General features: G+C 55.5%; 1 long non-coding RNA gene across 1 annotated transcript; it reads right to left on the minus strand.

The window, feature by feature from the left end:
* Window positions 1-23,596: 23,596 nt before the first annotated feature.
* Window positions 23,597-53,460, minus strand: LOC135330564 (uncharacterized). The gene is made up of 2 exons (XR_010392539.1): window positions 53,413-53,460; window positions 23,597-24,526 (listed from the first exon to the last, which is right to left on the minus strand). It is a non-coding gene; the product is annotated as an uncharacterized LOC135330564 (long non-coding RNA).
* Window positions 53,461-70,490: the final 17,030 nt, after the last annotated feature.

A 70,490-nucleotide genomic window follows, 5' to 3' on the forward strand; every position in this document is an offset into this window, starting at 1 on the left:
ACTAGGATACCCTAATAACGTCAGTGGGATCAGTGCTTTCCAGCACCTGCATCAGCTTTGAAAAGTCCTGTATATCTGGGCTGCAAGGCAGTAATTTGGGACTGCAGACAGCACAGGGCTTCTGCAGAAGAACAGAAGAGGCAGAGAAGAGAGGTGGAAGGCTGGGGAAAGAAAAGCTAGAAAAGGAGGTCTTGGATGATCAGGGCACAAGGCATTTCTTTGCTGTCGCTTCTTTTCTTTTCCAGCAGTAACAGCCTCTTCAGAGCACAGGTGCAAAACACCTGTGTCATCTGGTATTTCCCAACACTTGTCCACTGTTCAAGAGCAGATCCCTGCAGAGACATGGTCAGGGTGGGAGGGTTTCCTGAGGAAAAAGAGGGACTATGCTGGGAAGAAAAGCCAGTGCTTACCCAGTGATTTCCCCAGGAGGGCAGCGAGGATGAGGTAGCTGAGGTACATGCTGAGACCGAGCCTCCCGTCTCTGTGTGAGAGAGTCAGAAAACCAGCTGGCAGCCCTGAAAGAGCTGAGCTGACGGAAATGACACTGAGAGGGGAGCACAGGAGGACAGAGGGAAGAGAAAATGTTTGTTCTTATCATGCCTGACACATGCTGCCTGCAGGTCTCCCCCTTCTGGCAGAGACACGTGTTGCTCCTCAGGCAACAGCCTGCTGAATGTCTTCACAACGAGGGGGGCCTGTGGGCATTGGGTTCCCCATGGTAGGAAGCGGCTGTTCCTGGCCTGATGTCCCAGTGGCATCCTCAGCTCCCCAGCTACAAATGCATGCTCTTCTGCACACTGCTGCTTGGTGCTGTGGGGATTTCAGGGTTTTCCCCACTGGAGGTTCCTCACCTCCCCCACTCTACCCTTTCCGTCCTCTGCTGCCTGGGAACAACACCTCTCCTGGAAATCCCCACAGGCAGTTGGGACCCTGCACTTCTGGGAGGGATGAGGTTTGGGAGGTGACTGAGAGGAAGCACAGAGCTGCAGTGGGAGTGCCAGAATGGACCTGGGAAGGCAAATGTAGGCAAGCTAGAGAACCTGGCAGTGGGGACTTGTGTTTGCATGGACAGTGACTGCATGGCCTTGCTTAGTATGCCGTGTAGAGCAGAGCTCAGCAGTAGGGCTGAGATTTCTGTGGCAAGGATGTCTAGAGAGATGATGGCCTCGTGTCTACAGCATACCCACCATCCTTGGAGTGGACCATCGGTGCAATCACTGCTCTCTCCCAGGCTCCCTAGTGGCTGACCAAGAGCTGAACACTCAAGGCCAGCACCAGCATTTGTGTAGGAGCCTAACAGGCAGTTCAGGCAGGCTGTGTCCAGTCCAAAGGACAGGAAGGAGGCTGCTGCAGACATCCATCTCTTTGTCCCTCCTAGAAGTCGCAACCAGACAAACCATCTCCCAGCAAGGGAGAAGCATCTCTGCTGTCTCCTGTCATCCAGCACCCAGCCAGACACAGGCATCTGCACCAGCTCCACAGGAGATCAAGAAGGAATCCTTGCACCTACCCATGCCAACCTGGGCCCTGCAGATTATCTGGACATAGGTAGCACTAGGCACAGACAGAGGTGCCTGGACGCAGCTGTCCAGCTCTGTGTCCCCACAGCAGTTTTTCTTTCCCTCCTCTCCCACACAGATGAGGCTCCTCAAGGGAAACATCTCCGAGAACGGCACCCACTGCAGCAGCTCCTCGCACAGACACAGAAACACTCCCTCTCTCTGCTGGGGGAAAGAGAGCCCATCAGAGCCCTGTTTTTTACAGCGGGTCCCTCTCTTCACTCGTCCCCATACGCAGCCTCTGACTGCTTGTGCCACCCTGTGTCCCAGGACCTCACTACCTAGGCAAGCACAAGGGCTACCCACTCTTCATCTCTTCCCATGAATGCTTCCAACAGGGATCCTTCATCAGCTCTCATGCAGGGCCTTTTGCTAAGATGCTCAGCAGGAGTTGCAGCAGGCAGGTTTTCTGCACAGCCACTCTCATTCACAGCCCTCCACTTCCACGGACTTCAGGGTCTCACGGTTGAGCTGAGGCCATGGCAGGAGAAATGGTGAGCTGCACTCTGCTCTCCCAAGCCTGAAAGCTGCCAGTAGTCCCCTGCCAGGAAGTTACAAAGGCCAGCTGACACAGCCCTGTGGCCCCACCCTGCTGTCCAACAGCTGCAACAAGCCCTGTGTCAGGCAGTGCAGGAACTCCACTGTGGTCATTGACCATGGCATTCCCATGGTGGTTGTCCTGCCCAGACCCATCCTCAGCTCCTTCCCACAGAATACCACAGTGGGATCCTCCACCTCTGCTGCCGTTGGCAGTCCCCATCCCCTCTGGGTGCTGTGACCTCTCCAGCATTTCTAGCTGCTACTGTGGCACAAGGTGTCTCCCCTGCTAAAGCCAGTGGCAATGGCACCACAGAAGGAATTCAGAAGCTGATGCAGGCCACTGATTTCACAGAGGCTGAGAATCCAGGGCTCCCCTTGCAAAAGCAGGGCAGGAAAGGGGCTAGCCTGGCCTCCCTGAAAACACAGCCCATGTCTGACTTGCCTGCCTTCCACTCTCACCCCTTCCTTTGTTGTCTTCTGCTCCACTGGCCATGGCACCCACTAAGGCCAGCCAAGGGGGGACCTGCTGCCTCCTAGCCTTCTGTGGGATCTGCAGACACACACCCAGAGAAAACTCTGCCATGGTCAAGGGACACACATTCTTGGCTGCTCCTGGTGCTGGCTGCACTGGGGACCTAAGCTCAGAGCAACCACCTTTCCCTCTTTAGACTCATTAATGTTCTGCTGCATCCAAGCCTGGGTGTCTGTGTGATGTTCCCCTCTGTGGACAGTATCTCAAGCTGCACAGGGAAAGGCATTGCAGCCACGGGAGGCGGGGACCCCTTTCCCAGAGTAACGGGAGGGGCAGACACACTGCAAGGGACCCCTTTCAGGCACTGTCCCGTGGAGCTGACAAAGACACCGCCAGCTACTGCAGAGCCAGTAGCCATCAGTGAATCACTCTCACTGAATCTCTACCCAGAAACACCCCAGTGGCCATGGAACATGTCCTGCAGATAGGGAGCCTCACCACTGCTGTCCCTGAATGAGCAGCCCAGGACTACAGCAGGCCCTGGCAAGGGAGCGGCCCCACAAACTCTTGGGGAAGGGGTTTCCTCTTGCTCTGGCTGAGGCTGGGCTGGTGGAGGAGGCTCACAGAGATGATGGTCCTGAAGGATGGCAAGGGTGGAGATGGGGGGAGTAATAGCCTTGGCCACAGCCCAGGACCTCCTCCTCCTCACTCTCTCACCCATCACCAGAATGAGAGAGTGTGTCCTGCACCCAAGGGCACGGGTAGCAAGTGCAGGTCCCATATCCTCCCCCACACCTCACACACAGCCCTGCACAGTCCAGCTGCTCTGCAGATGTGCTGGGCTGAAGGGAATTGCAGATTGATGTTGAAATCAGCCTGCCTGGGCCACACACCAGGGTCCTCATTCCCCCAACACAGCCCCAACCCTTATCAGCCAGCAAAGCCACAGGACAGCAGTGGATGCCCACACCTTTGCAGCTCTTCTGCAGGACCGTGAACCAGCTCTCCCAGGGCCCAGCCCTTCTCCTGGCAGGGACTGGTGCCAACATCTGCCTGGTCATCTGCTTCCCCATTGAGCTCTTGACTTGAGCCATGCAGACTGGTCCCACCAGAGAACAAATGCGGGAGGGCTTGGGGGAAGCCCTGGAGGAAAGGCAGGAGAAGAGCTCCAAGGATGGTGAGGTTGGAGGGCCCTGGAGTGAGCAGGTCCTTCAGACCCCAGCACATGGCCACGCATCTCCTCCTCGGTCTGCAGGGTGCATATCTCAGCATGACCCAACATTGCTGTCAGCAGGTAATTCCAGGAAGCAGCACAGACAATCTGACAGGTGAGTTATGTTTTTTACATTAATTTGAACTCTGTGACCTGTGGGTAATGCATGCTGGAGCAGTGCACTAAAAGCTAGAGCAGCAGGAAAAAGTGAAGAAGCAATGTGCAGCAGGGAAAACAAGGAAGCAAAGAGTAGCACAACGGAACTGTCACACACGTGAGCCCAACCTCCTACACTACTCTCACCTCACCAGAGCAACTGCATCAGAATAAGTGTAATCTGCCTCGAAAACAAGGGAAGAGGAGACTAGGGAGGGGGGAGGATAGGTGCTTTACTGAAGCTGAACCTGGGGAATGAGAAGGAGAGCTTTCTGTGTAGAGAGCTCTTTGAATGTATACGCCCTTTTCTTCCTCAAAGTCCAACAGAGGAGTGAGAAGACTGTGTTGTCAGGCTCATTTCTGATCTCCCAGCCTCAGTGTTTGCAGCCTGTAGGGAGTCCAGTTTGTGCCTGACACACGACTCTCTGTGGTCATAGAAGCATGTCACCGTGGCACTGCTCCCTGCACAGGAGCTGGGGCTGGTCCCAGACCTCCATGTAACCCCTCAGAAGATCACAAGAGCACAGCGGAGCTTGACTTGAGCCATGCAGACTGGTCCCAGCAGAGAACAAATGGGGGAGGGCTTGGGGGAAGCCCTGGAGGAAGGGCTCCAAGGACAGCAAGGTTGGAGGGCACTGGGGTGAGCATTGCTCACATTCTTGAGGAAATCCCCAGACACAGGCCAGCCATCAAACCCTCTGCAAAGTAGGACAGGAACTAGATGAACTTGTGCTGTGGGTTCCACTGCCCTGTGACTGCTGCATCATGCAGACAGGATGTTTTGGCTACGCTTGATCCAGCTCATCTGCCTTGCTTCACAGGTGAGCTGGGGAGGCTGAAAACCAGGGCATGCAGCAAGAGAGAGGGGAGATGGAGGTCTCAGCAAAGGAAAGGAGATGACGTCTAAGGGACATCAGCAGACAGGCAAGAGAGAGTGTCTGGGAAGTGCCTGGGAGAAAGGAAAGGAAGGGCGCAGAAGGAACAAGGGGCCCAGCAGAGAAACAAGAAGGCTCTTGCCCCTCCACAGGCAGCGGGCACTGTAGAGTGGCAGTTCCTGCCTGGGGATGCTCAGAGCTCAGGCCACAAGTGCCACAGCAGATCTGAGGAACAACTCAGCAGTGAGTGAAAAATGGCCCCTCCATAGGAAACCTCCTGACATGCACGGGGTGGGGGGGGAATGTCACAGCCCTTTTCTGCACCTCACCCTGCCACACACTCCCTGCACATCTCCTGATCTGGCAGCAAAATATGCCCAGCTGTGCACACCTGGCCTGACCAAGGCCTGTCCTCAAGCACAGAGGAGCTCCCAAAGCCATTCAGTGCAGGCTGATGAGTACACAGACGTGTTCCTGATCTCCACAGGCTGAAAACACCTCTACTCTCCCAGCATTTGTCCCTCACAGACCTACAAGCACTGCCACAAGGAAGAGGCTTTTCAGCCCCTACAGAAGCCACCAGTGGCAGGTAGTGTTCCACAGTCAGAGCTTAGATGATCCCTCACTCCTGGCTTTGGCCTCCAGAACCCAGTGGTGTTCAACATTGTGGTGAATCAGCCACTCTGCTTGAGGTCAGCTGCCGCCTGAGATGAGACCAGCTTGCAGGGCTTGGCCTTCCTTCTGCTGGTACCAAGACAAGCCATAAAAGTTCGAGGTCTGGTATGTGCAGGTGGTGTGGAAGGTGCCCCTCTCCTCCACCGGGACTGGTCCCTCTTGCTGGGTGACACTGGTCTGGCCCATGACACCTGGAAGAAAGTGACAGTTAGTGAGCATGTGGAGAAAGCCTTCAGGATGAAAAGCATGACAGGATGCCAAAGCCTGAGGGCAGAAGGCTCCCTCTCCTTTGCTCTGCAACAGGAGCCCCACGGCTGGCAACAGCAAGGTGGTGAGTGGTTTGGCACAGGAGCACCCAGTTCTTGGCTCCGTGTGCATCTCACACCGTGAGAATCCCATGCCCTCCTGCCAGGATGCCCCCGGAGCACAGCTCTGCTGTGCCCTTGCTCCCTGCTCTCCTGCTGCCCAGAGTCCCAGGGAACATCCTGTCAGGCCTGGCCCTTACGTGCTGGCACCAGGACACCTTCAGTCTGGGCAGGGGCCCAGGGAGCTGCTGGGAGAAAGTTACATCCTCCTTCCAAAACCCTGTCATCTCCGATGGTTCCTGTGTCCCTGAGTGCATGGAAACCAAGGCTCAAGGGAGGGAAAAGGAAGCCCCAGCAGCGATGACATGCAGGAGGAAACGGGTGGTCAGGGCTGTGCCAGCTGGCAGACAGACTGGGACAAGCTAATAATGTCATGCCAAGCCCTGTAGCAGTCTTCATAAGGTCACCTTTTTGGCATTGCAAAGACAGAAAGTGGGGACTGCAGGAGAGCTAAGAGCTCCCACGGCAAGACATTTGTGAAACATTGGTCCCAGGTGGGTCAGAAGAGAGAAGCAGACAGAGATGGATGGCTGTGGGAAGGAAGTGGGGAGACGGTGGTTCACAGGGATCAGGGCAGGTTTCTCCTCTCTCCGTCTTCCCCTTTCTTTTCCAACAGTAACAGTGTCCTGAGACTATTCATGTGAAAGCACACATGAGCCAACATTTCCCAGCATTGTCCCTTTATGCAAGACCATCTCCCTGCAGAGATATGGGGGGGGGGGGGAGGTGGAGAGGGGGGCTAGGGTTTCCCATAGAAAAGAGGAACTAAGCCTCAAGTAAAAGTCAGTGCTTACTCAGTGGTTGCCACAGGAAGGCAGCGAGGACGAGATACTCAAGGTGCATGCTGAGCCCGACCCCAGGGGCTGTGTGTGAGAGAGAGTCAAAAATCTTCTCCCAGCCTTGAGGGAGCAGAGCTGCTGGAAATGACACCACCAAGGGAACAAGGAAGGAAGCACATTTTCTCTCACCATGCCTGAAATGCCCCTGCTGTGGTTTTCTCTCCTCCACCATTGTCTTTGCCTCCCCAGCTAGACATGCCTGCTCTTCTGCACACCTCTGCTGGGCCTGTTGTGAGTGCAGTGAGATAGCCTCACTGGGGTTTCACACCTTCCTCTGCAGTCCCTGCTTCTCGTTGGACAGTGGTATTTCTTCTATGAACAGGTGTTGCCGCTACTGCTACCACTTCTCCCTCTTCCTTCCTCCAGTGCCTGGGAACAACACCTCTCCACAAAATTTCTAGCAAGCTGAGTGGGGAGCCCTGCTCTGACCTAGCCCTGGGAGTCTGTGTGTGTCCTGGGCCGGGGGGGATAACCTGCAGCCCCACAGAGGAACTAGACTCCAGTGGGGGCTGCAGGACTGCCACAAACCCAGACATGACAAAATCATCTTACTGCATGGATGAAGGGGTGAACAGTGAGTGGGGAATGGCATGGGGGACATTTACACTGTGTCCTCCCCACCACCAGCACCAGGGAGCAAATGGATGCACTCATCAGGGTGCTGCAATGTGAGGGAGTGAATGGGGCAGCCCTGCACCCTGGAGCAGGAAGGGGATGGGAAGCAGTGGGGGAGTGGGCAGGTGGCGGAGCCCCCACGTCTTTTCAGAACAACCATATGCACCAGTCATAATGGAGAGAACAAGCTCTGCTCATTCTAAGTAAGTGTAAATGGAACTATGTTTTCGAAGGAACGACAGGAATAATTATAACAAGGATTGCCTGCATTCCCCCCAAGAACCAACAGAGATAAAGATTTGCCCAATCACTTCCTTGGTCCCACACACACTCCACCGGGTGCTCCATTCTCTTCTGACATGACAAAGGTGGGCCCAAGCAGAAGAAGACATTGCTTCCTAAAGATTAACGGCCAGATCTGGGAGAGCTGGTGTTCTTTAGCCTCAAAAAGAAAAGGCTCAGGAGGGAGCTTATCAGTCTGTATAGATAGGTGAAGGAAAAGTGTAAAGAGAATGGGGCCACACTCTTTCCAGTGGTGCCCAGAGACAGGACGAGAGGCAATGGGCACACACTGAAACACAGGAAGTTCCGTCTGAGTCTTAGGAAAAGCTATTTTTGCTGTGAGCGTGACGGAGCCCTGGAAGAGGTTGCCCACAGAGGTTGTGCAGTCACCACCCTTGGAGATATTCAAGAGCCATTTGGACATGGTCCTCAGCATCCTGGGCAGCCTCCAAGGTGTCCCTGCTTGAGCAGGGGGGATGTTGCACTAGAAGATCTCTAAAAGTCCCTTCTAACCTCAACCATTCTGTCAAAATTTTACTAACCCAATGCCATGCCCAGCTGTTGCAGAGGGAGGAACCTGCGCATGTGGGAATTCACTCCCCTTTTTTGACCCCACATCTGGGCAGAGCCCAGGAGCCTGGAGAACACTCTGTGACTGCAGAGTCATGATTTCTTGCTCCTTCATTGGGAAAGGGGTTTCTCGAGCTCCACTTAAAGGGGTTGGACTGGAGGAGACACCTGGCCCAGTGGTTAGAGCAAATTGTGCTGGGAATCAGGGTGCCTCAGGTGAAATCCCAAGCCTGAAAAGGAAGAGGGAGGTCTAAGGCTCACAGTCCTTACACTCCCATCCCTCTCCTCTCTCCCTGGCTATTTGATCCAATACCGGGAGAAGCAGAGCTTGAAAGTGAAGGTGGCTCCCCAGCTGTCTCCCCCATGCCGGGGACAAGGAGCAGTGCCCTGCACTAGGAGCAAACACCAGCACATTTCCTCCCTCAGGGAGGAAACACCACCTAATGCTTCCCTGCAGCCACCATGGCTGATTTGCCAGCAGCAGTCACACCTGCTCTCCAGGGCCAGCTCTTTGCTCCACCAGTCAGACCTGGCATGCAAAAAGCACTACATGCAGAGGGACAAACTAGTTCCCAGAAATGGGGTGACCTCCCCAAAGCAGACCACAAGCCTTTCTGTGCAATGCTGCACGATGTACGCACTGGCGTGGGCTCAGAGCACAGAGATAGACAGCACTGTCCTGGAGCTCGGCATCCTGCACATACAGAAGCACCTGGGAGCTCTCAGCACACAGCACACAGCAGAACCTCCCTGAATCCACACAAGGTCTGGATCCATCCACACGCAGCAGCATCTCAGGGCACTGGGTCAGGAACTGCTGGTACCAGAAGATGTAGGCGTAAGGGTCACTGCTGGAGAAATTGCAGTGCAGTGCTGCACTGTGTCCTGCCTGGATAGTCATTTCCGGTGGGACTGGAGCACAGCATCCTTTTGTGGGCGACCTGTAAAGCCTTAAATAATGTTTTAACTTTGTTTATCTGTTTATCTATCTATTGACCACTTCATCAGCCCTCTTGCTATGCCCATTCTCCATCTAACTTCTCATATCATGCCAAATGCTGAGCTGTTTGTCCACGCATGCTTCAGCTTGCAGGCTCTTGTCACCATTCACACCCCAGCTGTGAGGGGGGGTCATGGGCTTGGAGTCCATCAGTTGTCTTCCTATCAGTCCCTGAGCTATATTAACTGTTGGTCTCTCCTTCAGCAAGACAACACATGCACTGTTCCTCCCCTACCTCTGATGGTAACTTCTTACCGTAACCTTTTCTCCAAACTACACACCACATAATCTGCCCTTGACCTGTCCTTGTACAGCATTTGAGCTCTTGCCTGGAGTTAGCCTTCTCTCTATGTCCTTCAAGGATCACATCCAACACCACACAGATTTGCAGCATTTTACCCAATACGTCTCGGAGAAAAGACCCTATATGCAGTACTGGGCTCTTAGCTAGCATCTCTATCAACAGTACGTACAAGAATGTTAGTTTCTACAAAATGAAGGTTTCATCTTATTCCTCCTTTGATGCCCATGACACTCGACAGACCTCAGGTTATATGTGATGCCCCATCTGCAGCCCCCGCCTCCCTACAGAAACACTGCCAGTTACCTGCTGGGTCAGGACTCACAGCTCTCCCCTCCACCACTGACAAGCACAAACTCTTGCCCTGTTCCTCCTCAGCCTGCAAGTCATGTCTCACCAAAGTCTGCCAGTCCTGCCACGGCTGCCAGGAAAATCAGGGCCATGTCAAGCTCTCCTCTTCACGGGCTGACCAGGGGCCTTCCAGAATGAGCGAGCTGAAGTTTGCAGGTGCCTGCCTTCTCCTCTCTCTGCCACCTCAAAGCAGCCTCCAAACCTCAGCACAGAAGGTGGAGCAAAGCTCCCACACTGCTGCTTCAGACAGACCTCCTTGAGACCCACACCTCTACCGCCAGAAGGCTCTCTAGACAGATGGTGGGCTAGTGCTGAGAGCACTCAGCAAAGCAGACAAACTGCAGGGATCCTTGCTGGGATCCAGGCTCCTGAAATCCAGGGCCATGGGCTTTTTCAGCATGGGAAGTTTTGTACCTGCACAGTCAAGCCATGGGTGGGCGGCATTTGCTTCCTCTGAAGCCCAGGCTGCATTGCCCAAGGGACTCTAGGAACCTAATGGACAGTTAAGGCAGGCTGAGGTCAAGCAAAAGGGACACAAAGGAGGCTACTGGCACCTTCCTTCTCTTTTGGCTCTCCTGAAGACTGCTACCTCCCCAACCATCCCACAGCAAGGGACAAGCAGCCCTGATGATCTTCTCCTGCCATCCAGCACCCAGACAGACAGAAGGACCTCCAGCCAATTCTGGAAAGGATGGAAAAGGAACACTTTCATGCACCCCTGTCCACCCTGTTCCAGGGACAGTCTGGATGGAGATAGAACCATGCACAAGCAAAAGCACCTGGACCCAGGTGTCTGACACTCTGTCCCCACACCACAGCGTTTTTCTCTTCCTTCTCTCTCGGCCACAGAGGGGGCTCCCCAGGAAAGACACCTTTGAATAGAGTACCTGCTGCAGCAATCACCCATGCAGGGACAGGCACACGCCCTGAATCCGGTAGGACACACTCCCGGAATCCAGTAGGGGGAGGACACCCCACTATAACCCTCTCTTTTACAAATGATGCCTCCCTATCCTGCATCCGCCCCTTCTCAGGGCACCACCGGCAACACCAGCACTCAGGTCACGGACCCACTGCTGCGCAGGGAATATCTGTCCTCGTTGTGGTTTGGAGAAGCAGGGGAGGCAGTGGGGGGGCAAGGGGCGGATGGAGGTGCTTGCCCACTCAGCGGTTTGGAGGCATTTTGGGGGATCCTCCCGCTGCCAAGGCCGCGGCACGGCAGGACCCTAGGCCGGGCAGGCCCGGTACGCGGCGAACCAAAGTGGCCCTGGCGGGCAGAGTGTCAGCGCCCCCCGGCTGGGCCTGGGCGGGGTGAGTCCCCAGCCCTCGATCCCGCCCCACCCCACACACCCTGCCCCACCCACGGCAGTTCGTGCCTCGCCGCAGCCCCAGCCTGTGCCACCAGGTCTCCCACGGTGCAGTAATACACCGCCGCGTCCCACCAGCATGGCCAGGCAAGCTGCAGAACACTGGAGCGGCGGTCTGCAGCCACCAGCAGGGTCCCCGGTGGGTCTCACACCTCTTTCGACCCTTTGAAAGCGCTCGTGATGAACGGGAGACCTCGTCCTGGGAGCTGCTGGTACCAGTATTTCTACTCGAGGGACTGTATGTTGGGGTGTGAGCAGATGATGTTAATGCCAGTACCCTCCATGGCCTCTGCCGATGGCTCCTGTTGCACCTGGGCCCTGCCCACAACCACTGCCGAGAAAGAAGACAAACATGCCGAGAATCACTTGGTGCCAGTGATATACCGTCTCCAACAGCCGGTTCCACGGGAGAATTCTCGAGAAAGGGTCAGGCGGACGGAAAGCAGCAGTGATACAGAGGCGGTCGGGATGGATAGGGACATGCGGCCAGTGCCTGGCGTGGAGAATGATCTCTGCATCGGTGTGTGGAGAGACTGGAGGAGGCTTAGAGGTTTGGTGTGGATGCATGAAGGGATGGGTTGAAAGTCAGATGGGTGGATGGACGGATGAAGGCAGGAAAAATAGACAGGGGAGCTGAGGTGTGATGGTGAAGGAAGGACGGCTGATTTCAGGGCAAGAACAAATGCTGAAGGCACAGGGGAATGAATGGATGTATGGAACGATGGAGCAGCACAGGAAAGCAAACTGGTACTGATAACAAGGATGAAGAAGACTGAGGAAAGGATGCGAGGGTGGAGCCAGAGCGCTGCAAGAGGAGAACGAGAGAGAGCAGATGAGGAAGGCAGGCAGAAAGAGCGACTTAAAAGCCGAGAAACAAGTGAGGGCGCTGGCCCCCCACCCCGCCGCCGCCGCCAGCCCCGCGCACCCAGGAGCACCGTGGCCAGCGCCGCCAGTCCTGCGCCCCGGCACCGCCGCATCGCGCCGCACCGCTCGGCCGCCCGCGCCTCGCTGCCCCCCGCCAGCAGCGACTCTCTGCTGCGGCGCCGGCGTCTCCTCTCGGACGCCGCCGCCGCCCGCGCTGTCGCCAGCTCCGCCCCGGGGCTGCGCCCTGCCCCGGCGCCGGCCCCGCTCTCCGACTCGCCTGCCCCCGTGGCCAGGCGGCGGCGTTGGGGAGGCGATAGCGGCGGGAGCGGGGCGCTCGGCGGGGCTGCGGCACACGCAGGCGGCGGCTCCCGGGCGCGCGGCTGGGGCCGGGCGGGAGGGGAGCGGCAGAGGCCGGGCAGCGCGGCGGGGACGAGCCTTCCTGCCGCCGCCACAAAACGAAGCGCGACGAGCCGCGGTGGCGGCGGGGGGAGCCGGCGGTGCCGGAGCTCCTCAAGCCCGGCCTCAGGAAGGGCTCCTGAGCTGCTGCGCGGGAATAGCGCACCCCGAAAGGACACCAGCCCCCTCCCCTAGGTGCCGCAGGCTGCTGCTGCCCGCGCAGCTGCTGCCGCCGGTCGGTTGTTCGGTGAAAGCCCGGCAACAGGCGAGCGTGAGCAAGACGGAGCCGCCACTCAGCCGCGGGGCCTCAGCGCCGAGCCGCCCGCAGCGACCCTCGGTGTGCGGGAGTGCGGGCAGGGGCTGCTGCCAGCACGGGCACCTTGGCCACGGGCACCCTGGCTGCCCTGAAAGTAGCGATGCGGGGTGTGGCAGAGCAAAGCTGAGTGGCAGGAACCTTTGAACGTTAAATGCATTATATATTATGTACATGTTTACATTTTCTACTTTTCTCTTTGGAAATGCAGTAAACGTGAGGTGCTTCCTGGGCGATACAGAGTCTCTGGATTCTCCTTCTCGCTTATATTTCAGTATAATGCAGAGCCTCAGCTACTAGAGGCAGTCTGCAGCCGATGCAAAGCAAACTGCAGCTGTCCTGGAGAAATGCAGGAAGGAGCTGATGCTGAAGAACTGGTGTTGGGAGAAGGTTAAAAACAAGAAAAGGCTGTAAATTACAGGAACTAAAAACGATTATAATTTTACCATGTGGTAGAAACTGCAGGAAGGGGAGATGTGGTCCAGCAGATTGTGAAGCCATCAGTACAGAAGAAGCAGCTCAGATGAGAGAGGGAAAAGAAAGACCTCAAAGCAAATCAAGGAAGTCTGGCAGTGTTTTGCAGAGGAGCCTGTCCTTTACCTGATTGCAGAGCATGGGGTGCAGCTTTGACCCGTGGGGGCAGGTGAAGGCAGCATGTTCACGCAGGGTGGTGTGGAGATATTTGAGAGGAGCTCTGCAGGCACTGAGGGTGCGGGGCTGGGTAGGACAGAGCTGCCAAGCAAAGCTGGGCTCCCTCGAGGTTGAGGCCCACAAACGCTTCCCACCGCCCTCCCCTGCTCAGAGCCCTGAGCCTGGTGCTGCTCTGTGCACCCAGCAATGACCACGGTGCGGATCTGCCTCCCTGCTGTGTGCCAAGCTCACCTGCTGCCCGGAGAGGCCTTGCTTGTCATGGGAGCCTGGAGTGCACCTCTGCCCTGACAGCACTACGGCAAGGGCTGCCTGGGCTTTTCTTGCCCTGACACTGCCCCGAGCACAGGCAGGGCACTAACCCCCCTCCCCTGGAAATGGTGAGTCCTGGACAATATCCCTTTCTGCACCCAGAGCTCTCCATGTGAGGGCATTTGTAGCCCCTCTGCTGCTGGCTGCATCATCCTGCCCGCACCTGGGACAGGTTTACCCAGGTTGGATCAGGATGCAGGTGCCCGGGAACAGGACAAGGACTACCCAGGATCAGGGCAAGGAGCACAGCCGGGCAGGCAACCTTGCCAGGGCACTCCAGTCCTAAGCCAGTCGCCTGGCACCCAAAAGTGGCAGTCAGATATGGCACTCCAGACGAGTGTAGCCTGTGCAATGCAGCACTCTGAACAGCAAGCCACAAACATTGATGGCAACATACACATCAGCTGCAGAGGGGCCAAGCTTGGTAACCTAGGATTTGTGGCAGCACCTGCAGAGCCTATGGGCCACTGATGGAAATGCCCGATCCACACCTGCTTTGCAAAACCAGGGTGCACATGTCCTGTGGCACCCCTGTAGCTAATGACCTTCAAACCTCTCCAACTTGGCAAATCTGGCAGTGCTGGCAGGATCTGAGTTGCCTTCTTGCAGCGCCTTGCCTAAGGCTGCCCAGAGGGGCTGAGGGCTGGCCCCACCGGTCCTGCCTCTCAGCAGTGCTTGTGTGTTGATGCTTCTGTGTGTTCCCATCTGGCAGCATCCATGTGCATAGTCACACCTGCATGACTGTATTTGTGTGTGTGTTTGTGCAGTAGCGCATGTGCAAGTGCGAGTGTGTGCAAATGTGAGTGTGTGTGGGCAAGTACATTTGTGTTTGTATGTATGTGCATGGTTGTGCACATGCGTGTATCTTTAAAGACATGTATGTGTGTGCATGCTTCTGAGTGCTCATAGCTCTCTGTGCATATTAGCATACATGTGTATGTAGTCTGGAGTATGGGGTCATGAATGGTCTTGCACATGTCTTTGGGGGTGTGTGTAATCCCCTGCACGCCCTCAGCGGGTCAATGAGTGAGATGAGCATGAGCTGAAGGGGCCAACAGGGAACTACAGTGAAACTCTAGTCGGACTGTGGCATGCTATTGAGGGCAAGTTGTGGTGACTGCCCAGGTTCCCCTCAACTGCTGCACTGTCCCTGCCAGATGTCATTTAGGGAGGGGAAAAAAAAAAGAACACAAGTTTTTTTTGCAGTCTTGTTTGCTACGAGAGTCTCTTTCTTGGCAGCAGTGTGACCCTTGGGAACTGGACACTCCCCTTCCTCTGGCGCAGCCCAGGGCACAGGAGGATAGAAAGGAGAGGTAGGAAAAGGCTGAGACCCCTCCTTCATCAGAGAAGTGAGAAGAAAGCATCAGCCCAGCTGGAGAGTGCCCAGCAAGCATGCACAGCGCCAGCCCCAGCCTGGGACAGCTGAGTGGCCTGAGCCAAGCAGCTCCCTGAAGTGTTTCAGATCTACCCTCCTGAAGTCCCGAGTCCAAATTCTGCTGTTCAGCTTGCTCCCTCCTCTGAGGATCTCAAGCTCCACAGGCTCAGGGTCCCGGCAGCCAAGGCTGCCCTTGACCTTTACATCATCCCCCAGTAGTAGGAGTACCAGGATCCAGTATCGTGAGGCTTTGCCTGCTGCCTAAAGAAAGCTTCCGCTGTCTCCTCTTCTTGATCAGGAGGTCTGCAGCAGACATTGACTTCAGTATCACCTCTGCTGGTTTGCCCTCTAATCTTCATCCACCAGCTCTCTTAACTGTTGCACCCGTGCCCCGAGGCCAACCCCCATGCATTTGAGCCACGCTTTCCCACAGATCACAACCCCTCCTCTACCCATGCCCACCCTATCTTTCCCAAAAGTGCCTCTTTCCCTCCACTGAAGCACTGCAGCCACAAGAGTTATCCCAGCAGGTCTGCAAAACCCCAGACAGGTCACAGCTCTGCACCTGTGCATGGACTTCTAAGGTCTCCTGCCTTTTCCCCATGCTATGTGCCTCCCATACGGGCCTTTGAGGTGGCCCCCAGCTGGTGCTGCTTTTACGGGGGAAGTGGCAGAGCCTCCCCTCTCATGCTGTCTGCCACACAATTCTGCTCTGCCCCTTGCGCCCTCACTTCTCTTCAGGTGAAGGTGAGTGTCCCCACCCCATCCCGACATCAAAGTCTCCTCGCCAGGTTAGCAAGCCTGTTTACAGAGGCAGCTGTCCTCCACTTTGTCAAGTATATCCCATCCCTGAGCAGTGGTGACAGAAGCCAAAGCCCTGCCTCCAACACCAGCCATGCAGCCTGGTGTTGGTATGTGGGAGGAATCCACTTCTACTCAAGCCTTTGAGGAGAACACCACCTGGGGCCCCACGGCCTTCACCTCACCCTCAGAATGCTGTTGTCACTCTTGATGTGCTTATGGTTAGCCATGACAGGATCACTGGCATCCACAAGGAAGAGCAGCATGAGGGAATAGTGCAAGGGCCACACAACCCTTAGGGGTTCCTGTGCGACATTCGAGCTCCTTGCCCTTGGCAAGCAAATGGCCCCCCAAGACAACAGGTCAGGTCAGCCGTTCAGTGCCTCTGGACCCTGCAGGAGGGAGTGTATTCAGACTATCACAAGCCTTTCCTCCACACAGACAAAAGCTTTGTGGTCAGCTCCTTCCAATGAAGCCCTGGTGGGTCTTGTTTGTCCTCACTGGTGCCCAGGCCACTACACCCCTTCTGAAGTTATAGGCCTGCAGGTAAAGCAGGAGGCTACGTCCTGTTTCCAGGAGTCACCATCTTTCAGCATTCCCCATCTTGACTGCCTCCCTCTACTGCCTCTTTGACCATGGTCTCCATCTCTCCTTGCTTTGTGTGGCTCAGGCTCTGGTCTCTGCGTGGCAAAGTCTGATGTCAATCCGGGCAGAGGAGTGAGCAAGACAGGGCCAGGATCAGGGCTGCTGGAGCTAATCAGGCTATGGCACAGCCCCGTGATTGCTGCGCAAGTCCATAGTGATGAGGCAGTCCGAGGGCAAGACGGGAAGTCCTCCACATGTCAGAATCTGACTCCAGATCAGCAGGCTCCATGGCCACTCACCAGGCATGGCTGTGAAGCAGCTGGAGCTGCAGCTCAGCTGGGGGCCCAGCACTAGAGCCTCAGCTTCAAGCTGCTGCCATGAGAAGGGTTGGTCAGCCCTGGCTGAGGCCTGCCAGCAGAGCTGCCTGGCAGTGATCTGTCTCTCCAAGGCCCTTCGAGGAAAGGCGGGCAGCCCTCAGCTGTGCCATGTGTAAGCTGGACCTGAGTCCAGTTAGCCCAGCCTCCATGAGGGCACATGCACTGAGTTAGCTTACACACTGCAAGCAGCCCTTGTTGGAAAGAGAGTCTTTCCTTGAGTCTCCTTGTGAGACAGCAGCAGGCTTTAGGGGTGTGCGGCATCCATTCCCTCTCAGGGCAGCTGCTGGTCACTTAGACTCAGATTTCAATGAGGGACAGGAAGGGCCTGATGGCTGAGCACCAAGGGGTCATAAGCTGTTTGTGCATCCCTGTGCATCGCAGGGGCTCTGTCCTTCCTTTCACAGCACAGTGACATGAGGACCCACATCCCTAAGCTTCAAAACCCTGTTCAGCCTCAGGTCTGCCTGACACAGCACCAGGTTGGTGAGCTGCAAGGGTGCCCTTGGCATTGGCCAGCCATGAGGAACCTGCGTCCGATCCCATACACCACCATTGGCAGCAGATCCACTCAGGGATGGCGAGCACAAGGCAGGCAGGATTTCTCAGCCTTTCTCAGCCTGTACGTAAAGCTTAGCTTATCCTTCTGAACTCTCTAGCACTGGGCAGAGGAGATGTGTCCTGGCCTGGAGAAGCAGAGGGTGGGGCCTAACAGCCATGCCAAGGCCCTCCAAGTATTGTTACCTGTAACAAAACCAAGGTTCCCAGCTGGCTCAAAAGTGTCCTTGCTGGGGCCTGAAAGAGGCAGTAGCAGATGTGTGAGCTTTAGAGAGACAAGGAAAGGAGGGCTCGGGAGACAGGGTCTGCATCCCTGTGCCTGTGCCCTGGGCAGCTCTCTGATGGGACTGTGCCATAACCATTCAGCTGCAGTCAAGCTCCTTCTGGCCCAGGGAGCCTGCTGCTCTGTGGTGTTTGTGGAAAGAGCAGTGGAAGGTGCCCCTGCCTGGAGCAGCACATTCCCTCATAGGGAGGGAGCAAGTATGTGCAAGTACAGAGAGACATGCACCTGCTCACACACACCTGTGTGGAATCATGCACAAATCTGTGCACCCACATGCACTCACCCAAATCCAGCATGCCCACAAGCACACACAAGAAAAGAAGATGTGTCTAAGCATGAGCACCTGTGGACTCAGCTGAGGAAATGCTGGTAGCCACCCTGGATGGGCAGGGCTGGAGCACCCTGGGGAAGGACTAGGCCCCAAACATGCTAATGGTGTTGTTTGGGGACTCTCTCAGAGACTCCACAGACAGGTTCTGTGACAAAACAGGCCAACCAAATGTCCTGGTCAGTGGTGGTATGCAGCATAGGGTCAAAAGCTTGCAGCACAGCCCACCCACAGAGGGAGGGGACAAGAAGTGACCAGTGGAGTGAGTTGGGAGGGAGGGAGAGAGAAGGATGTGGCACAGCCTCCTGCATGCGAGCCCTTGGGCATCCAGCTGAGGATTGCAGGAGCTGGGCTCCTTGTGGCAAATGGGGCCACAAGCAGCCCCACAGGAGTGACCCAGGTCTACATCACCTGCCTGCGCTGGACCCCTCTGGCACTTGAGCAGAGTCTCATGGCAGAAACGGAGAAATGAAAAGGCAGCAACACAGGAAAGGAAAGCACAGCCCATCTCATTAGCTGGGATGTTTTGCATTGGACAGGAGCTTGCCAGAAAATTGTCTCCTCTGCAAAGCATGCCCCTGGGCCGGGGCAGGGCAGGACCAGGATAAAAGCCAGACGGACTCCTCACTCTCTCACTCTCCCGCTTCTCCCCCATCCTCCTCCTTGGAAACCAGGTGAGTCAGAAGCCCTTATCTCTCCTCCTCCTCCTCCTCTAAAACAACGTCTCACCTCGGTGGATGTCTTAGCTGATATAGGGCCTGTTCCCTGTTGAGGCTCGGAGCTCCTTGTCATGGGAGAGGGAAGGGAAGAGAAGGTCTTGCTCAGAGAGAGGTTGGGGCTTGGCTGAGGTGGCTCCTGGGTCATGGGCAAGGCAGGAGCCTCCCTGGGCCTGGCTGCTCTTTGCAGGGCCCTGGCAAGACGAGACAAAGAAGCCTGTGTGCCTCCCTGCATGGCCTGCAAACTCAAGCCCAGCAGATGCCTTGGCTTTCACAGGGCAGGGTCATAGGTTGCTGCTCATGCACTTGTGTTCTCTGCTCCCTCCCTGCCCTCTCTCCCAGGTGCACCTCCAGCCCCTAGACATGTCCTGCTGCCACCAGTGCCTGCCATGCCAGCCCTGAGGCCCCACCCCACTGGCCAACAGCTGCAACAAGCCTTGTGTCAGGCAGTGTCAGGCCTCCACCGCTGTCACTGAGCCCCCTCCCGGGGTGGTTGTCCTGTCCAGATCCATCCTCATCTCCTTCCCACAGAATACCACAGTGGGATCCTCCACCTCTGCTGCCGTTGGCAGCATCCTCAGCTGTGAGGGAGTCCCCATCCCCTCTGGGTGCTGCGACCTCTCCAGCATTTCCAGCCGCTACTGTGGCACAAGGTGCCCCCCCCCACGAAAGCCACTGACCACACACCCAGAGAAGCACCCCCAGGAACTCAGAACACGGAACTGGACACGCAACGCTGTGTCAGGCCATCCTTTTCAGAACACGTGACTGTCCTTGCCTCCTCTGGAAATGGCTAGCTGGAAAGGGCTGCCTTGGCTCCCTAAAAACATGACCAAGACCTAACTTCCCCCTTCTTCCACTCACTCCTCTCTCTGCCTTTTCTTTGTTGCCTTCTGCTCCCCTGGGCCATGTGCCACTCCCAAAGCCACGCTGCGGGGATCTTCTGGCTGCTCTCCCACTGAGCGGCAGGCAATTGGCAACCTGTGGGATCTCTAGCGTGTTCACGGGGTGCAGACTCTCAGCTGCCCCTGGTGCTGCCTGCACAAGGGGACTCTGCTCAGAGCAACTACCTTCCCCTCTTCTGACTCAGTAAAGCAATGCTGCATCCCAGCCTGAGCCTCTGTGTGGTCTTTGCCTCTGTGCACCCTCTCCCAAACTGTCCGTGCAGAAAGGCATTGGTCAGGGCAGGGGATAAGGTGTGAGCACAAAGGGACCTTTCTTCACTCCCAGAGGAATGGGAGGGAGGGAATCCTTGCAGTGGATCCTCTTTTGGACACCGTCCCTTGCAGCTGAGGGAGATGTTCCTGACTACTCCAGAGCCAGGGGCCATCAGTCCTTGCCTTGCCGCTTCTCTGCCGAAAAAGTGCTCGCTTGGCCCTGCAAGGCCAGCAGCCGCAAGGGCTGTTGAGAAAGGGAGCTGTGCTGGGGGAGGAGACTTGGACAGAAGACATCTGTGAGGATGGACAGAAGTGGGGATAGCGGGAATAGCCTTTGTGAGACCTGTGGGCTCACCACCCTCATGTGCCTGGGCAGCCCCAGGAAAACAACTGGTTCCCAAATCACCACATCTGCTCCATGGGGCCTTGTCTCTTCCAAGCACAGAGCAGCTTGCCCGGTGCCCAGATCCTCTGAGACCCCACCAGTGACAGAATCCAGCTCTGCTCCAGAACAGCTCTGTGTGAGAACTGATCCCCCCACCTCCACTGTGAAGGGGCAGTGACAGTGGGACATGCCTCTGCCCTTAGCAGCATCTGTGAGCTGGCTCTGGTGAGTGCCTCTCAGTTCAGGAGGGCCACTCTGGCTCTGGCTGATGCTCTTGGGCATTGGCTGGACCAAAAGCCTCAGCAACCAGAGACCTTCTCACCTGCTCATGGTCTTCCCTGAGTTTGTTCTAGGGACACCTGGCTTCACAATTAATGCTCTTCCACTATTCTTTTCTGTGATACTTTACAATTTCTTGTTGGCCCTTCACCCTTAGCTTAAGGTAGTAGTTAAAAGGCTGGCACCCCTCAAGCATCCATGGTCCACTGGGTGCAAAGGAGGAACTCTTGAATGCAATGTTGTGCTCAAATTAGGACTCAGGCATCCAGGGCCTAGGGCAGCAGGCAAAGGTCCCTTCATGATCCTCCTTCCTGTGCTTCAGGGAATAGTCCCCATCTCTAGTCACATTGCTCCAAGCATCATTGCTCCAGGCACTGGGTATCTTCTTGCAGTTCCCAGAAGCCGAGGCCTCACCTTTTCTCCCACCAAGAGCCTGCAACCTCAGCATGGGGGTGAGTTGCCCATGCCCAGCCAGCTGCCCACGTCCCTCAGGATCTCCCTCTCTCCACTTGTCCCACAGAAGCCCCCAACCTAATCTAGAGCAAAGGGATTAACCTCTTGTTTGCTTAGTCTCTTCTTCTTCTTCTTCTTCTTCTTCTTCTTCTTCTTCTTCTGCTTCTTCTTTAAAGAGTTTGTAAAAATAAAGCTTGTTTCTCATAGTGAACACTGTTTCTCAAGGCAAAACACTGTGTGGTTTGGAATAGCTTTGCCATGTCCAAAAGGAATCAGCAGCCCGGACAAGAGTGGGGAATCAAAGGTGTGGTGGGTTACATGCTTTGTCTCTGTTGGTGTCAGAGGGACAAAATCAGCCTCTGTGTTCTCTTCCAGGTGAAAGTGGGCCCTGCCTGGGCTGAGGAGCAGGTGGTAGGTCACAGCAAAGAATACCAGGCAGAGCTTGGACAAGTACTTCTATTTCGTTAGAACTGACCGTTACCATGTGATGGCTGCCTCCCCTTGCCACTCTTTGCATGCCTGGTAATGCCTGGGTGCATTGGTTTCTCAGTCACCCCATCCTTAATCGCCCAGTTCAAATGCCCAAGGTGCCTGCTAGCTGTAATGGGAGCCCCTGGGTGGAGGGGGGTTGGTGGGAAAGGTGCTACTCCCCCCCTCACTTGCAGGGACCATCTCAATCTCCACAGGTAATGCTGGCCCAGGGGAGCATGAGTAAGTGAGGATGGTTATCAGGGTGAGGCCGTTCCGCAGCAAGATGAGCACAGAGATGAAAAGGGAGGGGAGGAAGATGAAGGAAAGAATCTCCACAGTGTCTGGGAGGGGACAAACAGAGTCTGCATCTGGCTGAAGTAAAGGGGATTTGGAGGGCAGAACTAGGCTTAGGAGTCAGCACAAGCTGAAAGGGTGACACGGCTTATGGGCTGAGGGTGGGTGTCTTAGGAAAAGCCTGGTAGTGGCATGGCTGCAGGATCCAAAAGTGCAGCTAGTACCAAGTGCTGCCAGGAAAGGAGGCAAGTCTAGGAACATACTTCCTGTTCTGGGAGTGTATTTTTGAAATAAGGTATCCTGCCTGCCTTAAGGAAAAGGAGCAGGCTCATATTGCAGAGTTGATGGGACACCCCCTTGTAGGACGGGTTGACCTGTCCCCTTTGGGCCTGCTGCTCTCTAAGCACTTGGCAAAGTGGTGCCCAGCACAGTAAAAGTCTTGCATCAGGAATCTCCATACCAGCATCCTGCTGTGGTTGTTTCCTTCTTCCACTTCTCTCCTGGGGGTGGACCTCCGCCACCCAGAACTGCCGCTTTCCCTGATGACACAGCTGAATCTGCATCAACTTGCAAGCCTCCTGAGGACAACCTGTGGGATGGGGCTGTGTGGATGAGTGGTCTAACCACACGCAGACGGAGCATACCAGAGCAGAGCCTGTGACAGACCTATCAAGGCCAGAGCTCTGGGACCTGGATCTCAAGATGTCTCCAGAGGGCAAGGAGATGCAGGAATCATGGGAGGCTGTGGCTCTGAGGCCAGGGGATGCCTTAAGCCCCCAAGCAGCAAAGCCTCCTTCAGGGAAGGCTGGGTCCTGCCACTGGGTATGAGGGGCACGGGGACATTGCATGCAGCTGTGGCAGCAAATGAAACAGCTCCACAAAGCCTATCTGAGGGAAAGGTTCTTCCGCATGCTGCAAACAGCCTTGCACAAGCCTGCAAGACTACTCACATCATCACACCATGCAACTGATGGGCCTCAGTCTTTTTCTGGGAGCCTCAAAAGTGAATGCAGGTGTTTGTGCACCCAGTCATACCACAGCCTGCTTTTTCCCTGCCCCCACCAACCATGTTCAGGGATGGGAAACAAGGGAAGCAGACCTGCGTCCCTGGGCCTGCTGCATGCTGGTCCCCATCCGGCTGTCCTAACTCCAGCCCCAATCATGCTCCAGAGCTCCACCACCATGCTTCTGCTGGGGCAGCACTAGGACCCAGGAGTCCTCCTCCACTAAAGACAATCACTGCTGGCATTTAGGCTTGTGTTGGCACCTGAGGGAGCATCAACAACTAAACCAGACATACTACATACAAAATAGTCAGGAATGGAAAAACAGGCACAGCAAATGGCAACTACCTTCCAGGGTGAGGTTATGGCTGTTAGGTGGGAAGGCCATTCTCGGAAAGACAATGTTCCTGATCACTCTGTGGGGCCTGGGGCATACCCAGAGGCTGCTTTGGGCATGCAGACACAGCCTTTGGCAGTGATGTTCTCCTGGCAGGGGATGCAGACCTGATGCCTCTCTTGGGGCTTCTCTCCACAGACTCCTGGTATCCCCATCTGGAGGCATGTGAACAGTGTCTTGGAAGCACTGGAGAGTACAGAAATGGCATACTCCTTTGACTTAGAGGTGTGGCATCTCTGAAATGGATTAGTAGGTAAAGAGCCCAACTAACTTCTACTTAGAATGTACATAGATGGTAGTTGTGCTCGGAAAGAACAGGCTAATTATGTTTGAGAGAAACAGTAGGCTGGTGGGAGGAGAGAAATTACCTGCCCAGGTCACATTGCCAAAGACTTAGTTAGGGATGGATGCAAGGACAATCTCTTCCCAGATGGGGTCTTTGTTCACGTTCACAGGAAAGCTTGCTTCAATAAAGGACCCCTCAGACTCTGGTGGTTGCTCCCCCCTCTAAGGGTCCCCTCTAACATCAACCATACTGTCAAAATTATACGAACCCGATCACCATGCCCAGCTGTGAGAAAACAAGGGACCTGCGCATGTGGGAATTCACTCCCCTTTTTTGAATGCAGAGTCGTGATTTCTCGGTCCTTCATTGGGAAAGGGGTCTATCGAGCTCCACTTAAAGGGGTTGGATTTCCCTGTGTCCAGCACCTGGAGAAGACACCTGGCCCAGTGGGCAGAGCTTGAAAGTGAAGGTGGCTCCCCAGCTGTCTCCCCCATGCTGGGGACAAGGAGCAGTGCCCTGCACTAGGAGCAAACACCAGCACATTTCCTCCCTCAGGGAGGAAACACCACCTAATGCTTCTCTGCAGCCACCATGGCTGATTTGCCAGCAGTAGTCACACCTGCTCTCCAGGGCCAGCTCTTTGTTCCACCAGTCAGACCTGGCATGCAAAAAGCACTACATGCAGAGGGACAAACTAGTTCCCAGAAATGGGGTGACCTCCCCAAAGCAGACCACAAGTCTTCCTGTGCAATGCTTCACAGTAGTGCATACATTGGCATGGGCTCAGAGCACAGACACAGCACTGTCCTGGAGCTCGGCATCCTGCACTTAGAGAAGCACCTGGGAGCTCTCAGCACACAGCACACAGCAGAACCTCCCTGAATCCACATGAGATCTGGATCTGTCCACAAGCAGCATCTCAGGGGACTGGGTCAGGCACTGCTGGTACCAGAAAATGCAGGCATAAGGGTCGCTGGTGGAGAAATTGCAGTGCAGTGTTGCACCGTGTCCTGCCTGGACAGTCGTTTCTGGTGGGAACTGGAGCACAGCATCCTTTTGTGCGTGACCTGTAAAGCCAGGAAGACATTTTAACTTTATTCGTCTATGTATCCATCTATTGATCACTTCATCAGCCTTCTTGCTATGCCCATTCTCCATCTAACTTCTCCTATGGTGCAAAATGCTGAGCTGTTTGTCCATGCATGCTTCAACTTACAGGTTCTTGTCACTCCTCACACCTCAGCTGTGAGGGGGGGTCATGGGCTTGGAGTCCAGCAGTTGTCTTCCTATCAGTCCTTGAGCCATATTAACTGTTGGTCTCTCCTCTGGCAAGACAACACATGCACTGTTCCTCCCCTACCTCTGATGGTAACTTCTTACCGTAACCTTTTCTCCAAACTACACACCACATAATCTGCCCTTGACCTGTCCTTGTACAGCATTTGAGCTCTTGCCTGGAGTTAGCCTTCTCTCTATGTCCTTCAAGGATTACATCCAACCCCACACAGATCTGCAGCATTTTACCCAATACGTCTCGGAGAAAAGACCCTATATGCAGTACTCGGCTCTTATCTAGCATCTCTCTCTATCAGCAATGTATGCAAGAATGTTAGTTTCTACAAAATGAAGGTTTCATTTATTCCTCCTTTGATGCCCATGACACTCGACAGACCTCAGATTATATGTGATGCCCCATCTGCAGCCCCTGCCTCCCTACAGAAACACTGCCAGTTACCTGCAGGGTCAGGACTCACAGCTCTCCCCTCCACCACTGACAAGCACAAACTCTTGCCCTGTTCCTCCTCAGCCTGCAAGTCATGTCTCACCAAAGTCTGCCAGTCCTGCCACGGCTGCCAGGAAAATCAGGGCCATGTCAAGCTCTCCTCTTCACGGGCTGACCAGGGGCCTTCCAGAATGAGCGAGCTGAAGCTTGCAGGTGCCTGCCTTCTCCTCCCTCTGCCACCTCAAAGCAGCCTCCAAACCTCAGCACAGAGGGTGGAGCCCTTCTCAGGGCAGCAGCGGCACTCAAGTCGCTGACCCACCACTGCGTGGGGAGTGTCTGTCCTCGTTGCGGTTTGGACGAGCGGGGGCAGCAGTGGCGCGGATGGGGGGGGCGAGGGGTGGGAGGAGCTGCTTGCCCACTCGGCAGCTTGGGAACCATTTCGGGGGGCCGCCCCGCCGCCGAGGCCCCCGCACAGCAGCACCCGCCGAAGCGGCACCAGTCGAGGGGCAGGTCCGGCGCAGCGCGGCGCGGGGAGAGGCGGCCCCGGTGGGCGGAGCAGCAAGGAACCCCAGCGGCCCAGTGCGGCAGCGCCCCCCAGCCCCCGCCACCGCCCCACCCCGCCCCGCCCCGCCCGCGGCAGTTCGTGCCCGGCCGCAGCCCCAGCCTGTGCCGCCGGGTCTCCCACAGTGCAGTAATACACCGCCGCGTCCCGCCAGCGGGGCCGGGCGAGATGCAGGACGCTGGAGCGGCGGTCTTCAGCCACAAACAGGGTTCCCGGCGGGTCCTGCACCTCTTTGGACCCTTTGATGGTGCTCGTGATGGACACAGGACCTCGTCCTGAGAGCTGCTGGTACCAGCGGATGAAGTCGCTGGTCTGTATGCTGGGGTGTGAGCAGGTGATGTTAATGCCAGTGCCCTCGGTGGCCTCTGCCGACGGCTCCTGCTGCACCTGGGCCCTGCCCACAGCCACTGCTGAGAAAGAAGACAAACATGCCGAAAATCACTGGATGCTGGTGATATGTCGTCTCCGACAGCCGGTTCCGAGGGAGAATCCTGGAGAAAGGGTCAGGCAGAGGGAAAGCGGCAGCGAGACGGAGGCGGTGGGGACGGATAGGGACATGCGGCCAGTGCCTGGCGTGGAGAATGACCTCTGCATCGGTGTGTGGAGAGACTGGAGGAGGCTTAGAGGTTTGGTGTGGATGCATGAAGGGATGGGTTGAAAGTCAGGCGGGTGGATGGACGGATGAAGGCAGGAAAAGTAGACAGGAGAGCCGAGAAAGGGAGATGGGAGATGAGGGAGGGAGGCAGAAAGAGCGACTTGAAAGCCGAGAAACAAGTGAGGTCGCTGGCCCCGTGTACAGTGCCCCCTGGTCCAGCCCCGGGCCCCCACCCCGCCGCCGCCGCCGCCACCAGCCCCGCGCACCCAGGAGCACCGCGGCCAGCGCCGCCAGCCCTGCGCCCCGGCACCGCCACATCGCGCCGTACCGCTCGGCCGCCCGCGCCTCGCTGCCCCCCGCCATCAGCGACTCTCTGCTGCGGCGCCGGTGCCTCCTCTCGGAAGCCACTGCTGTGCTGCGCCCTGCCCCGGCGCCGGCCCCGCTCTCCGCCTCGCCAGCGGCGGGAGCGGGGCGCTCGGCGGAGCTGCGGCAAGCGCAGGCGGCGGCTCCGCGCCGTGCACGGCGCTTCCGAGACCGCGGCTGCAGCAGGGGCCGGGCAGCGCGGCGGGGACGAGCCTTCCTGCCGCCGCGGTCGCCAACTCCGCCCCGGGGCTGTGCCCTGCCCCGGCGCCGGCCCCGCTCTCCGACTCGCCCGCGCCCGCGCCGGGGCGGCGGCGTTGGGGAGGCGATAGCGGCGGGAGCGGGGCGCTCGGCGGGGCTGCGGCACACGCAGGCGGGGACGAGCCTTCCTGCCGCCGCCACAAAGCGGAGCGCGACGAGCCGCGGTGGTGGCGGCGGGAGCCGGCGGTGCCGGAGCTCCTCAAGCCCGGCCGCAGGAAGGGCTCCTGAGCTGCTGCGCGGGAATAGCGCACCCCGAAAGGACACCAACCCCCCCAGGTGACACAGGCTGCTGCTGCCCGCGCAGCTGCTGCTGCCGGTCGGTTGTTCGGTGAGAGCCCGGCAACAGCGGCCCCGGGAAAGGCGGCTGCGAGCGGGAGCGAGACGGCGACGCCGCTCAGCCGCGGGGCCTCAAGGGGGACACGCGTGAGAGTCCCACGGGAGCGAAATCTGCTTGCAGCGCTCGTGGGTGTTCAGGAGAGCGGGCAGGGACTCTCCCTGGCACGGGCATCTTGCTCACAGGGATCTACAGCTCCCCTGGAAATATCAAAAGGGGAAAGGGTGAGAGTAGAGCAAAAGGAAATGGCAGGAGTTTTGTAAATGTGATTGTATTTGTATATCTACAGAAATGTCAATTTTTTAAATGTCTGTTTGGAAATACAGTAAATATTGCTGTTGATCAGGAGAGGGAGAGGCCCCTGATTCTCCCACTCACTAACGCTTAGGTGCATATAGTGTAGCAACTTAGCCATTAGTTTTATGCTGTAGCGGATACAATACCAGCTGCCAACACTCATGAATAAATTCAGGAAGAATCACACTCGAAGGAATGTTTACTGCAGAGGAAACAAAAAGGTTCTCGAATTTGAACTGGTGTCCCGATCCAATATCGGGAGGATTTCGTTATGATCCCAAGGACGAGATTAAGACGCTAAACCGGGTCAAATATCGTAAAACCTTTTAACTTTATTTTCCACGAAGTGGGGGGGGGGGGGGGGTTGGTGGGGAAAGGCGAAGGAGGGGAGAGAGAAAGGCGGGGGGGAGAGAGAAGGAGCGGGGGGGAGAGAGAGAAAGAGATATCACCACCCGTGGATCCAGCGGCGTCCCGTTGGTCCTCTTCACCCTGGGTGTAAATTTTAGCGATGCGCGTGCAGTAACTACAACTCGAGCAGGGTCCGACCCTAGGTTCCCACTGGAAAGTTCGGAGCTAAATCAAGGCAAATTAAATAAATAAATTGTAATGACACACGTGCAGTAGTTACAGCTCGAGTTGGGTGCCTCCGAAGAGGGACTCCGAACAAAGAAATCCCTGGGCAATTATAGCTTTTTCAAATTAAGTTTCCCACCCCCCACGTGGTAGTTCAAACCAATAGTAATTTTGGGGTCTGGGGTCTCCTGCTCCTTATTGGGTCTCATCGTTGTTCCTAGGCAGGCTGGATTTTTTTCTCCCTTATCTTTACTGTTGCAGTTTCTGCCGACAGGTGTGTCTTCATTCCTCGGGTCCCGCCATCATCTCTCAAGGTCCAGACAAAGAGGTGGTAACTCCAGCAATTAGCACTGTTTCAGCAGTGCACAGGAATGCAAATTGCTGGTAACTCCCTTATCATTCCAGTCTGCACCAGCTCAGGGGCCCTTTCTCACCGAACTAGGGAGTGTGGCCTAAGGCTTCAGCAAATTTAGCTACTCATGCTAAGCAAGTTTTACAGAAGTTGTGCTAAAACGGCAATAATTTACAGTCCAGGTCCCAAAGTCTCTCCCCGATCGTGGTCTGGTTCAACGCAGGCTCGGTGTGTCCTGAGTGGTCGCAGGGAGACCATTTCGGGGGTCGCAGCAGCTTAGTCCTGTTTCCGCCAGGGACAGATGGCTTGTTCGGGGTTATGGTTTGCTTGCACCTTATGTACCAAGAAATGTTTAAGGCAAAAGTTCACTCATCTGTCCACCACAACTGGTGACAGGAGATCGGAGAGCATCTGGGAGCACAGTGATCACTGATCCCCACTGTCCTCTGTGGGGCGTAATTGCTAGAGTGAGAGAAATCGAGAGTGGCCCTGAAGGTAGACTTTCAAAAGGAAAAAAAAAATTAAAATAACCTAAAATGTAGAGCAGAGAAAGTAAGAGCAGTTTCAATCCACAAAAGGAATGAAAGAGCCAAAGGAATGAAAGAGGTGGTTCAACAGATGATGAAGCAACCCATACAGAAGGAACAGTTCAGGTGGCCCTGGGGCCAATAACGCACCCAGCCTTGCTGCCTGCCCTCCCTGCCACTGCCCCCTGACTCTGCCTGGGGGTTTCTGCCGCGCACTTAGAGCTTTGGGCCTGATGCTGCCCCGTGCACCCAGCAGTGGCTGCAGTGCAGAGCCCAATGCAGAGCAAGCTCACCTACAGCTTAGAGCCATGGCAGGGCTGCTGTTTTTGCTGTCCACCCTTCCGGTAGAGACCAGGCCCAAGCAATGCTCTGACAGCCCTGGGAGTTGCCTGGTCTTCAGGTAGGATTTGGGGTCTATGCTGGGCCAGCTCTGACAGGCTGTGGCAGGAGCAGGGCACAGCAGGCTGCTTTCGTGGCAGGAGCAGGCCAGAGCAGCCAGGGCACCTGCACTACTGGGAGCCAATGCACACCTGGGCTCCAGCTCAAACGAAGATGTGTGATGCAAGCTTTGCAGAAAGCAGGTTGCCTTTCCTGCCCTGCAGTACCTCTGAAGATGGCTGGATCAGCTAAAGCTCTCTTCTTCGGCCCCAGGTTTTGTGGCCCAGCAGAGCAGCTGGTGCTTTGTGGCAAAGGCAAAGTGCATTTGCATGTCCTGGGCTGCCTTGCAATGCCAGAGACACTGGGTGCCCTGCCACCCTTGGGTGATCCTGCTTGTTTGCATGGCCCATTTCTCTTGCTTGCCTTTGTCCCCACAAATAAAAGACGTCCACACATGGTAGAGAAACAAAGCTGCTTCTCTGGGAATTGTGTATGAATGAGGTGAACTTGTAGGACAAGGCCAGGGAGGGGACGTGCTGTGTGGGGGACAGCTAATGTTTGGGTAGGGGAGGATTGCAGAAATGCCCCAGGCTGCCCGGCACACTCAGGTGTCCCCAGTGTGTAGAGTTTGGAGCATTTGGGAGCATGCTAAAAGTAGAGCCATGCCCTGCAGGAGGCTACCACCTCTCCCATGCTCTCCAGAACAGAGCAGAGCAGTGCAGAGCTCAGACCCACAGATCAAATGGATTACCTGGAAGCTGCTGGTCAGGTAGTCTCCAGGCACCTCTGAAATACCCTCCTGCCTTCCACACAGGGGCACAGAGCCCACACCCTGCTCCTGCCTCTGCCCTGATCCCTGCCTTGCCCAGCTCCTGCCCCTGCCTTGCACCTCACCCTCACCCTCACCCTCACCCTACCGCTGCCCTGCTCTGCATTTCTGCCCTGCTCAGCAAGGTGGGGGCATGCAGGGACAGAGAGGACAGGCAGCCCCCAGGCAGGGACAGGCTGCATGTCTCTGCGCACAGGGATTGTGCACTGGGCAGTGCCCTGTTGGCTGTGGCACTAGTGTGTGGTGTCCGTGGCCCCCAGGAGAGGATGGTTTGGGGGCCATGAGATTGTCATAGATGTACCTCACAACCCGGGACCCCTGGAGAGGACTTGGCTGACAGTGGGGTTGCCGTAGGATGGCAGCAGTCTCCCCAGCTGCCAAGGACACCTCTTTCCCTTCCCATCACTCTTTGCTGGCCTCAAACGGCATCAGAGTCTGGGGCTCCCCCAGAGCCCAAGGCACAGCAGCCACAGGCTGCTTTCATGCTGCAGCCAGGAGGCAGGTTCTCATGGCCAAGGCCAGCACTTGGGCAGCTGCAGGGGCATCATAGGCTCTGGTGTTTCTCATGCCTTTGACAGCCATGAGGACGGTGTCTGTCATTTCCCAGGTGAGCAGTATTTCCCCAAGATCTGTGGGAGGAAGGAGGGGAGGGAAGACACAGTGCCTTGAGTGCCCCAACAGTGGAGCTTGGCTGATCAGTGGGAGGGGGTCTGGAGATAGAAATGTGGAACAGAGCTGGAACCCCTGCAGCACATCACCCAGTGCATCAAGGGGCTGCAAGAAAGAGTGGGGGTTGTGGCATTCCTCCATCAGCCCCTCTGAGCTATAGGACACTGACTTGACCTCTTCCTGCTGCAGGAGCTGGGGATCTCCCCCCTGCCCTCCAGTGTCCAGGGAGAGGCCTCCAGTCAGGACAGCTGCAACAGACGGTCCGGCCTGTGGGCACTGCCTCAGGCCCAGACCATGAGCAGGGCAAGAAGGGCTGAGGGTGCAAAAACAAAGCAGGGATGCTGCCCTGCCTGGCATCTTATGGCCATGCCACAGCACACGGTAACCGGGGACAAGCATGCAGCGATCAGCAGCTCTCTGCATGGGACCCAGCATTTCCCTGGGAATAGAGGGAAACCTCCATGCTCTGCATGTCGTCACCTGGAGGGAAGGAGAAGATGCCACAGATGCAGGCACCGAGAAGGCTCTTGTTCTGCGTGTCCTCCAGGACTGGCCTCCCTTTGCTGCCAGGAGGGAGAGGCCCTCATAGGACACTGTGCTGGAAGAGCTACTCTGCAACTTTTTAATGGGGATATGTCTGTTGGGGTGGTAGAGCCAGGGGTGGCCCTGCTGCTGGTAGGGACGCTCCTCGTCTGCCAGGCATATAGGTCCAGGACAGAGTGCAGAGTCGAGGCCCATGTGGCCTGATGCTTTCTTCTCCTGCCTCCACTCCTGAGGAAATACCTGAGAGACTAGGAAGCCCCACAGTCCAGTCAAGAGCAGAGCAGGGCAGAGGCCCATCAGACAGCACTATCACACTCCTCTCAGGATGTGGGGTCCTTCAAGCCAGGACAAGTGCAGGTAGGACTGAGCTATGGGGAAGCCCTGGCCAAGGCAGGGCATGGAGAAGGCAGCTCATTGCAGTGATGACAAGCATACACAGATGTATAGGCACAAGTTACATGAGTGCACTCACACATACACATGCAAACACACGTGTGCACAGAAACATGATCTCATGCCTGTATACACAGGCACGCATCAGGTACATGCACACAGCTGTGTGTACACACATGCGTAAGAGCACATAGGCCTGCATGCATGTGAACGAGGGAAGTCGGAGGACCCTTCACCTCCTCCTTCTCCCCTGCGTTGTCTCACACAGTGCCTGCTGCCTCAACCTAGGCTGGCTCTTGGGGCTGCTTGTCATGGGAGGGAGAAGGGGGAAGAAGGTCTGCCTCAGAATGATGCTGGGGCTTGCTGAGGTGGCTTGTGGCTTATGGGCAAGGCAGGAGCCTCCCTGGGCATGCACGCTCCCTGCAGGGCACTGGCAGGAAAAGGGGAAGGAGAAGAAGCCCCTGTGTCTCCCTGCACAGACTGCCAATCCCAGCCCAGCAGGTGCCTTGACTGCTGCAGGACAGGTGACGGGATGCTGCTCACATACCTCCCTGCTCTGCTTCCTCCCTGCCCTCTCTTCCCAGTGCATCTCCAGCCCCCTAGACATGTCCTGCTGCCACCAGTGCTTGCCATGCCAGCCCTGCGGCCCCACCCCACTGGCCAACAGCTGCAAGGAGCCCTGTGTCAGGCAGTGCCAGGACTCCATAATTGCCATTGAGCCCCCTCCCATGGTTGTTGCATGCCCAGACCCATCCTCATCTCCTTCCCACAGAATACCACAGTGGGATCCTCCACCTCTGCTGCCTTTGACAGCATCCTCAGCTGTGAGGGAGTCCCCATCCCCTCTGGGTGCTGTAACCATTTCCAGCTGCTACTGTAGCAGAAGGTGTCTCCCCTCCTAAAGCCACTGACAACACACCCCGAGATGCACCCCCCCCCACCAGGAACTCAGAACATGCAGCTGGACACACAGTGGTGCTTCGGGCCATTCTTTTCAGAACATGTGACCATCCTTGCCTCCTCTGGAAATGGCTAGCTGGAAAGGGCCAGCCTGGGCTCCCTAAGAACATCGAGCAAGACCTAACTTTCCCCTTCTTCCACTCACTCCTTTCTCTGCCTTCTCTTTGTTGCCTTCTGCTCCTCTGGGTCCTGAGGCACCCCCAAAGCCATGCTGCAGGCATCTTCTGGCTGCTATCCCACTGAGGGGTGGACAATGGGCACCCTGCTTCTGCCCTTAGCAGCATCTGTGAGCTGGCTCTAGTGGCTTCCTCTTATTTCAGAAGGGCCACTCTGGCTTTGCCTGATGCCCTTGGGCATTGGCTGCACCAAAAGCACTGGCAACCAGGGGCCTTTGCCAGGAGGAGTCCCCTACCAGCTGTGGAAATTGCCTTCCCTTAGACAAGGCAGCACAATCCAGGCAGAGGGTCTTTCCGTCTTCTGGATCACATTGTGACTTCCTTCATCTACTGTTTACTGTGCCTCCCTGCAAGAAGTCCCCACTTTTTGGCCATCACTCTACAGTATATACATGATCTGTCCCCTCTGTTTCTGATACCTTTCTGAGACTGTGCTGGCAGGCCTATACAGGCAGGCCAGAGAGTGCCACATTCCACACAACACTCTGATCCCTTTCTGGGGAAGCCAAAGAGGCTGGTGGGAAAGACACTACTTCTCCCCGCACTTGCAGGGACCATCTCAGTCTCCACAGGTAATGCTGACCCAGGGGAGCATGGATAAGTGAGGATGGTTGTCAGGGTGAGGCCATTCGCAGCCAGACGAGCACAGAGGTGAGAAGGGAGGGGAGGAAGGTAAAGGAAAGAAGCTCCGCAGTGTCTGGGAGTCCCTCAAGGATGAGCTCTGTCCCCTCTGCCAGGTTTCTCAGCTCTGTTAGCATACAGGCCTGTGCACAATGCTAACAACTTGAACAAAGCAATGGGAGCACAAATGTGTAGTGGTCTTTCTGGTGCCAGACACACCTCGTGGTGCCAGTCGTGCTAATGTGACATTCCCCACCCACGACGTCACACTCTGTGCCTTCCTACTCTGCTCAGACTCCTCAGTGCCTTACTCCTGACAGTCTCAGCCAGTGACACCTCTGGGTGCAGTACATCTCCATCCGGACAGCATGTGGAGGTACCCTTCGAGAGATCCAGATGTGACAGCTGATATCCCTCTAGTTGAGGTACTGTCCCTACAGATGGTTAGGCTGGAGGGTGTCCTGGAAAGGGGCCTCTGCCCAACTACCCCTGCTGTGGCCCAAAGTGTGGCTATGCAGGGGCAGAAGAGAGAGTTTCCTTTGACCTCCTCTTGTCCTACTATTGGTAGTTTCACACCAAACAAGGAGTAAAATACACACAGCTCTTTCCTGGTGGCAGGCAGAGAAAAGAGAGAGTCAGTAGCTATGGCTGATGCAGTATCTACCTGGTTCCCAGCCCTTTTCTTTGGCAACAGCCCCGCAAGGCCTACCTGAGGGCAAGATTCTTCTGCATGCTGCAAACAGCCTTGCAAAAGGATGTCACTGACTCTACACATCAATGTCTCCCCTCAAGCTCTACTTGTGCTGAGGCAACACTCACCTTTCGGCAGGGCCACAGGCAAGAGCCATGTGCTCTAACCTGAGAGCTTTCAGCTCTCACTGACAGCAGGAGGGAATCAGGGCATCCTGTTCTGGTCCTTGCAAGGCTGACAGTGGGGCAATGATCTGAGGACTCTGGTCCAGCTCCCATCCAGCAGCTTCTCTCCCTCCGCAAATCATCTGCTTTGCTTCACACCTCCTCACACCCCTATGTGTGTGCAGGCTGTCTCTGCCCCTTCTTACAACCTTGGGGCACTGCCTTTCCTTTCCTTTCCTCCACCCACCCCCTCTTCCCCCCTGGTTCTGTGTGCTTCTCCTCCCAGGGGAGCCTGAGGCTGGAGACAAGTAGACCCTGCTGACAGTTGTGTTTGGATGCTCACAGGGATTCTTCCCTGCTGTCAGACTCTGGTGAGGCATATCCAGAATGTTTGGGGCAGAGGTAGGAAAGTGAGGATTGACTTTATGGAGCTGGGAGGTTGCAACCAACTTGTGTAAGGCACTCTGCACCACCAGCTCTGCTCTTTGCTCCATTGAATGAAACAGCTATCCCAGGGCTGGCCAGAAAGGGCTGTCTGGACAATGCAGCCGTGGTCTCCTTCCCCCAGACACACCCAGCATGGGCTAGTCTCTTCCCAAAGGCTGTGCCGCATTGCAGAGAGAAAAGGGAGCATCTGCAAGGCTGCAGGTGCTCTCATGGGGTGAAGCACAGAACAGTCCTCTGAGGCAGTGCTGACAGGTGGGCCAAGGCATGGCAGGAGAGGTGGGACTCCAAGGGGCAAGAGGAGATGCTTTTCCCTTGAAGGCTCTGCTGCCCTGTGCCCAGCCCTGTCCCAGTGAGGCAGGGCACCAAATGTCATCATGAGAGAGCCCACAGCACCTGGTGAGGCAGAAGAGCTTTTAGTCTCTCCTTTTTACTCATTTGCAGTCTCCAGCTTTCAGTAACCTTGCACTTGCATAACCCTACGTCAGAGATGCCAGTCCCAGCTCCTGGGAACAACCTGCCCTTTAGATCAGTGTCTCTTGGTGAGCCCTCAGCAGCCAGGGAACTGCAGTGCTACTGGAGCTGGCTCCTCCCTGGGTGCAGCCCAGCCCAGCTCTCTGCTCTGCACTGCCCAGCGTCCCACTGGCCATGGCAAGAAGTGGGAAGCTGCAGCCCCAAGTCTGGCACAGCCCGGCAGTGTCCCCAGGTGATTCTGCTGATCCCTGCAGGGTGGGGAGCTGTGGTTGGGGGTGGCCCGGGCTCCTGGAGCATTGCCTGGGTGCTGGAGGGAGATTTTCTGTGGTGTAGCACAGCACAGGATGGCTCTGCCAGCAGCTGGGGCTGCCTACGTGGCCCCCCTGTACCCCGAGCCCAGGGCTGCACTGCCCATTTTATGTGTCCAGACAGAGAGGGCAGGTTACATTGCAAGAGGCATCCAGTGGCATTGCCTAGTGACGCTGGCTTCTGCTGGTGCCAGGGAAATGGTCATGTCCTCCAGAAAGCTCTCGCTGCCCTGCCCAATCACAGCCTGGAAAGGAAAGAGATGCAAAGCTCGCCAAGGCAGCACAAAGCTGACCCTGAGAGCCAGGCTGCATTCCAAACTCCATGCAGTCCTCCTGTCTGCCCAGCGGATGCAGCTGGCCACCCAGCACTGGCTTCGCAGGGCATCACCAGGCATCCCGCCAGAGAACAGGTCTCTGACCCCACCCCCACATGGCCCTGTCCTCCACAGAACAGGCAATGTGACCCCCAGACCAGCATGTGCAAAGGACCCTCCTGCTCTCAGGCTGGGGGTCTGCCCCCCAGGATGGAGCCTGGGATCCCGGCCCCTCCAGCCACTCCCTCTCCCAGGCACACACCTTCCCCGGAGCAACAAGTTCTTGTTAACCTCCTTGCAGAGCCCAACAAATAGAGGACAGAAGAGTCAGCCTCTGTCAACAGCCCTTCACACAGGCAGATAGAATAGATGTTCAACAGCAAAACTTGTTTGCTGCCAAAAGTCAGGCACACCTATTTCATCAAGACACTGCTGTTTACTCCACTAAAGATAATCCCGGCTGGCATTTAGGCTTGTGTTGGCACCTGAGGGAGCATCAACAACTAAACCAGACATACCACATACAAAATAGACAGCATGGAAAAATGGGCACAGCAAATGGGAACTGCCTTCCAGGGTGAGGTTATGGCTGTTAGGCGAGAAGGCTGTTCTTGAAAAGCCATTGTTCTTGATCACTTTGTAGGGCCTGGGGCATACCCAGTGGCTGCTTTCGGCATGCAGAAACAGCATTTGGCAGTGATGTTCTCCTGGCAGGGGATGCAGACCTGATGCCTCTCTTGGGGCTTCTCTTCACAGACTCCTGGTATCCTGATCCAGAGGCATGTGAATAGTGCTTTGGAAGCACTGCACAGTACAGAAATGGCATACTCCTTTGACTTAGAGGTGTGGCATCTCTGAAATGGATGAAAAGGTAAAAATCCCCACTCACCTCTACCTAGAATGTGCATAGATGGTAGCTGTGCTTGGAAACAACACGCTCATTCTGTTTGAGAGAAACAGTATGCTGGTGGGAGGAGAGAAATTACCTGCCCAGGTCAAATTGCCAAAGACTTACTTAGGGATTGACACAGGGACAATCTCTTCCCAGATGGGGTCTTTCTTTGCATTCGCAGGAAAGCTTACTTCAGTAAAGGTCCCCTCAGACTCTGGTGGTTGCCAAGGAGTCAGTCCAGATCACAAGGGGATCCAGCATACTCTTTGTATGACAGATACTCTTTCTACTTCTAAAACCTCACATTTGAGTACAGTCTCTTATCTAGGAGTGATTGTTTGCTGTGAACCTGTATTTACTCCTCACATGAGGATCATTCCTTGAGTTGTGCCATAGATCCAGAAAGGTGCATACCTATGGCTAGCTCCTCATGCTCTTAGGCAGGCCAGCTGAGATGGGATTTCACAAGCACTGCATTCTTCAAGGACTGCCATGCACAGGACCAGAGCGGCACAGCTCTTTTCTGCTCCTCACCCTGGCACCCTCTTCCCCAGGGATCTCCTGAGCCAGCAGCAAAAATCTCACCAGCTGCACACACCCTGCCTGGCTGACGCCTGTCCCCAAACACAGAGCAGCTCCACAAGCGGTGCGGTAATACCTGGCGTGTGCACACACGTGCTCCTGTTCCTGCCAGGCTGGATACACCCATCTCTTCCCAGTATTTGTTGCTCACAGACCTACAAGGACTGCCCAAAGCAGGCTGTTTCCAGACACAGACAGAGGTGCTGCGGGCAAGCTCTGCTGCTCAGCCAGAGCCACTCACACACATGGAGGACCAGTCCAGGTTTCTCTAGGCCAGGTCAGTGCTTCACTTCACAAAGCCACATTTTTAGGCAAACAAAGAGAAGATTCCCTCTGCACCCCGTTTCCCACTAAGAGCTTCTCAGAGGGCTGGTGAGTGAGGTGGTGAGGTGAGTTTGCTTGTTTTCCTCTCCTGGGGAAATCCTCTTTCTCCGGATGACATGAAACATGGGGTCCTTGCTTTCCTGTCTTTTGCTCTGAATATAACTGCAATGCATGAAGCACAGTCAACATTTTCAAGCTGCAAACTGCCTGAACAGTTAACCCATCTGAGATCTCTTTGCTTACAGCCCTCATTCCAACCCTCAGGGTGAAAAAATACTATCCACAAGAGCTGCTAGCATCCAGAACAAGAATCACCCTTCTCCACACACACACACACACACACACACACACACACACACACACACACACTGCGGGGAAAACGCAAGTTAATTATCCCTGGGGTTGGCAAATGCACCAGGAAACCGTGGCCCCTGTCCATTGTTCCTCCCCACCACAGGAGATTCCCACTCCTCACGGATCATGGCTCCAGTTCCTGCTGAAGCAGTGAGCCACCATCCCTTAGCTCCCTCAGAAACACCCAGTCTGGGAAGGGCCATCCTGTCAGTGATCTGGGCAAATGTGCCGTGCAGAGAATGAACAAGCAATTTGGAATGGGACTGCAAGACTTGGATGAGACCCAGAATGATTCCTTCCAGCCCTGGTGCTGTGCCAGGAGGTCAGATCAGAAGAGCCCATGTGCTCCCTGCACAGCCCATGGAAAGTGCAGTCCCATCCTGGAGTATAGACGAAAAACCCTTCCATGGCTGAGGTTGCCTCACCAGCTTCTCTTTCCTGTGAGACCATGGACACCAGCCCCTTTCAGAAAGAGGAGCTTGGCCTGCAGATCCCTGGGTGCTCAGGGGAAATCGTGATGCTAGGGGAGAGCTGAGGGCCACTTCACTGGAGCTCCGCCTTGCCCAGACACACCCCCGCCCTCCTCCCCACCTCCAGTTTTTGCACAGTCAAAGGAGCTTCCTGCACCAGGGTGTCTCGCACAGCACAGAGGTACAAGGCAGCGTCAGAGACCTTGACTTCCTCCAGCCACAGGAGACTGTATTTCCCAGTGGTGTTCAGCAATGTGGTGAATCGGCCACTCTGCTTCGGACCAGGTGCTGCCTGAGATGAGACCAGCTGTGGAGCTTGGCCTCTCCTCTGCTGGTACCAGAGCAAGCCATAAAAGTTAGGTGCCTTATAGGTGCAGGTGGTCTGGAAAGTGCCTCTCTCCTCCACTCTGACTAGACCATCTTTCTGAGTCACGGTGACCTGGCCCATGGCATCTGGAAGAAAGCAGGAGTCAGTGACTGTGCAGGGGAAAGGCTTCAGGATGCAAACTCCCAGGGAAGAAGGCTCCCTCTCCCTTGCTCTGCAGCAAGGTAGGGAGTGGTTTGGGGCAGGAGCTTGGTGTTCTTGGCTCAGTGCAGATCTCACAGTGTGATAATCCCATCACCTCCTGCCAGGATGCTGCTGGAAGAGCGCTTTGCTGTGGCCCTGCTCCCAGCTCCCCACTCTCCCTCCTGCTGCCCAGGGGACAGACTGTCTTGCCTGGCCCTCGTGTGCTGGCACCAGAACACTTGCACAGTGGGGTGAGGGCTCTGGTGAGGGGCTGCAAAAACTTTCATCCCACTCTCCATCACCTGTCATCTCGCACGTCTCCCCAGCCCTGGGAAACGAAGAAAAAGGAAGCCCTGGCTGTGCTGACCTGCAGGAAGAAATGGGTGGCCAGGGCATGCTGCCTTACATGTACCAGCCAGGAGAAAGACTAGGATACCCTAATAACGTCAGTGGGATCAGTGCTTTCCAGTGCCTTCATCAGCTTTGAAAAGTCCTGTATATCTGGGCTGCAAGGCAGTAATTTGGGACTGCAGACAGCACAGGGCTTCTGCAGAAGAACAGAAGAGGCAGAGAAGAGAGGTGGAAGGCTGGGGAAAGAAAAGCTAGAAAAGGAGGTCTTGGATGATCAGGGGACAAGGCATTTCTTTGCTGTCTCATCTTTTCTTTTCCAGCAGTAACAGCCTCTTCAGAGCACAGGTGCAAAACACCTGTGTCATCTGGTATTGCCCAACACTTGCCCATTGTTCAAGAGCAGATCCCTGCAGAGACATGCTCAGGGTGGGAGGGTTTCCTAAGGAAAAAGAGGGACTATGCCAAGAGTAGAAGCCAGTGCTTACCCAGTGATTTCCCCAGGAGGGCAGCGAGGACAAGGTAGCTGAGGTACATGCTGAGACCAAGCCTTCCATCTGTGTGTGAGAGCCAGAAAACCACCTCCCTGCCCTGAAACAGCTGAGCTGACGGAAATGACACTGAGAGGGGAGCACAGGAGGACAGAGGGAAGAGAAAATGTTTGTTCTTATCATGCCTGACACATGCCGCCTGCAGGTCTCCCCCTTCTGGCAGTGACACATGTTGCTCCTCAGGCAAGAGCCCACTGAATGTCTTCACAATGAGGGGGGCCTGTGGGCTCTGGGTTCCCCATGGTAGGAAGCGGCTGTTCCTGGCCTGATGTCCCAGTGGAGTCCTCACCTCCCCAGCTACAAATGCATGCTCTTCTGCACACTGCTGCTTGGTGCTGTGGGGATTTCAGGGTTTTCCCCACTTGGGGTTCCTCACCTTGCCCTGAGATGCAGCTGTTTCTGCTGGGAGCAGTTGTCACCATTATTTCTCCCACTCTACCCTTGCCTTCCCCTGCTGCCTGGGAACAACACCTCTCCCAGAAATCCCCACGGGTAGTTGGGACCCTGCACTTATTGGGGGGAGGGGGAGAGGAGAGGTTTGGGAGGCGACTGAGAGCAAGCACGGAACTGCAGTGGGAGTGCCAGAATGGACCTGGTAAAGCAAATGTAGGCAAGCTAGAGAAGTTGACAGTGGGGACTTGTGTTTGCATGGACAGCGACTGCATGGCCTTGCTTAGTATGCAGTGGAGGGGTAGGGCTGAGATTTCTGTGGGAAGGTTGCCTAGAGAGATGATCGCCTCGTGTCTACAGCATGCCCACCATCCTTGGAGTGAGTGGACCATCGGTGCAATCACTGCTCTCTCCCAGGTTCCCTAGCAGCTGACCAAGAGCTGAACACTCACGGCCAGGGCCAGCAGTTGTGTAGGAGCCTAAGGGGCAGTGCAGGCTCTTCAAGGGACATGAAGGAGGCTGCTGCAGACATCCATCCCTCTGTCCCTCCTAGAAACAGCAACCAGACACACTATCCTCCAGGAAGTGAGATGGGTCCCCAGTGACTCCTGTCATCTAGCACCCAGCCAGACACAGGCTATCCTCCACCTCTGCTGCCATTCTCTGCTGCAACATCCTCAGCTGTGAGGGAGTCCCCATCCCCTCTGGGTGCTGTGACCTCTCCAGCATTTCTAGCTGCTACTGGCACAAGGTGTCCCCCCCTGCTAAAGCCAGTGGCAATGGCACCACAGAAGGAATTCAGAAGCTGAAGAAGGCCACTGATTTCACAGAGGCTGAGAATCCAGGGCTCCCCTTGCAAAAGCAGGGCAGGAAAGGGGCTAGCCTGGCCTCCCTGAAAACACAGCCCATGTCTGACTTGCCTGTCTTCCACTCTCACCCCTTCCTTTGTTGTCTGCTGCTCCATTGGCCATGATGCTCCCCCAAGACAGCCAAGGGGGCACCTGCTGGCCCCTCTCCTTCTGTGGGGTCCGCAGACGCACACCCAGAGAAAACTCTGCCATGGTCAAGGGACACACATTCTTGGCTGCTCCTGGTGCTGGCTGCACTGGGGACCTAAGCTCAGAGCAACCACCTTTCCCTCTTTAGACTCATTAAAGTTCTGCTGCATGCAAGCCTGGGTGTCCATGTGGTGTTCCCCTCTGCAGACAATATCTCAAGCTGCACAGGGAGAAGAGCATTGCTTGCACTGGGGAGGGGTGGGGGGTAGGTGAGGACGGAGGGCAGCTGAGGTAGGGGAACAAGATGACTTTTTCCCAGAATCATGGGAGAGAGGGACACACTGCAATGGCTCCCTTTCAGGCATGGTCCCGTGGAGCTGAGGAAGACATCCCCAGCTACCACAGAGATGCAACACATGGACAAGCCTGTGGCCACTGCACAAGGCCCACGAGCAGGGTGAGAAGGGCTGAGGGCAAGAGAACAAAGCCCGCGTCCTGCCCTGCCTGGCATCTTATGGCCATCACACAGCACAGGGTAACCTGACACAAGCACACAGCAATCAGTGATGCTTGATCTCTCCCTTCCCTGCCTTTGGTTACACCCCAAAACAGCCCTTAGGCAATCTTCATGTCTCATGCAATCCCCAAATGCTCTTGCCCTGCATCCCATAATGTGTCCCAAACACCTCAGCAGTAACACCCCCACAAACACTTAATCCAAAAGCTGCTCTGCCAAGCTGCTCCCAATGATATATCTCAGTGGGTTTCACACCTTGACTGTGGAGCCCCTGGCTCTCCTGGGACATCCCTGGGAGGAGCCCAGACAGGGTATCTTTTCCTCTGAGTATGTAATTTGGCTTCCCCCACCTCCCATTGTGCTCCTTAATGCCTGTAGAGGTAAGTCCTTGATGGGCTGAGGGCTCTCTTGAGATGGGCCTGCAAGTAGCTGGGGCAGGGTATTGTGCCATTGTTTCCCTGTGCTCTTTTGTATGTGTGCAGATGAGCTTTTTATCACATAACCTAACACATTACAGCTGAGACCCAAACCCCTGCATTACCCCTTACCTCACTGCAGCAACTGGGGGCAGGCAGAGGGATAAGTACAATCCAGAGCAAAAACAAGGGAAAGAGAGAATAGGAAGGGAGGAGCACAGGTCTTCTACTGAGGCCGAAGTGGGGAAGAAGGAGAGCTGTGTGTGTAGGGGATTGTTTGAACCTGTGTGTCCTTTTCTTTGCTAGAGCCTGAAACAGTGACCAGAAGTTTGTGCTGAGCGGCAATAAACTGAAATATTTACACTTGCCGTGCTGAGATTGCCACAGCCCTCCGCAGGGGTGAGAGGTACTTCCTGCCCTCCGCTCCCACTGGGGCCACCGGCCCAGAGCTGCTCCCAGTCCAGTTGGCGGCCCCAGCCCCGGCCATGCTGCACTCGAGGGCTCGGTGCTGCGCGGCCCAACGCCGCACCCGGCAGGGCGAGAGACCACAGGCAGTGCCCGGTAAGCAGTTGGGCTGAGCGCTGCCTGCCCTTGGGCAGTGGTTCTGGGCCAAGCGTGGGGCAGCACCGGGTGCTGGCAGGGGCTGCCGGTGCTAGCGGGGACAGAGCAGCAGACCCAGCCCGGCCCTGCAGGGGCGACTGGGGAGGAGGTGGTGCAGCCCAGCGTGGGCAGTGGGAGGCGAACTCGGCCCCGGAGCCCACGGCACTTCCGCTGCCTTGGGACCTCCGAGCGGGCATCTGCGCACCCCAGCAGGGAGACGGCCTCGGGGCCTGGCTGTCTGTGGGTCCAAGGCAACTCCTGGAGTTTTTCTCTTGCTCCTCTCAAACCCTTAGAGCTTGTAGATTGAACCAGCTTTCCTTTCAAGATCAGTCCCAAGTCTCTTCCAGGACCTGAACAGCCTGTGGCCTGGGTGATGGGGTCAGCTGTGTGAGCAGAGGCTTATCACAGTGGGCTTTACAGAGCTGGGAGAAGTAAGGTATGCTTTCACAGAGTACAAAGAAGGGAAGAGACTTTTTTTTTCTTTTTTTTTAATCAAGGAGTGACGATGAGTCAATATGGTGAAGAGCAGCGTGTTAGAGCTGGTGTGTGTGGATTTCAGCTCTGGCAGCCAAGCCAAGCCATACCTGGCCCATATGTCCTGTGGTTCTTATTCTCCGTACTTTTTGCAGTTCCTTTTGATCTATGTCTTCAGTCTCTCTCTCCTTCTCAGCCACCACCTCCTAAAGCATTTTATCAGATCATCAGATAAATGCCCATAATGGTAGGGATGAGCTACCTGCTTATACAGATTGGTAACTGCTGCTTAACTTTGCTTTTTCTCCCTCTTCCTTTGTTTTATTGCCATGCATGCCAATACAAGGAGGAAAAAGTGGGACAGGTTCTCTTTAGGTGGGCTCTCATGGCTGCAGTTAAAGGAAAGGAGAAAGTAAGACCTTGAAATGAATCTAATCACACACACACAGAGTTTATTTCCTTTGTCCTTGTAGTTAGAAAAGAAGCCCCCAAATCTCTGTCAAAACACCTCATCTAATGGCAGCCAGGCAGGGCTGGCTGAGTGCCTGATTTCCCTTCTCAACAGCAGCCTTTCAGGAACTTGCAAACTGTGGCCCAGAGGGGCTGCAGGCCTGTCCATGAGCCTGTCCCCAACCACTTCACTGAAACCTGCTGTGCACACATGTTTTCTTGATGCTGCCAGGCTGAAAATGCCTGTCTCTTTCTAACCTTTGACCCTGACAAACCTACAAGGATTGCCAAAAGGACACTGCTTTCCAGTCCCAACAAGAGACACCAGTGGCAAGTACAGCCAGAGCCTGGATCCTCTCTCACTCGTGGGTTTATCCTCCAGAACCAGCTGGGTGGAAAGATACCTGCTGCAAGAGGTGTTTTCAGCCAAGTGCCCTCCTGCACTGAGCAGGAGGAAATTGCATGCAGATTGTCACAGGGGAAACCTTGCTCTCTGCCCTTTGCTCCTCCTCACCTCAGCGGTATCACCCTCCTTGGGCTGAGGGATCCAGTTCTTGGCTGAAGCCATGTGAGGGCATCCCTTAGGTTTCCAGCAATGCCCAGTCTCAGGAGGTCCCTCCTCTCCGGGCTCCAGGCAAACGTCCTGTGCAGAAACAAGCAAACAAAGAGCAAACAAACAATCAGACAACCCCCCAGTATTTTCTATGAGAATTCAAGACTCACAGGAGTCCCTGACTGGGTTTTTCCAGCCCTTGGTGCCACACAGAGAGCAGAACAGCCCACCAGCTCCATGCAAAAAGGGTGTGGGCAGTGTGGTCCTGTCCTGGAGTGTGGGGAGAACATTTGCACAGCAGAGGCTTTTTCTCTGCTTCACAGTGAAAGCCACTGGCTCCAGCACCTTTCAGAAAGAGGATCTTTGACTGGAGATCCCTGGATGTGGAGGAAAGCTGGCACTAGCAAGGGAGAGCCCACTGGAGCTCAGCCTTGCACAGAGACACCCCCTTCCTTCCCCAGGTTCCTGCACAGCCAAGGAATGTGCGTGCACCAGGCTCTCTTGCATGTAACAGAGGTACAAGGTCGTATGGATGGCCTTGACTTCCTCCAGCTAGAAGAGGCATATCTACCCCTGGTGTTCAGCAATGTGGTGAATCAGCCCCTCTTCTTGAGGCCAGCAGCTGCCTGATAGGAGACCAGCTGAGGTCTGGCCTCTGCTGTGCTGGTCACCAGAGTAAGGCGGTCTGGTAAATCTAGGTGATCTGCAAGGTGCCAGTCTCCTCCACTGGCACTAGTCCCTCTTAGGACGTGAGGAGGGTCTGGGCCATGGCACCTGGAGGAATGCAAGGGTCAGTGACTGCACAGAGAAAGGCTTCAGGACACCAGCCAAGACAGGATGCAAAACCCTCAGGGAAGAAGGCTCCAGGCTGGGGACAGCAGGGTGTCGAGTGGGTTGGGGCAGGAGCTCGGAGTTCCTGGCTCAGTGTAGATTCCACAGCCCTATAACACCCATCCCATCCTGCCAGGATGCCCCCGGAGGAGAGCTCTGCTGTGCCCCTGCTCCTTCTTCTGCTGCCCAGGGAACACAGTCAATCCTGGCCCTCACGTGCTTGGACCAGGACACCTCCAGCAGGGTGAGGGAACTAGGAAAGCCACTAAGAAAAGATCCATCTTGATCCCCATTCCCTGTCATCTCAGATGACTCCTGGGTGCCCAGGTACACACAGAAAAGGAAGCCCTGGCAGTGTTGACTTGTTGAAGGAGACTGCTGGCCACAGCATGCTGCCTTGCAGATGCCAGTTGGCAGGGAGACTGGGACTCCCTAATGATGTTAACTGGAGGAGAGCTTGCAAGTCTATTCATCAGCTTTGATAAGATCAGTCTTTCATGTTGCAAAGACAGAAATGTGGGTTTGTAGAACAGCTGTGAAATAGCTGTAAAACACTGGTCCCAGGAAGGGTCAGAGGAGAGAGGCAGAGAAAGATGGGCAGCAGGGGAAAGAAAGGCAGGAGAGAATTGTCTGAAGAGAATGGGGAGGATGAGTCCCTGCCCTGTCTCCCCTTTTCTTTGCCAGCAGTAGCAGCACCTTGAGAAAGCTGGTGCAAAAACACCTCTGTGAGCTGAGATTTCCCAGCATTTTCCCATTATTCAAGAGCAGTGGCCTGCAGTGACCTGGTAAGGGTGGTGAGAGTTTCCTGGTGAAAAGAAGAATTGTGCCTCGAGGCAAAACCCGTACTTACCTAGCCATTGCCTCAGGGAGGCAGTGAGGACAACATACCTGAGGTGCATACTTAGAGGGACACTCCTGCTAGTTAGTGACAGTCAGAAAACCACTTCCCAGCCCAGAGAGAGCAGAGCTGTCAGAAATGAGTCCATGGGGCAGGCAGCAAAGGTAGAAGTGGGGAAGAGAAAGTGCTCTTGTTGTTATTATGCCTGAAATGCTTCCTCTGTTTTTCTCTCCTCTGGCTTTGACACACGTCAGGCCACTGAATGTCCTGACAGTGGAGGGGACCTGGGAGCTCTGTGCTCCTCATGGCAGGAAGGGTCTGTTCTTGGTTTGATCTCCCAATGGAGTCCTCTCCTCACCACTTAGAAGTGCTTGCTTTCCTGCACACCCTCTGCTTGGCTGCTTGTAACTTCAGGGGGTTCTTCCCACTGGGGTTTCACATCTTGAGCTTCCTCTGCTCTCTGTGGAAGGTGCTATTTCCTCTTGAAACAGAAGTATCCTCCAGCTCTGTGGCTTCTCCCTTTTTCTTCCTCCGGTGCCTGGGAACACTACCTCCCACCAGAATGCCCAGAAGCAGGTGGGCAACCCTGCTCTGCACCACCCCAGGGAGTCTGGCTGTGTCCTGTTCTGGCAGGATAACCTGCAACCCCAGAGAGGCAGTTGGCTCCAATGGGGGCTGTGGACTCCCACAAACCCAGAGGTGACAAGCACATCCTACTGTATGGCTGAAGGGGGAAAAGCTGGGAATCAGTAAGTTGCTGCCTCCCCAGGGTGTACCTGAGGCACTCCTCGGGGTGCTAGTCTGTGAAGTCTGTGGATAGCGCAGCCCTGAACCCTGGAACAGGAATGGGATGGGAAGGGGTGGGATGATGAAGATGGGAACGCCCCCCCCCCCTCCATCTCCACCTCCTTCTTGGATCAACTCTAGACCGACCCCATGCACCAGCCACAGCAGAGATAACGAGCTCTGTTCTGTTCACTTTAAGGCTGATTTAGGCTTTGCCTCAAAAAACTCCACAGTGATAATGATAACAACAACAACAGCACTGTTACCACTACTACTACTACTTCTATAAATAATAATAATAACAACAATTAAAATAACAGTAATAATTTTTAACCTTCTAAGACCTGGAGCAGTAAGGCCTGCAGGCTCTACCCTAACCCCTCCAATTCATGACCATGCTGCACCTCACATTCTGCAGAAGGGAATTCCTAGAGATGTGGGGGCTCTCAAGACTGACACAGCCTTTTCCGATGCGAAAGACTCTCCTTCCTTGACTCCTGTGTCTCCTCTCTCCATCCCCAAGGTCTTGCCTGCGTTGGATGCACCTGGCTCCTGTACCGTGTCTGCCTCCAAACCCCTCTCGGGACACTCCAAGGCTGCAGCTCTCAGACATCTGAAGGAACACCACTCCTGAGCCCTGCAGTCCCCCAAATGCTATGGTTGTGGTTTCTGCCTATGCTGACTTTAAGATTGCATCTTTTAGAGACACCTTTACTTTTTCAGACTTCAGTAAAACAATCTATAGTGTAAATGTGAATTAGATCAAGAGTGTTTTTCCAGTTGTAATACCAGTATCCAGATGATGGATTATATCAGTAAGGTTTTACTAATTTAACAGATATTATAGAGATAACATAAATATTATAAAACAGTTGCAGCTACCTGTCAAATCTTCATGCAAGTTTACTTAGTAGGCAGTGAGGAGTTATTAATTACCAGAAAAGTCAGATCAGAATTGGAACATCACAAAATGCTGAATGCAGTTATGCATATCCATAGTAGTAATAGCTATCTTCTGTATTTTCTGTTTTCTGTAGCTATTATAGCCTTCATAGTAAAAATGAACAAACACTTAACTGGACATCATACAAATCGTCAAACTGGAAAAAACATAAAAAATATGATTTTCTTTAACCAATTTAACATCAATTTCAGAAAATTTTTCATTCCAGCCTGCCATCTATGAAATACAGTCCTGCCAATCCCTCCAGGCAGGGTGAAATCTCTCTTCCTGTCTGCATGAAGGTACCTCATAAGCCAGGCAATCCCCTTTCCTGTCATACCATCCCAGCCTCAGAGCAATCATAGACCACTTCAGAAACCATTCTTGTAGCAGCCATTTCCCCCTAAAGCAAACAAATACACACCTTCTCAGTCACTACTAGACTTGGTTTCTTCATAGCCAGTTACATCTCCATTTGCCCTGGTCTTCACCTTTAGCTGCAGAAAATCCTGCTTTCCCTCTTTGCATAGAATCATAGAATTATTGAGTGATTTAGGCTGGAGGAGACCTCTGGAGGTCATCTAGTCCAAGCAGATGCCATGAGATCCAGCTGCTCAGGGTCCTGCCCAGTTAAGTCCTGAATACCTCCAAGCATTGCTGTTTTACAGCCTCTCTGGAAAACTTGATCCACCCTCAGGGTAAATAACAACAACAACGATAAAAAAAATAACAAGTCCTGATTTGTAATCCCAATTTCCCATGTTCCAACCTGTGTCCATTGTCTTTCACTCTATGGCTGAGCACCTTTGAGAAGACTCTGCTTCCGTCTGGTTTTTTAGTCTCCAATCAGGGACCTGTGGACAGCAAGTCTTCCTTTAGCTCTCTCTTTTTAAGGCTGAAGAAGCCCAGTTCACCAAGCCTCTGCTTGTGTGCCATGTGCTCCAGCCCCATGACCTGCTGGCTGGCCTCTGCCAATCTCATTCTGCATGTCAGTGCCTCAAGAAGCTGAAAGGAGCCTTTTGCCAGGGGAAATGTTGTCTCTTGAGGCAAGCCTTTGGAGGGGAAAATGCCCTGGTAAGCAGGGCCTCCCTCCTGTCTGACACCTGGGCACAGGGAACCAGCAGTTTAGTTTGCTGTTTTGGGATGAGTCATTGGGCCAAGATGAGCCACTCCTGGCAGGCGGGAGTGTTAGAAATACTGCAGACGGCCCCATGGAAGAATCATCCTCTGAGCTCTCGCCAGCCACACTGTGCATCCAGCTCTCCAACTCCAAATGTGGCCAGGAAAACACAACAGATGTGAGATTAGTCCCATGGGCAATCAGAATCAATGTAACGTGCTTAGAAAAAAGCATGCAGGTCATTTCAAATGTCATTTTGGAATGAGGTAGTAGTGCCCCCACATGCAAACCTGTCTATTATTTGGTCTCCCACATGCCCCACTTTTCTCACAAAATCCTGACTCTTCCATCACACATCTTTGGGTGCTTCAAGAGCAAGAGGACAGAACAGAAACCATCCTCCAGCTGCCATCCAAACTACTGCTTTCTTTCCCATCCAGGTGGGAGCATGGCTGCTCATCCACCTTCCTATCCCCCACAGGCACAGGCCATCTCTTTTCTCCAGGTGCCTCCTTCTCCTTCCCCCCTTCTCATTCTCTCTGTCCTGTTTCTCCTTCTCATGCATTCCCCACACCCTCCTTGGCACAAAGACTGAGCTCTGTGTGTCACCTCAGGAGGCCTCACTGCAAACACCTGCACATTTGCTCCCCCAGGCAGGAAAACCCAGCCAGTGTCTCCTTTCAGGCACCCTGGCTGTTTCTGTCACCTCCCACCACAGCTGCTCTCCAGGGCCAGCTCTTTGCTCCACCAAACAGACTTAGCACCACAAGAGCACTGCACACAGAGCAACAAACTACTTCCTAGAAATGGAGGGATCGGATGATTGCTCAACCACACCGACTCAGGGACATGGGGACTCCCCCCAGCCAAGCACTGGTGTTTCCCCAAAGCTGGAGGAGACACATGAAAAGCAGTGGGGCATCTTGAGGGGATGGAGCAGAGAATCTTCTTCATTTTCTAAGGTGACTTGCTCAAATGCTGAGAGCTTGCCTTATCCCCAGATGCAGGGCTAGGAAGGGATTTTCCCTCCTTGGGATACTTAGGCTGGATGGTATAAAACCATAAGGACAGTCATGTCTCCCACCAAGGGTCCTCTGCCCCAACAGTGGTCATCAGTGGTGGCTGAGGAAAGAACAAGAGCTGGACTAGCAAGTAGGATGCTTCTCCTGCATACTCGCCCCTGTGACCCAGTTGGGATCTGCAGCTCAGGGCTGTTCCTGAGTCTGCCCTGGCTTATGTGGTAACAGTTGTCCAATAGCTCTCCTCCAAGATCAGTCTCCCCTGGAGACCATGTCAGGTTTGCTATACCACTTCGATCATTTCCCACGACCCTGGATCTAGACACATTTGTGAAAGCTTCACTGACATGTGCTTAATGACACTTGTTCCTGCTGCACAGGCAGGGAAGGCAACAACCCAGCCTCATCACAGCCCCCAGGTGCCATTGCTGGGCAGGCTGAGCTCAAAGCTACATGCAAACAGAGGCAAGGAGAGAAACGCCCCACAGAGCACTCTGCATGCCTTTCTGTGCAGTGCTGCGCACTGAGGACACCAGCGTGGGCTCAGTGCACAGAGGTAGACAGCGCTGTCTTGGAGCTCAGCTTTCTGCACGTGGAGAAGCACGAGGGAGGTCTCCACAGACAGCGAAGAGGAGAACCTTCCCGACTCTGCCTGAGGTTTCCATTTTCCCACTTGCAGCAACAGCTTAGGGGGCTGCGCTGGGAACTGCTGGTACCAGAAGATGTAGGGATTGGAAAAGCTGGAGGAGAAATTACAGTGCAGTGTTATGCTGTGTCCTGCCTGGATGGTCGCTTCTGCTGGGAACTGCAGCACAAAGTCCTTTTGTGCATGACCTGTAAAGACAGAAAGGCATTTCAGCACTGCTTGTCTATGTATGCATCTATCTATCCATCACTTCTTCAGCTCTCTCAATATCCCCCACCTCCATTTTTCTCTTTTCACAGCCTATGGAAAACTAAGGTGTTTGTCTGTACACCCTTCTTTCTCCAAGTTCTTGTGACTCCTCAGAGGCCAGTCTGTGAGCTCATCCTGATTTTCATCAGCATCTCACTGGGCTGTGAGGCCATCTGCTGTTTCTGTACCTATCACTGGCTTTTTGCCCCTCCTGGAGATCAGAAGCAGCTCTATTAGCTATTGGTCTCTCCTTCTGCCTTGCCTAGCTCTGGTCATACTTCTCACTACAACATTCTCTCCCTAAGCCACACCACAGTGTCTGTCCATGCCCTGGCTTTATAAAGCTTTCCACCTCTCCTAGCACGGACTTAGCCTTCTCTGAACAGTCCTCAAGGATTTTTGACATTCCAGCATAGATTGACAACATGTTTTTCAAATCCACCGAGGAGAGAATTTCCCATGTCTAGCACTGGTCCCTCCCCTGGCAGATCGCGCTCGCTCTCTCTCTCTCGCTAAATACATATGGATAAACAGTGCACACAAAGGCACTTGTTATCTCAGAAAGAGACATGCAGAGCCTCATTCCTCCTTTTATGCCCATTACTCCTGACATCCCTCAGAGTACTTGCAGTCCTCCACCGGCAGCCCCTGCTCTCCCTGCATAAAGACTGCCAGTTACCCATGAAGTCAGAATTTGCATCTCCCCCTCCAGCACTGACAAGGCACTCTCTTGCTCTGATGCTCCCCAGCCTGAAAGTGTGTCTCACCAAAGGCTGCCAGTCCCAGCAGGGCTGCCGGAAAAATCAGGACCATGTCACGATCTCCACTCCACGAGGTGTCCAGGTATCTCTGAGAAAGAGGGTGCTGAAGATAGCAGGTCCTGTCTTCCCCTGCCTCTGCAGGCTCAAAGCACCCTCCAGACCTCAGCCCAGAGGGTGGAGCAACACTCTCTCACTGCTGCTCCAGACAGATCTCCTTGGGACCTTACACCTCTGCCCCAGGGAGGCTCTCTGGAGAAAGGAGCTGAAGCTGTTAAAATGCTCAGCCTAAGCAAAGCAATCAAGCTGCAGCCTTTCCTGTGCTCCATGTTCCCAAGGGCCAACGGGAGGCTTTTTCAGCACTCGGAGGTCCCTATGTGCAGTCAGGCCACAGCTGAGCTCTTTCACAAGCCTCTAGGCCCAAAGGTGCTTGGATATCCTCTCAGTCAGACATACCCAGCTGCAGCACTGCTGCCTCTGAACTCTGCGCCACATTGCCAAAGGGGCCCTGGGCACCAAAAAATTCCTGTAGGAGCCTAACATCGTGCAGCCTGCTATAAGGCACCAGGAGGCTGCTGGGCGTCTTCCTGCTTTTTGCCCCTCCTGGAGATCACAAGCAGCCCAGCCATCCCCTAGCAAGGAAGAAGTGTCTGTGGTGAACTCTTCTTGCCATCCAGAGCCCAACCCAAGACAGAGGCTTGTGCCCACTCCAGCAGGGCATGAAGAAAGGCCACTTTGCTCCCAGTCATGTCCCCCTTGTCCCTACGTACTGTCTGAACAGAGGTAGGACCAGACACAGACAAAGGCATTGAGACCCAGGCTGCCTCTCCACACAAGGATTTCCCCTCTGTTCTCCCTCAGCCAGTCAAGAGGCTCCTCAAGGGAAAGGGCTCTGGGAAAAGCACCTGCTGCAGAAACCCTCCACCAGAGGCAGACACACTGTCCCCTCTGGCAGGGTGGCAGAAATGGCAGCACAGCCCTTTGCTTTGCTGAAAAGCCCTCTCCATCCCTTCAAGTATCCACGTGCACAGCCTCCAGCTGCTTGTGCTCACCTGGACCCTGAGAGTCACATACCGGAGAGACAAGGGTGGGCTGAGGGCTGGCTACTGGAGGGACCAGGAGCTCCCAGCCAGCTCCTGGAGAGACCATGAGCTTTGAGACTCAGCTACAGGTAAGGCCACAGGTAAGGTGCTGGACCAACTGCTGGAGAGACCTGTTTGCCTCTGTTGTGTGTCTGTGTTTTGTGCATTAGGCAACTGGGAGAACAGGTCATGCCACACCATCTATCGATGGGCCTAAGTGTCTAACGTTGGTTACTGGAGGAATCCACCCTGTCCACAGGGAGTGTGCATAGATCTGTGTACCATCAACTCTTGTGGGGCTGTGGGCACTGGGGGTTCGTGTGTCAAGGTGCCAGCAAATGGGGAGACCGGGAGATCCTGATCAGCTCAATCGCCCCACCTCCAGGCACTGAAGGCATCACCAGCATTCCAGTCACTGTTTCCTCACCCGCTGCTGCCGTCGCCTTGGTATGTCTCCGTCACAGCCAGTGTGGGAGCTACTTGCCCACTCGGAGGCTTGGGAGCCATTTCAGGGTCCCTCCTGCCACGGAGGCCCCGGCCCAGTGGGACCCGCGCAGGGACAGGCCCGCTGCGGCGCAGCGAGGTGAGGCGAGGCGGCCCCGGTGGGTAGAGCAGCAGCACCCCCCAGCGGGCCCGGCCCCCGCCAAGCCCCACACCCCCAGTCCCGCCCCAACCACGGCAGTTCGTGCCCGGCCGCAGCCCCGACCTGTGCCGCCGGGTCTCCCACGGCGCAGTAATACACCGCCGCGTCCCGCCAGCGGGGCCGGACGAGATGCAGGACGCTGGAGCGGCGGTCTTCGGACACCATGAGGGTCCCTGGCGGGTCCCGCACCTCTTTCGACCCTTTGAAAGCGCTCGTGATGAACGTTGGACCTCGTCCTGGGAGCTGCTGGTACCAGGAGATGTACTCGCTGGTCTTTATTTTGGGGTGTGAGCAGGTGATGTTAATGCCAGTGCCCTCGGTGGTCTCTGCCGACGGCTCCTGTTGCACCTGGGCCCTGCCCACAGCCACTGCCGAGAAAGAAGACAATCCCGGAGAAAGGGTCAGGCAGAAGGAAAGTGGCAGCGAGACAGAGGCGTTCGGGACAGATGGGGACATGCGGTGAGTGGCTGACGTGGAGAATGATCTCTGCATCAGCGTGTGGAGAGACTGGAGGAGACTTAGAGGTTTGGTGTGGATGCATGAAGGGATGGGTTGAAAGTCAGATGGGTGGATGGACGGATGAAGGCAGGAAAAGTAGACAGGAGAGCCGAGGTGTGATGGTGAAGGATGGATGGCTGATTTCAGGGCAAGGAAAAATGCTGAAGGCACAGGGGAATGAATGGATGTATGGAACGATGGAGCAGCACAGGAAAGCAAACTGGTACTGATAACAAGGATGAAGAATGAGAAAAGGAGGCGAGAGTGGAGCCAGAGAGCTGCAAGAAGAGAAAGGGAGATGGTAGATGAGGGAGGGAGGCAGAAAGAGCGACTTAAAAGCCGAGAAACAAGTGCGGGTGCTGGCCCCCCACCCCGCCGCCACCGCCAGCCCCGCGCACCCAGGACCATCATGGCCAGCGCCGCCAGCCCTGCGCCCCGGCACCGCCGCATCGCGCCGCGCCGCTCGGCCGCCCGCGCCTCGCTGCCCCCCGCCAGCAGCGACTCTCTGCTGCGGCGCCGGCGTCTCCTCTCGGGCGCCGCCGCCGCTCGCCCCGTCGTCAGCTCCGCCCCGGGGCTGCGCCCTGCCCGGGCGTCGGCGCCGGCCCCGCTCTCGTCTCGCGCCCGCGCCGGGGCGGCGGCGTCGGGGAGGCGACAGCGGCGGGAGCGGGGCTCTCGGCGGGGCTGCGGCACACGCAGGCGGAGGCTCCGCGCCGCGCACGGCGCTCCCGGGCGCGCGGCTGCAGCAGGGGCCGGGCGGGAGGGGAGCGGCAGGGGCCGGGCAGCGCGGCGGGGACGAGCCTTCCTGCCGCCGCCACAAAGCGGAGCGCGACGAGCCGCGGTGGTGGCGGGAGCCGGCGGTGCCGGTGCTCCTCAGTCCCGGCCGCAGGAAGGGCTCCTGCGCTGCTGCGCGGGAATAGCGCACCCCGAAAGGACACCAACCACCCACCCCGCCCCCACAAGGTGCCGCAGGCTGCTGCCCAGCGCACTTCCCTGCTGGGGTTTTCTGCCCCTGCTCAGAGACCTGAGCCTGGTGCTGCTCTGTGCACCTGATGGTGGCCACAGTGCGGAGCTGCCTCAGCTGCCACAGCTGCTGCCCACCCACCCTCCCAGTGGGGCCTGTGACCAGAATTCACCCCAAGGGAAATGCATGTCCCAGAGCCTGGCACCGAAGAGGCCTTGCTTGTCCTGGGAGCCTGGAGCACACCTCTGCCCTGGCAGCACTAACACAAGGGCTGCCTGAGCTTTTCTTGCCCTGACACTGCCCCAAGCACAGGCAGGGCACTAACCGACCCTCTTCAGAAATGGCGAGTCCTGGCCAATATCCTTTTCTGCACTCAGAGCTCTCCCCACGGGGGCATTCACAGCCCTGCTGCTGCTGGCTGCATCGTCCTGCCAACACCTGGGACAGTTTTACCCAGGTTGGATCAGGATGCAGGTGCCCAGGAACAGGACAAGGAGCTCCAGCCGCTGCTCCCAGCAGCATCATTTACGTTGCTCGGGGCACATGGCACAAGAGAGGGCAAAGCTTCCCAGCACAGAGATTTCCAGGCTCCCCAGTGCGGCTCCTCAGGAGGAGGAGGTGGGGCAGGCACCTCTCTGGGCTTGCTCCTTGCACTTCACAAGGGCTGCTTGGAGGATTTCAAGGCTCTGCATGGGCAGCTGCTAGCTCAAATCCTGTGATGGAAGGCACGTTGCATTGTTGTGGGTTGAGCTGTGCTAGCCAGCCTAGGCTCCCTGCCCCGGTTAACCCAGCCTCTGTCCAGGGGAAACAGGCAGGGAAAGGGGAGAAGTTTACACAACAGGTATCACAGCACTGAACACACCCCAGCATCTCTCTGCAGTGCTGATGGCCTCCGGACTATTGAAATACTGCCGAGTTTTCAAGGCAATGAATCAGAGAAGAGCTCACCCAAAAGACATGCAGCAGGCTGATTTGCTGAGCAAGGGGGAGCAGCATTACCAGAGCCTGCTTTGAGGCAGCCTGAACAGACACAGTCCCCACACAGGAGGAAGAGAAGCAGGTCATGTTTGGGGGCATCTGAAATAGGAGATTCGTAGGCCGGGTGAGAGCTCTCCCACTGGCAGGTTCTCAGGGCACAAGGCTTGTCCTTCTGGGGCCTGCACAGCACTGGGCACATCCCCCCACCACCACTCCTGTGGTTCTGGAGACCACTCCAGTGCCCAAAGCACAGGAGGAGACAGACTCCCCAGCAATGCAGCTCAGCCGGCTCTCATCAGCCATGTGAACCAGCACATGCTGGGCTTAGCTCAGGGCATTTGAAATCTCTCCTCGGTGCCACCTGCTCCTTCGTACGTCTTTGTCCTTTGAAGAGAGCTGAGTTACCTTAAGGTGAGTCTGGAGGCAGCTTCATCAGCACTCTGCTTCTGGAGTCCTGGCCACAGCATTTGCATCCTGCAGGCATCCTGGCTTGTCCCCAGCACACACGCCTCGGCTGCCTCAGCTGCCATGGTGAGAACTGAAGCACCACCCCCTGCACAGGAGCTACTGTGGCTGGTCCCAGGCGCCCAAGTCTCTCTTGAGGAGGTCACTAAGGAAAGGCAGGAATCTTCAAGGTTGTAGGATTCCTTTTTTTTTCTTTTTTTTTTTTTTTACCGTGGGGAACCCATAGGAGTATGGGGGTACGCATGGTTTTGCACATGTCTTTGGGGGTGTGTGTGTAATTCCCTCCATGCCCTCAGCAGGTCAATGAGTGGGATGAGCATGAGCTGAAGGGGCCAACAGGGAATTACAGTGAAACCCTAGTCAGACTACGGCATGCCACTGAGGGCAAGTTGTCATGACTGCCCAGGTTCCCCTCGATTGATGCACTGTCCCTGCCAGATGTCATTTAGGGAGGGGGAAAAAACACAAAAACAAACCACAAGCTTCTGTTTGCAGTCATTTTGAGTACGAGTGTCTCTCGTACACAGTGTGGCCCTTGGGAACTGCATACTTCCCTTCCTCCGGCACAGCCCCAGGCACAGGAGAAAAGAAAGGAGAGGTGGGAAAAGGCTGAGACACCTCCTTCGTCAGAGAAGCGAGAAGAAAGCATCAGCCCAGCTGGAGAGTGCCCAGCAAGCATGCACAGCACCAGCCCCAGCCTGGGACAGCTGAGTGGCCTGAGCCAAGCAGCTCCCTGAGGTGTTTCAGATCTGCTCTTCTGAAGTCCTGAGTCCAAATGCTGCTGTTCAGCTTGCTCCCTCCTCTGAGGATCTCAGTCTCCACAGGCTCAGGCTCCCGGCAGCCAAGGCTGCCCTTGACCTTTACGTCATCCCCCAGTAGCAGGAGTACCAGGATCCAGGACTGTAAGGCTTTGCCTTCTGCCTAAAGAAAGCTTCCTCTGTCTCCTCTTCTTGATCAGGAGGTCTGCAGCAGACACTGACTTCCGTATCACCTCTGCTGGCCTGCCCTCTAATTTTCATCCACCAGCTCTCTTCACTGTTGCACCCCCTGCCCCGAGGCAAAGCTCCATGCATTCAAGCCACTCTTCCCCACAGATCACAAGCCCTCCTCTACCCATGCCCACCCTATCTTTCCCAAAAGTGCCTGTTTCCCTCCACTGAAGCACTGCAGCCACAAGAGTTATCCCAGCAGGTCTCCAAAACCCCAGACAGGTCACAGTTCTGCACCTCTGCATGGACTTCCAAGGTCTCCTGCCTTTTCCCCATGCTATGTGACTCCCGTATGTGCCTTTGAGGTGGCCCCCAGCTGGTGCTGCTTTTACGGGGGAAGTGGCAGAGCCTCCCCTCTCATGCTGTCTGCCACACAAATCTGCTCTGCCTCTTGCACCCTTACATCTCTTCAGGTTAGGATGAACCTCCCCGACTCCATCCCGACATCAAAGTCCCCTCACCAGGTTAGCAAGCCTGTTTAGAGAGGCAGTTGTCCCCCACTTTGTGACGTATATCTCACCCCTGAGCAGTGGTGACAGAAGCCAAAGCCCTGCCTCCAACACCAGCCATGCAGCCTGGTGTTGATCTGTGGGAGGAATCCACTTCTACTCAAGCCTTTCCCCCTCCCAAAGGGATTGAGGAGAACACCCCCCTGGGGCCCCATGGCCTTCACCTCACCCCCAGAATGCTGTTGTCACTCTTGATATGCTTATGGTTAGGTGTGACAGGATCACTGGTACCCACAGGGCAGGGCAGCGTGAGGGAATAGTGCAAGGGCCACACAAGGCTTGGCAGTTTCTTGGCAGGCCCTCTGCAACATCCAAGCTCCTCACCCTTGGCAAGCAACTGGCCCCCCTAACACAACAGGTCAGGTCAGCCGTTTGGTGCCTCTGGACCCCACAGGAGGGAGTCTCTTCAGACTATCACAAGCCTTTCCTCCTTCACACAGACAAAAGCTTTGCGGTCAGCTCCTTCCAATGAAGCCCTCGTTTGTCCTCACTGGTGCCCAGGCCACTACACCTCTTCTGAAGTTGCAGGCCTGCAGGTAAAGCAGGAGCCTGTGTCCTGTTTCCAGGAGTCACCATCTTTCAGCATTCCCCATCTTGACCGCCTCCCTTTACCACCTCTTTGACCATGGTCTCCAACTCTCCTTGCTTTGTGTGGCTCAGGCTCTAGTCTGTGGCAAGGTCTGAGGACAAACCAGGGAGGTGAGTGAGCAAGACAGGGCCAGGATCAGGGCTGCTGGCAGTAATCAGGCTATGGCACAGTCCCATGATTGCTGCACAAGTCCATAGTGATAAGGCAGTCCGAGGGCAAGACGGGAAGTCCTCCACATGTCAGAAACTGACTCCAGATCAGCGGGCTCCATGGCCACTCACCAGGCATGGCTGTGAAGCAGCTGGAGCTGCAGCTCAGCTGGGGGCCCAGCACTAGAGCCGCAGCTTCAAGCTGCTGCCACGAGAAGGGTTGGTCAGCCCTGGCTGAGGCCTGCCAGCAGAGCTGCCTGGCAGTGATCTGTCTCTCCAAGGCCCTTCGAGGAAAGGTGGGCAGCCCTCAACTGTGCCATGTGTAAGCTGGACCTGAGTCCAGTTAGCCCAGCCTCCATGAGGGCACATGCACTCAGGGAGCTTACACACTGCACGCAGCCCTTGTTGGAAAAAGGGTCTTTTCTTGAGGCCCCTCGTGGCACAGCAGCAGGATATGGGGTCTGTGGCCTTGAATCAGACCTCCCTTCCCTCTCAGGGCAGCTGCTGGTCACTCAGACTCAGATTTCAATGAGGGACAGGAAGGGCCTGGTGGCTGAGCACCAAAGGAATCATAAGCTGTTTGTGCATCCCTGTGCATCGCAGGGGCTCTGTCTTTCCTTTCACAGCACAGTGACATGAGGACCCACGTCCCTCGGCTTCAACACCTGTTCAGCCTCAGGTCTGCCTGACACAGCACCAGGTTGGTGAGCTGCAAGGGTGCCTTTGGCATCAGCTGGCCATGAGGAGCCTGCCTCCCATCCCATACACCACCAACACTGCATTGGCAGCAGATCCACTCAGGAATGGCAAGCATGAGGCAGGCAGGATTTCTCAGCCTTTCTCAGCTTATACGTAAAGCTAAACTTATCCTTCTGAACTCTCTAGCACTGGGCAGCGGAGATGGGTCCTGGCCTGGAGAAGCGGTGGATGGGGCCTACCAGCCATGCCAAGGCCCTCCAAGTAGTGTTCCCTGTAACAAAAGCAAGGTTCCCAGCTGGTGCAAAAGTGTCCTTGCTGGGGCCTGAAAGAGGCAGTAGCAGATGTGTGAGCTTTGGAGGGACGGGGAAAGCAGGGCTCGGGAGACAGGGTCTGCTTTCCTGTGCCTGTGCCCTGGGCAGATCTCTGATGGGACTGTGCCATAACCGTTCAGCTGCAGTCAAGCTCCTTCTGGCCCAGGGAGCCTGCTGCTCCATGGTGTTTGTGGATAGAGCAGTGGAGGGTGCCCCTGCCTGGAGCAGCACATTCCCTCATAGGGAGGGAGCAAGTATGTGCAAGTACAGACAGACATGCACCTGCTCACACACACCTGTGTGGAATCATGCACAAATCTGTGCACCCACATGCACTCACACAAATCCAGCATGCCCACAAGCACACCCAAGAAAAGAGCATGTGCCTAAGCATGAGCACCTGTGGACTCAGCTAAGGAAATGCTGGTAGCCATCCTGGATGGGCAGGGCTGGAGCACCTTGGGGAAGGACTAGGCCCCAAACATGCTAATGGTGTTGTTGGGGACTCTCTCAGAGACTCTGCAGACAGGTTCTATGACAAAACAGGCCAACAAAATGTCCTGGTCAGTGGTGGTATGCAGCATAGGGTCAAAAGCTTGCAGCACAGCCCACCCACAGAGGGAGGGGACAAGAAGTGACCAGTGGAGTGAGCTGGGAGGGAAGGAGAGAGAAGGATGTGACACAGCCTCCTGCATGGGAGCCCTTGGGCATCCAGCTGAGGATTGCAGGAGCTGGGCTCCTTGTGGCAAAACAAGCATCCCCACAGGAGTGACCCAGGTCTACATCACCTGCCTGCGCTGGACCCCTCTGGCACTTGAGCTGAGTCTTCCAACCACACTGACGTGTTCCTGCCCCGGAAGTCTTTGCACCTTTCACTCCAGCCCTCAGAAGAAGCTTTCACAGGGGAATGGTCATGGCAGAAGCGGAGAAATGAAAAGGCAGCAACACAGGAAAGGAAAGCACAGCCCATCTCATTAGCTGGGATGTTTTGCATTGGACAGGAGCTTGAACTCTCCAGCATTTCCAGCAGCTACTGTGGTAGAAGGTGTCCCCCCCCGCCCCACTGAAGCCACTGACCACACACCCAGAGAAGCACCCTCAGGAACTCAGAACACGGAACTGGACACACAATGGTGCTTCAGGCCATTCTTTTCAGAACACGTGACCATCCTTGCCTCCTCTGGAAATGGCTAGCTGGAAACGGCCACCTTGGCTCCCTAAAAACATGACCAAGACCTACCTTCCCCCTTCTTCCACTCACTCCTCTCTCTGCCTTTTCTTTGTTGCCTTCTGCTCCCCTGGGCTGTGAGGCACTCCCAAAGCCACACTGCGGGGATCTTCTGGCTGCTATCCCACTGAGCGGCAGGCAATTGGCAACCTGTGGGATCTCTAGTGTGTTCACGGGGTGCAGACTCTCAGCTGCCCCTGGTGCTGCCTGCACAAGGGGACTCTGCTCAGAGCAACTACTTTCCCCTCTTCTGACTCAGTAAAGCAATGCTGCATCCCAGCCTGGGCCTCTGTGTGGTCTTTCCCTCTGTGCACCCTCTCCCAAACTGTCCGTGCAGAAAGGCATTGGTCAGGGCAGGGTATAAGGTGAGAGCACAAAAAGACCTTTCTTCACTCCCAGAGGAATGGGAGGGAGGGAATCCTTGCAGTGGATCCTCTTTTGGACACTGTCCCTCGCAGCTGAGGGAGATGTTCCTGACTACTCCAGAGCCACGGGGCATCAGTCCTTGCCTTGCTGCATCTCTGCCAAAAAGATGGCCCGCTTGGCCCTGCAAGGTCAGCAGCCGCAAGGGCTGTTGAGAAAGGGAGCTGTGCTGGGGGAGGAGGCTTGGACAGAAGACATCTGTGAGGATGGACAGGAGTGGGGATAGCAGGAATAGCCTTTGTGAGCCCTGTGGGCTCACCACCCTCATGTGCCAGGGCAGCCCCAGGAAAACAACTGGTTCCCAAATCACCACATCTGCTCCATGGGGCCTTGTCTCTTCCAAGCACAGAGCAGCTTGCTTGGTGCCCAGATCCCCTGAGGCTCCCACCAGTGCCAGAATCCTGCTCTGCTCCAGAACAGCTCTGTGTGAGAACCGATCCCCCCAGCTCCACTGTGAAGGGGCAGTGACAGTGGGACATGCCTCTGCCCTTAGCAGCATCTGTGAGCTGGCTCTGGTGAGTGCCTCTCAGTTCAGGAGGGCCACTCTGGCTCTGGCTGATGCTCTTGGGCATTGGCTGGACCAAAAGCCTCAGCAACCAGAGACCTTCTCACCTGCTCGTGGTCTTCCCTGACTTTGTTCTAGGGACACCTGGCTTCACGATTAATGCTCTTCCACTATTCTTTTCTGTGATACTTGACAATTTCTTGTTGGCCCTTCACCCTTAGCTTAAGGTAGTAGTTAAAAGGCTGGCACCCCTCAAGCATCCACGGTCCACTGGGTGCAAAGGAGGAACTCTTGAATGCAATGGTGGGCTCAGATTAGGACTCAGGCATCCAGGGCCTAGGGCAGCAGGCAAAGGTCCCTTCATGATCCTCCTGCCTGTCGTTCAGGGAATAGTCCCCATCTCTAGTCACATCGCATCGAGCATCATTGCTGCAGGCACTGGGTATCTTCTTGGGGTTCCCAGAAGCCGAGGCCTCACCTTTTCTCCCACCGAGAGCCTGCAGCCTCAGCATGGGGGTGAGTTGCCCATGCCCAGCCAGCTGCCCATGTCCCTCAGGATCTCCCTCTCTCCACTTGTCCCACAGGCAGTCCCCAGCCTAATCTAGAGCAAAGGGATTAACCCCTTGTTTGCTTAGTCTCTTCTTCTTCTTCTTCTTCGTCGTCTTCTTTTTTCTTTAATGAGTTTGTAAAAATAAAGCTTGTTTCTCATAGTAGATACCATCTGGGATGTGCACACATACGCTCTTGTTCCCACCAGACTGGAAATACCCATCTCTTCCCAGTATTTGTTGCTCACAGACCTACAAGGACTGCCCAAAGCAGACTGTTTCCAGACACAGAGGTGCTGCGGGCAAGCTCTGCTGCTCAGCCAGAGCCACTCACACACATGGAGGACCAGTCCAGGTTTCTCCAGACCAGGTCAGCGCTTCCTTCACAAAGCCACATTTTTAGGCAAACAAAGAGAAAATTTTCCCTCCACACTCCCATTTCCCACTAACAGCTTCTTAGAGGGGTGGCGAGTGAGGGGTTTGCTTGTTTTCCTCTCCTGGGGAAACCCTGTTTCTCCTGATGACATGAAACATGGGGCTTTGCTTTCCTGTCTTTTGCGCTGAATACAATTTCTATGCATAAAGTGCAGCCGGTATTTTCAAGCTGGCAAACTGCCTGGACAGTTCCCCAATTGGAGATCTCTCTGCTTCTACTCCCAGCTCCTCTCCCCTCAGCTCTGCAGGCGCTGCAATCAAACTGCCCTCTGTGGAACTGCTCAGGCCCCCAGGGCTTGAAACAGCCCTAATTGCTGACTCTGGCCTCCAGAACCATCAGGGTGAAAACATACTATCTGCACGAGCTGTTGCCATCCAGAACAAGAATCACCCCACCCATCCCCCCCGCCTCCACACACATGCTGTGGTCAACATGTCTGCAAGTGGGGGAAAATGCTGGCTGATTGTCCCTGGGTTTGGCAAATGCACCAGGAACCCTTGGTCCCTGCCAATTTCTCCTCCCCACCCCAAGACATTCTCACTCTGCATGGGTCATGCCTCCAGTTCCTGCTGAAGCAGTGTGCTGCCATCCCTTAGTTCCCTCAGAAACACCCAGTCTGGGAAGGTCCATCCAAGGCTTTTGGAATGCAACTGCTCTGCAGCTGCAATTGCATTGGAATCAGTGTAATCCACCTCGGAAACAAGGGAAGAGGAGACTAGGGAGGGGGGAGGATAGGTGTTTTACTGAAGCTGAGCCTGGGGAATGAGAAGGAGAGCTTTCTGGGTAGAGAGCTCTTTGAATGCAAGCGCCCTTTTCTTCCTCAAAGCCCAACACAGGGATGAGATGTCTGTGTTGTCAGGCTCATTTCTGACCTCCCAGCCTCAGTGATTGCAGCCTGTAGGCAGTCCGGTTTGTCCCCGACACACAACTCTCTGTGGCCATAGAAGCATGTCACCGTGGCACTGCTCCCAGCACAGGAGCTGGGGCTGGTCCCAGACCTCCATCTCAGAAGATCTCAAGGGCACAGCGGAGCTGGACTTGAGCCATGCAGACTGGTCCCAGCAGAGAACAAATGGGGGAGGGCTTGGGGGAAGCCCTGGAGGAAAGGCAGGAGAAGGGCTCCAAGGACAGCAAGGTTGCTCACTGGGATGAGCATTGCTCACATTCTTGAGGACATCCCCAGGCACAGGCTAGACATCAAACCCTCTCCAAAGTAGCACAGGAATGTTTTGGCTACGCTTGATCCAGCTCATCTGCCTTGCTTCACAGGTGAGCTGGGGAGGCTGAAAACCAGGGCATGCAGCAAGAGAGAGGGGAGATGGAGGTCTCACCAAAGGAAAGGAGATGACGTCTAAGGGACATCAGCAGACAGGCAAGAGAGAGTGGCTGGGGAGTGCCTGGGAGAAAGGAAAGGAAGGGCACAGAAAGAACAAGGGGCCCCAGCAGAGAAACAAGGCTCTTGCCCCTCCACAGGCAGAGGGCACTGTAGAGTGGCAGTTCCTGCCTGGGGATGCTCAGAGCTCAGGCCACAAGTGCCACAGCAGATCTGAGGAACAACTCAGCAGTGAGTGAAAAATGGCCCCTCCATAGGAAACCTCCTGACATGCACGGGGTGGGGGGGGAATGTCACAGCCCTTTTCTGCACCTCACCCTGGCCACACACTCCCTGCACATCTCCTGATCTGGCAGCAAAATATGCCCAGCTGTGCACACCTGGCCTGACCAAGGCCTGTCCTCAAGCACAGAGGAGCTCCCAAAGCCATTCAGTGCAGGCTGATGAGTACACAGACGTGTTCCTGATCTCCACAGGCTGAAAACACCTCTACTCTCCCAGCATTTGTCCCTCACAGACCTACAAGCACTGCCACAAGGAAGAGGCTTTTCAGCCCCTACAGGAGCCACCAGTGGCAGGTAGTATTCCACAGTCAGAGCTTAGATGATCCCTCACTCCTGGCTTTGGCCTCCAGAACCCAGTGGTGTTCAGCATTGTGGTGAATCAGCCACTCTGCTTGAGGCCAGCTGCCGCCTGAGATGAGACCAGCTTGCAGGGCTCGGTCTTCCTTCTGCTGGTACCAAGACAAGCCATAAAAGTTCGAGGTCTGGTATGTGCAGGTGGTGTGGAAGGTGCCCCTCTCCTCCACCGGGACTGGTCCCTCTTGCTGGGTGACACTGGTCTGGCCCATGACACCTGGAAGAAAGTGACAGTTAGTGAGCATGTGGGGAAAGCCTTCAGGATGAAAAGCATGACAGGATGCCAAAGCCTCAGGGCAGAAGGCTCCCTCTCCCTTGCTCTGCAACAGGAGCCCCACGGCTGGCAACAGCAAGGTGGTGAGTGGTTTGGCACAGGAGCACCCAGTTCTTGGCTCCGTGTACCTCTCGCACCGTGAGAATCCCATGCCCTCCTGCCAGGATGCCGCCGGAGCACAGCTCTGCTGTGCCCTTGCTCCCTGCTCTCCTGCTGCCCAGAGTCCCAGGGAACATCCTGTCAGGCCTGGCCCTTACGTGCTGGCACCAGGACACCTTCAGTCTGGGCAGGGGCCCAGGGAGCTGCTGGGAGAAAGTTACATCCTCCTTCCAAAACCCTGTCATCTCCGATGGTTCCTGTGTCCCTGAGTGCATGGAAACCAAGGCTCAAGGGAGGGAAAAGGAAGCCCCAGCAGCAATGACATGCAGGAGGAAATGCGTGGTCAGGGCTGTGCCAGCTGGCAGACAGACTGGGACAAGCTAATAATGTCATGCCAGGCCCTGTAGCAGTCTTCATAAGGTCACCTTTTTGGCATTGCAAAGACAGAAAGTGGGGACTGCAGGACAACTAAGAGCTCCCACGGCAAGACATTTGTGAAACATTGGTCCCAGGTGGGTCAGAAGAGAGAAGCAGACAGAGATGGATGGCTGCGGGAAGGAAATGGGGAGACGGTGGTTCACAGGGAGCAGGGCAGGTTTCTCCTCTCTCCGTCTTCCCCTTTCTTTTCCAACAGTAACAGTGTCCTGAGACTCTTCATGTGAAAGCACACATGAGCCAACATTTCCCAGCATTGTCCCTTTATGCAAGACCACCTCCCTGCAGGGATATGGGGGGGAGGGAGGGAGGCGGAGAGGGTGCTAGGGTTTCCCATAGAAAAGAGGAACTAAGCCTCAAGTAAAAGTCAGGGCTTACCCAGTGGTTGCCACAGGAAGGCAGCGAGGACGAGATACTCAAGGTGCATGCTGAGCCCGACCCCAGGGGTTGTGTGTGAAAGAGAGAGTCAAAAAACACCTCCCAGCCTTGAGGGAGCGGAGCTGCTGGAAATGACACCACCAAGGGAACAAGGAAGGAAGCACATTTTCTCTCACCATGAGGGGCCTGAAATGCCCCTGCTGTGGTTTTCTCTCCTCCACCATTGTCTTTGCCTCCCCAGCTAGACATGCCTGCTCTTCTGCGCACCTCTGCTGGGCCTTTTGTGAGTGCAGCGTGCTTGCCTCACTGGGATTTCACACCTTCCTCTGCAGTCCCTGCTTCTCGTTGGACAGTGGTATTTCTTCTATGAACAGGTGTTGCCGCTACTGCTACCACTTCTCCCTCTTCCTTCCTCCAGTGCCTGGGAACAACACCTCTCCACAAAATCTCTAGCAGGCTGAGTGGGGAGCCCTGCTCTGACCTAGCCCTGGGAGTCTGGCTGTATCCTGGGCAGGGGGGATAACCTGCAGCCCCAGAGAGGAACTGGGCTCCAATACCAGGAGAAGCAGAGCTTGAAAGTGAAGGTGGCTCCCCAGCTGTCTCCCCCATGCCGGGGACAAGGAGCAGTGCCCTGCACTAGGAGCAAACACCAGCACATTTCCTCCCTCAGGGAGGAAACACCACCTAATGCTTCTCTGCAGCCACCATGGCTGATTTGCCAGCAGCAGTCACACCTGCTCTCCAGGGCCAGCTCTTTGCTCCACCAGTCAGACCTGGCATGCAAAAAGCACTACATGCAGAGGGACAGACTAGTTCCCAGAAATGGGGTGACCTCCCCAAAGCAGACCACAAGCCTTTCTGTGCAATGCTGCATGATGTACGCACTGGTGTGGGCTCAGAGCACAGAGATAGACAGCACTGTCCTGGAGCTCGGCATCCTGCACCTGGGAGAAGCACCTGGGAGCTCTCAGCACACAGCACACAGCAGAACCTCCCTGAATCCACACAAGGTCTGGATCCGTCCACACACAGCAGCATCTCAGGGGACTGGGTCAGGAACTGCTGATACCAGAAAATGTAGGCGTAAGGGTCACTGCTGGAGAAATTGCACTGCAAAGTTGCACTGTGTCCTGCCTGGATGGTCGTTTCTGGTGGGAACTGGAGCACAGCATCCTTTTGTGCGTGACCTGTAAAGCCAGGAAAGCGTTTTAACTTTGTTCATCTATGTATCCATCTACTGACCACTTCATCAGCCTTCTTGCTATGCCCATTCTCCATCTAACTTCTCCTATGGTGCAAAATGCTGAGCTGTTTCTCCATGCATGCTTCAACTTACAGGTTCTTGTCACTCCTCACACCTCAGCTGTGAGGGGGGTCATGGGCTTGGAGTCCAGCAGTTGTCTTCCTATCAGTCCTTGAGCTATATTAACTGTTGCTCTCTCCTTCGGCAAGACAACACATGCCCTGTTCCTCCCCTACCTCTGATGGTAACTTCTTACTGTAACCTTTTCGCCAAACTACACACCACATAATCTGCCCTTGACCTGTCCTTGTACAGCATTTGAGCTCTTGCCTGGAGTTAGCCTTCTCTCTATGTCCTTCAAGGATTACATCCAACCCCACACAGATTTGCAGCATTTTACCCAATACGTCTCGGAGAAAAGACCCTATATGCAGTACTCGGCTCTTATCTAGCATCTCTATCAGCAGTGTATGCAAGAATGTTAGTTTCTACAAAATGAAGGTTTCATCTTATTCCTCCTTTGATGCCCATGACACTCGACAGACCTCAGATTATATGTGATGCCCCATCTGCAGCCCCTGCCTCCCTACAGAAACACTGCCAGTTACCTGCAGGGTCAGGACTCACAGCTCTCCCCTCCACCACTGACAGCACAAACTCTTGCCCTGTTCCTCCTCAGCCTGCAAGTCATGTCTCACCAAAGTCTGCCAGTCCTGCCACGGCTGCCAGGAAAATCAGGGCCATGTCAAGCTCTCCTCTTCACGGGCTGACCAGGGGCCTTCCAGAATGAGCGAGCTGAAGCTTGCAGGTGCCTGCCTTCTCCTCCCTCTGCCACCTCAAAGCAGCCTCCAAACCTCAGCACAGAGGGTGGAGCAAAGCTCCCACACTGCTGCTTCAGACAGACCTCCTTGAGACCCACACCTCTACCGCCAGAAGGCTCTCTAGACAGATGGTGGGCTAGTGCTGAGAGCACCCAGCAAAGCAGACAAACTGCAGGGATCCTTGCTGGGATCCAGGCTCCTGAAATCCAGGGCCATGGGCTTTTTCAGCATGGGAAGTTTTGTACTTGCTCAGTCAAGCCATGGGTGGGCGGCATTTGCTTCCTCTGAAGCCCAGGCTGCATTGCCCAAGGGGCTCTAGGAACCTAATGGACAGTTAAGGCAGGCTGAGGTCAAGCAAAAGGGACACAAAGGAGGCTACTGGCACCTTCCTTCTCTTTTGGCCCTCCTGAAGATCGCTACCTGCCCAACCATCCTGCAGCAAGGGACAAACAGCCCTGATGATCTCCTCCTGCCATCCAGCACCCAGGCAGACAGAAGGACCTCCAGCCAGGTCTGGAAAGGATGGAAAAGGAACCCTTGCATGCACCCATGTCCACCCTGTCCCAGGGACAGTCTGGATGCAGATAGAACCATGCACAAGTAAAAGTGCCTCTCTCCAGGTGTCTGACACTCTGTCCCCACACCACAGCGTTTTTTTCTTCCTTCTCTCTCGGCCACAGAGGGGGCTCCCCAGGAAAGACACCTTCGAAAAGAGCACTTGCTGCAGCAATCACCCATGCAGGGACAGGCACACACCCTGAATCCGGTAGAACACACTCCCGGAATCCAGTAGGGAGAGGACACCCCACTATAACCCTCTCTCTTATAAACGATGCCTCTCTACACTGCAACTGCCCCTTCTCCGGGCACCACTAGCACCACCAGCACTCAGGTCGCTGACCCACCGCTGCACAGGGAATGTCTGTCCTCGTTGCGGTTTAGAGGAGCGGGGGCAGCAGTGGGGCGGGGGAGGGGTCGAGGGGTGGGAGGAGCTGCTTGCCCACTGTGGCGGACAGATGAGTGAACTTTTGCCTTAAACATTTCTTGATACATAAGGTGCAAGCAAACCAAAACCCCAAACAAGCCATCTGTTCCCAGCGGAAACAGGACTGAGCTGCTGCGACCCCTGAAATGGTCTCCCTGCGACCATTCGGGACACACCGAGCCTGCGCTGAACCGGACCACGATCGGACAGAGACTTTGGGACCTGGACTGCAAATTACTGCCGCTTAACACAACTTTTATAAAACTTGCTTAGCCGCACTCCCTAGTTCAGTGAGAAAGGGCCCCAGAGCTGGTGCAGACTGGAAGGATAAGGGAGTTACAAGCAGTTTGCATTCCTATGCGTCACACTCCAGGAGGGAGGATGTCAAGGCTTTGAAATAAGGCCTGCTTGGGCGCCAGGACACTGGGAAACAAAGCCTCCCCTCACTGCTGAAACAGTGTTAATTAGGGGGGGTCTGGATTATATCCTCCTCGTCAGGACCTTGGAAGATAACACCTATTGTCACTGCTGGGGCAGTGCTAATTGCTGGAACAACACCTGTTTGTCAGGGCCCTGAGAAAGAAGGGCAGAACCCGAGGAATCAACACATTTGTCAGCAGAAACCGCAACAGTAAAGATAAGGGAGAAAAGCAGCCTGCCTGGGAACAATGATGAGACCCAATAGGGAGCAGGAGACCCCAGACCCAAAAATTACTATTGGTCTGAACTACCGCGTGAGGGGCGGGAAACTTAATTTGAAAAAAGCTATAATTGCCCAGGGATTTTTTTTGTTCAGGGTCCCTCTTCGGAGGCACCCAACTCGAGCTGTAACTACTGCACGCGTGTCATTACAATTTATTTATTTAATTTGCCTTGATTTGGCTCCAAACTTTTCAGCGGGAACCTAGGGTCGGACCCTGCTCGAGTTGTAATTACTGCACGCGCATTGCTAAAATTTACACCCAGGGTGAAGAGGACCAACGGGACGCCGCTGGATCCACGGGTGGTGATATCTCTTTCTCTCCCCCCCTTTTCTCTCTCTCTCTTTCTCTCTCTCTCTCCTCCCCTTTGCCTTTCCCCACCTTTATTCCCCACTCTGTGGAAAATAAAGTTAAAAGGTTGTACGATATTTGACCGGTTTTAGCGTCTTAATCTCGTCCTTGGGATCGTAACGAAACCCTCCCGATATTGGATCGGGACACCCACTCGGCAGCTTGGGAACGATTTCGGGGGGCCGTCCCGCCGCCGAGGCTCCGGCGCAGCAGGACCCGCCGAAGCGGCACCCGCCGACGGGCAGGCCCGGCGCAGCGCGGTGCGGGGAGAGGCGGCCCCGGCGGGCGGAGCGGCAGCGCCCCCAGTGGGCCAGCGCGAGGCGCATCCCCAGCCCCCGCCACCGCCCCACCCCGCCCCGCCCCGCCCGCGGCAGTTCGTGCCCGGCCGCAGCCCCAGCCTGTGCCGCCGGGTCTCCCACGGCGCAGTAATACACCGCCGCGTCCCGCCAGCGGGGCCGGGCGAGATGCAGGACGCTGGAGCGGCGGTTTTCGGCCACGAACAGGGTCCCCGGCGGGTCCTGCACCTCTTTGGACCCTTTGTGAGCACTCGTGATGAACGCGGGACCTCGTCCTGGGAGCTGCCGGTACCAGTGGA

Source organism: Dromaius novaehollandiae, chromosome 22, assembly GCF_036370855.1.
Source record: "Dromaius novaehollandiae isolate bDroNov1 chromosome 22, bDroNov1.hap1, whole genome shotgun sequence".
NCBI classification, from domain to species: Eukaryota; Metazoa; Chordata; class Aves; order Casuariiformes; family Dromaiidae; genus Dromaius; species Dromaius novaehollandiae.